This window comes from Camelus ferus, chromosome 1 (genome assembly GCF_009834535.1).
Source record: "Camelus ferus isolate YT-003-E chromosome 1, BCGSAC_Cfer_1.0, whole genome shotgun sequence".
Lineage (NCBI taxonomy): Eukaryota > Metazoa > Chordata > Mammalia > Artiodactyla > Camelidae > Camelus > Camelus ferus.
In genome coordinates, this window is record NC_045696.1 from 105,405,843 (window position 1) to 105,477,367 (window position 71,525).

At 43.3% G+C, this 71,525-nt stretch overlaps 2 protein-coding genes and 1 long non-coding RNA gene across 4 annotated transcripts; 1 reads left to right on the top strand and 2 right to left on the bottom strand.

Moving 5' to 3' along the window:
• Nucleotides 1-397: 397 nt before the first annotated feature.
• COPB2 (COPI coat complex subunit beta 2) lies at nt 398-27,754 on the top strand. The gene is given in 23 exon segments (XM_006190565.3): nt 398-525; nt 4,768-4,905; nt 8,129-8,215; nt 8,419-8,545; nt 9,394-9,542; nt 11,277-11,423; nt 12,267-12,366; nt 12,979-13,121; nt 13,296-13,495; nt 15,143-15,253; nt 17,040-17,128; nt 17,219-17,325; nt 18,394-18,537; nt 19,206-19,244; nt 19,246-19,337; nt 19,612-19,819; nt 23,610-23,720; nt 24,719-24,933; nt 26,303-26,395; nt 26,485-26,665; nt 26,849-26,917; nt 27,067-27,138; nt 27,381-27,754. Coding segments are annotated over 23 exon segments (2,721 nt in total). The 5' UTR covers nt 398-522; the 3' UTR covers nt 27,477-27,754.
• Nucleotides 19,891-26,586, bottom strand: LOC116665979. The gene is made up of 2 exons (XR_004322831.1): nt 26,450-26,586; nt 19,891-20,136 (listed from the first exon to the last, which is right to left on the bottom strand). It is a non-coding gene; the product is annotated as an uncharacterized LOC116665979 (long non-coding RNA).
• Nucleotides 27,755-28,120: 366 nt separating the features above from the next.
• MRPS22 (mitochondrial ribosomal protein S22) lies at nt 28,121-43,776 on the bottom strand. 2 transcript variants are annotated; one of them, XM_014564207.2, is made up of 9 exons: nt 43,576-43,776; nt 37,551-37,714; nt 36,291-36,455; nt 34,242-34,385; nt 33,863-33,946; nt 32,246-32,391; nt 29,465-29,573; nt 29,018-29,155; nt 28,121-28,494 (listed from the first exon to the last, which is right to left on the bottom strand). In XM_014564207.2, the coding sequence occupies exons 1-8, from the start codon at nt 43,745-43,747 to the stop codon at nt 29,069-29,071; spliced, it is 1,071 nt and encodes a 356-aa protein (XP_014419693.1). In that variant the 5' UTR covers nt 43,748-43,776; the 3' UTR covers nt 28,121-28,494; nt 29,018-29,068. The 2 variants fall into 2 exon arrangements, with proteins under 2 accessions (XP_014419693.1, XP_006190629.1); XM_006190567.3 differs by lacking the exon at nt 29,018-29,155 and having other exon boundaries at nt 28,360-28,494.
• Between the last annotated feature and the right edge of the window lie 27,749 nt (nt 43,777-71,525).

The window sequence follows — 71,525 nt, forward strand, 5'->3', positions numbered from 1 at the left end:
TCTGGGCCTAGCTCCCAGGTAGTACACTGGGCTTTGAGCCTCGCTCGGCCTTCCTTCCTCTCTCCCTCCCCGTCCTCCGAGCCTGAGTAAGAGGAGGCGGGACAGCGCTTCTCGACCCCTGCGACACAATTCCACCATGGGGTAAGCTTCCCCAGCCGTTATTACTCGGATGAAGCATCTTCCTTTTTCTCATCCTTTTTATCTCCTGCTTTTCTGATTCTCGTCCCCGTTCAGCAGCCCCAAGACACAGCGCTGAGCAGCGAAGGCCACACCCCGCCACGCCAGGTCGGATCAGGGCAGTTTGGAGGCCACGTTGCCTAGGAAATTGGGGCGGGGCTTGGGAAACGTCAGCCCTGAGCCGGGTTTGCGCAGGCGCTCCACTGGCTCCTGCGCTCCACTATCGCGAGAACTCCTCCCGGAAGTTCCACGTCAGTCGGTTGGCCGGTCAGCGGGTCGGAGGGTTGCTCCGGGACTGGTTCGCCGTTAGCAAGTGAGGGCGCCCGGGCTCGGACCGACGGAGCCATGGTATGTGCAAACCCTGCAGGTGGGAGCGGGGCCCCTGCGGCCAAAGCCAGTTCGTGGGGCTCCTGGCCTGGGGACCGCAGTAAGCGGCGGCCTGGGCTCCCGCTGCGGCCGCCGCCTCAGGCCTTGCGGGGTCCTGGTCAGTTTGAATTCTGGGAGAGAGGAAGCAGTGGTTTGGGGAGGCAGTGCCTGAAAATGAGGGGTCCCTGACTCCTCCGGTGCTTACGGCGTTTGCCAGACCTCCAGCGGTCTGCAGCGGAGTCCGCGGTGTGGGGAAACACAGGACACGGAAAACGTTGAATTCCGTAGATGGCTTTGACAAAACTACCTCATTTTGCGCTTAAAACGATGACAGCTGATTTTGCGCTCATGTTGAGCTTGTTCTGGTATAGTATGTGCTGACCACAGACTACCAACTTAAGCAGAAGAGCACCCCCCCCCAAAGTAAAAAGTGTATGAAGTTAAAAGTGGAATTTCAAATGCTTTAGGATTTCAGCTTAAGTTTCTAGGGAGAAAAGAGTTCGGGAGTTTATAAAACGTTTTGGCTTGCTTTTCTACATTTGCAAATATAGTGGCTGGTAAGAATGATAGTCGTGACAGCATTTTTTTAAAGTCACTTCCCAAATATGCTTTAAAATATTTTTGCACAGAAGTGTTACAATAAGAAGAAAAAGGATACGATAGTGTGAGAATTCCTTTCCAAAAACATGCAAGAAAGTGTTTTATATTTAAACATTTTCCTGCTTGTGTTTTTCACTTGTTATGAAGCACAGGTTCAAAGATTTTGAGCTTGAAGACCTTAGGGATTAAGAAGTTCAATCTCCTCACCTGTGATTAAAGAGAAAAAAACTTTGTTCATTTAAGGTTAATTGTTGCAGAGTTTTAACTACAACAAAGATCGATTGCCTGGGGAAAATGTTGAATGTTATGGATACTTCCAGAAAAATGCATAAAGAAACATGCAGTGTTGCATACAATTTTGGTGGATTCATTTACAGACACCCCCTCTTCTCCCAGTCCTCATCCATGAGCTTTCTTGGGTCCCCAGGTTAAGAGTCCCTGAACAATACTCAAGTCTCTTAATTATACCCCATGATATTTACGACGACCTGCTCTGGGGTCTGCTTTCAGCAATGGACATTTTTGGAAATGGTCCTTGAATCTGCCTAATACAGTTTTCTTTTGCAGTCTTTACTTTTAAGAGTGTATTTTTATAATGGAGTATTTTCTTCATTCTTTAACACATTAAAATGTCCTGTAGAAGATATAAAATGTGAATTTATTATTCACTCATTTACTCTAGAGTGTTTACCATGTGCTATGAACTTTGCTGAATATTTGCCTCTGAATTCTCCCAACAGCATGGAGAGTGAGTTGTAAATGTTTATGAAGTAGTGAGGTTACAGTAGGCCAGGCACTGTACTAACCGCTTACCACTGAATTTAATTCTCATTACAGTAAGCGGTAGATAAAACAGTGTTATCCCTCTTTTACATACATCAAACCTGAGAGAAGTAAACCTACCCACTATTGTGCATTTGAAATGAGTGGTGGAACTGAAGTTTGAATCCAGCATGATTCTTTAGACCTGGGTTATACTGTCTGTCCTTAAACCCCCATAGCCAAATATATAAGATGCTGTGGAGATAAACACGTGAATAAGCAGTGACCCTCCCCTTGAGAGGTATCTACTTTAGAAAGCCAAAAGAGACAGGTACACAAAGGTTACAGGTTAAAATTAAAGGTTAAAATTAAATCCTGGAGGATCCCATAGGAAAGGATACTTCTTGTAGGGTAATCCAAAAGATTGTATTGCTGGCAGTGGCATTTAAAAAGCTGAGTCGTAACTGCATCCAGCTTTTGGGAGATAGAAGGAGACATTTAGAGTTAAGGGTACAGTATGAGTATCTTACTCATCTTGGCATTCCATAGTGCCTAGTAGAATATCTCACTCAAAGTAGTCCCTTAAATCTTGGGAGAAATGACCTCTTGGCTGTGCTTTTTAAACTGAGATTGTGCATTGGGGGTGTATAGAGTTATATTGGGGTTTGCTCAGTCCCTTGGGCCACCTTCCTGAAGCATCACTTTTACCCAGTAATAAGTGATTTAAAACATATTTAATAGTAAAATAAACACAGTTTATAAGTGTCCGGTTTCTTCATTTACTAGAGGAAAAGTGTGAGGTGTGTTAGCTTATGTTAAAGCCCCCATCGTGGTTCCTGGCATATAATATACATGCCATGTTTGTTGACTCTGAAGAGACCAGAAAATAAAAAAGAAAGTTAACATTTGTGATGACAATTAATGGAGCAAAATTCAGAAATGGATGAAGTAAATATTCTGCTTCAGCAAGGAATGTGAAGATGATGGGTTGAAAGTAGAAAGTTTGAGTTGGAGAGGAAGATACGTGGTGATTATAGAGAAAAGCCAGAGAACTCTGGGCTTTTACAGGAAAGCAAGAGGTGTAGGTTGTTGCCAGAAGTGAGGGAGGCACTTACAGAAGTAAGAATGAGATTCCAAGTAGTCAGTGACCCAAATTTGATAGAGATCCAAAATGGTGAATAAAAGCTTTGTGAGGTGTTTGCTTTGTCTCAGGAAATTATCTCTGCTGAAGTTACCTAGCAGTCTTCATTTGTGTTGAAAAGTAGCATTAAATTTCTGTCCCATTCATGATCATCGTGGAAGACTGCAAGAATAAAAATTTGACCATAACTCAACTTGCCAAATAAACTTTTAGGTTGTGTTTAAAACCTGCTGAAGGGGAAACATTTTAAATCAAGTCTTGCTCAGATCAGCTTCCAAGAGAAAATTAAGATGCCCTAAGCCATCATCGTATATAATGAATTAATTTTTCTCCTAGAAAGGTATCCTTGGGAGAATTGAGAAAATAATTGTTCAGATCATTTTGTTTTGTGGTTTAGAATCCAGGTTGAAAAAGGCTGTCTTAAACTATTAGTATTTTCTAACTTAAGATGAGTATTTTAGCTTTGGTTTAAAATTGTTTTAATTTCCATTTGGTTCCTGTATCTTAAATCCATTAAGATATTGTAAATATTCCCATTTGACTCCAGAGCCCTTCATGGACAGGGGTATGCCCATATTGATCTCATATTAACGTTACCTAGCATTTACTAATATTATTGCCAGAATAAATCTACTTCTCTTTGAAGAACTCAATTTTTTCCATAATTGAGATATAATTGACTATGACATATTAGTTCAAGGTGTGCAGTTCGATATTTGTATACATTGTGAAACTATCACCTCAGTAAGTCTAGTTAACATCTGTCACCTTATATAGTAACAAAAATGTCTTTTTTCTTGTAATGAGAACTTTTAAGATCTGTTCTTTTAACAGCTTTCAGATATGCAACACTGTATTACTAACTGCAGTCACTGTGCTGTACATGACATCCCCATGACTTGTTTATTTTATAACTGGAAGTTTGTACCTTTTGACCTCCTTCACCCATTTTGCCCCCTTCCACATTCCGCCTCTGGCAACCACCAATCTTCTCCGTATCTTTGAGCCAGGTGTTTTTTTTTTCATGTACATCAATCAAAACAGTACATCACAACATATTGAAGGCTGAAACAGATATGAGAAACCAAATGTTTCCTACTAAGTCAGAATTTAAAGAATTTTACAAAAATGTGAAACATTGCCACTGTTCTCATTAAATTTCTTTTGAAAATATAGTTTTCATAAAAATATCTTATTTAAGTTAACTAATAGGTTTGTTTATTTGAAAATGAATTGAGACATGAATTTTTTAAGTTGTCTCAGTTTTAACTTTTAACATGGTAAATGTTAATAGATGTAACCTACATAAACAGAATCCTCAAAATTTTTAAGGCTGTAAAGGTGTCCTAAGACCAAAAAGTTTGACAATTGCTGCTATAAATTTAAAAATTTTAAATACTTGTATTTTTTGTATATATGAGTAAGTAGGTACTTCAGACTTTATACTGCATCTACAATTTAGCAAAATAAAAACTGAATTGTTTTATAATCATGCTTTTAAAAAAATATTTTACATATATTATCTCATTGAATCACACTTTCTGGTTAAAAGGCCTTTCATTACCCGTATCTACTCTCCTGCCCCAGTTCCCTGTTAAGTACATTCTTTTTTTTTTTCTATTTTGTAATCATGTTAATGCACTGTTTTTAGTTAAGATCTCAATCAGGTTTTATTTAGCATAGCAATTTATTTATTTATTTTTTTGAATGTTTGTCCTTAGCCTCTGCGACTCGATATCAAGAGAAAGCTAACTGCTCGATCTGATCGAGTAAAGAGTGTGGATTTGCATCCTACAGAGCCATGGATGTTGGCAAGTCTTTACAATGGCAGTGTGTGCGTTTGGAATCATGAAACACAGGTAGGAATTTTTAAGGACTTTACTAGATGTACTGTGTTAGACTATAATGAAAGAGAAGGAATATCATAACAGAATCCAGTAGTATATGCAGGCTGCTTTCTCAAATAAATTGGTACAAAGTGTTTGTAATAAACTAATATTTATGAGGATAGAGCTTGTGGGAGAAATTGTTCTGGAAACATTATTTCCGATATTTAAATGTTAAGTTCTGATGTAGATAGTATTAGCTCATCTTTGAAATTAAGGAAACTGACACCAATATAAGATCGCTTGCTCTAGATAAAGTATTTAACAGTACTGAATTTTCCATTCAGTGAGTATTCTAACAATAAGAATGGGGTTTTTACTTTTATTAATTTTTTCCTAAGTGCTCGATATAATGTATGATGCAGATAACTTTCAGTCAGCCACACAAATCATAGCTTATAGCAGAGAAGTATTTGTAGTCGGCTTCTCATTACATGTGAGAACATGCATTTTACAGATTATCTACCTTAAATACTTTCATCTGAGTAAATAATATATCTTTCAATTTAGTTTATCTCATATTTTCCAAACTTATTGGCCAGCTTTAATCTTTCTCTTTCGAAGTACAGAACATATAGTCAGCACTGTACTATACGGTTTGTATCTATTTATACAGTAATTATCCTCAACATCCAAGATTAAGTTCTTAAAAGCCAGATAAAATTCACATTTGAGGGATTTAAGATGGCCAAAATAGGCCTTAGGGAACCAAGGTCAGGAGTAAACCTAAAAAACACCCTTGCAGCTTATATCATGCTAATGAAACAGTAATGACTGCACACTCAACCAAGACTCCACATGTGACATTTTACACACATTAAAATCCTGTTCTCTGCTGTATCCCAGTGCCTGTGACATTACCTGACACACAGGAAGTGCTCAATATTTATGTGTTGAACTAATGAATAATAAACATTCCATGCACCACTAAATCACTGTTTCAGAATTTATGTCCTCTGCAATTTCACATCTTTATCTTGTGAATTCCTTTTGCCTTGATGCAGGGAGTGTGCTTGCTAACTGCTTGTCTTTTGGAGGGTGAGGGCAGGGGTTGGGGAACCTACTCTACAAATGTTTAATGCGTTTCTGATTTTATGCTTAACAGATGTATTGGTGCCTCCCCCACCCCCACCATGCTTCCTAATGCTTCCTGGGGGTCCCCTCTGTCCATTTAGCCATGTCTCAGCTCTGTCATTTCACTATAGTGTGTTCTCGAGCCCAGGTGTATTTCCCTTATCTTTCTCTAGGCTTTACTGTAACAAACTCTGCTTTATCTGGGTCACCTACTTTGCTTCATTTTTCTTTCTGTGCCCTTCTGTCCCTTCCTGCAGGGCTGTCTACTTCTCCTTCTATAATTTATCTCATTGGTAATTTTTCCCTTATTTCATTCTAGAATGGAGGTTCTGTGAAGATTAGGATTATGCTAGTCTTAATTCCCATTGTTAGGCAGTCAGGCTGATAGTAGATAGTAAGTCTTTGTTGAATAGTTGATCTGTTTTTTTTCTTCTCCTTGCTTTCTTTCCTCTGTCACCAACATGAGTTACTTGCCAGTCATGTATGTATATAGAGAGCAAAATTCTTCAAAGAGCCAAAATGGTTTTTGGAAGTAAACTCAAATGTACTTGATTTCAAATAAGAAGATATTATATGCTTTTGGCAGGGGGTGCAGTGTTTTAAAAAAAATCATTATGTTAGAATTTGAAGCCATCCTGCTAATTAAATGATGTGGGCAAGCCTTTAACTGTGGTGAGACTCAATTTACTTACCCAAATGAAAATGATATGGTGCCTTCCCTACATCGCAGGATTGTCAGGAGGATTCAGTCAAGTTAGATAAAATTGTGTTCGAGACCTATAAGGTACCACACGAGCATTTCCCTGTTTTCCTACCTTAGTTGGTGGTTTGTTTGTTGAGTGTGTAGCATTTCCTCCTCTTTTAGCTCATTTATCTCCTGAAGTGCGGAGACCATCCCTTAGGTCATTGGTATCAGCCGCAGCACTTAATGTGGACTTGAACCATGACTTTTAGTTCTGTAGCTGCTTTATTTTTTCACTGCTCAGCAAATCCATGAATTTGTTGGCTCCTTACAAGGTTTTGTGGATTTGTCTGTTATCTTATAGGTTGCATGCTCTGTCTGTTCTCTTTGTCTGAGTCACAGTCAACTGGTAGTGGTTGTACAGGTGGGAGCTGATGTCCCCACTTATTCAGTCTTTGAAGACTCTTTGAAGTCTTGCTCGGGAAGCTGGAGTTGTTTCAACAGTTATGATCAGTCCCTGTTTTTCTTTTTTTTTTTTTTTCCTGTTTTTCAGTGTAGTGCACATGGTTAATCAGTAAGACTATGCTATTTTCATTATTCTCTGGTACAGAAAGAGATTGAAGAATGATAGTTTTAGTTCAGAATTTTGAAGAACAAGGCAGCAAAATGGGAGGACAAAGATGCATTCATCCCTGCTCTTTCTAGCCAGGGTCTCCTAGTTTTCCACCTTTATCCTTTGTGTATAGTTCCATTCTGAGTAGCTTTAGAGACATCTAAATCACTGCGTTCTCATACTTTACTAAAAAGAAATAACATTTGTATGGAAGCATATTGCTAAAATGTACAAAAGAATTGTTTCTTGTTTATAAGTTTTAAGTTTATTATGAGTTTAATTTTTTTAAAAAGGAAAACTGAGAGCTAATTCATTTAACAAATACTTATTGCACATTGATTGTTTTCCAGCCACTGTTCTAGGCTCTTAGGAATACAGTGGTGAATGAGATTTCTGCCCTCAGGCTGCGTAGCAGGCAAGATTGACATTAAACATGTAGTTATGAAGGTGCTGTGTTATGAAAGTGGAGGATGAGGTTCTGTGGGTGGGTTTTCAGGCAGAGGGAACAGGAGCAAAGGTAAAGCTGGGAGTAGCCAAAGATGAGGCTAGAGAAGGAGGGAAGGGCTTGGAGCACAGAGGACCTGGGACTCCATCTTGTGGGCGTTTGCTTACTTTTATCTTTTATAGGATTTTAGTATTGAATCTGTTAAAGAAAAGATGATGGTCTTATTTTTTTTTTCATTTGACTGTTGTGCTTTTATATTTTAGCCTGAGAATATTTTAAAATTAGAAGTGATCTAAATAATTGGATGTTTTAATCGTAACAGAATAGATTCTTTGCTTGTTTTCTCATAACTCAAAGTGTATATTCTTGTTAAATTTTAAAGACACTGGTGAAAACTTTTGAAGTGTGTGATCTTCCTGTTCGAGCTGCAAAGTTTGTTGCGAGGAAGAATTGGGTTGTGACAGGAGCGGTAAGTGATTAATCCCATGAATTTCTACTCCCATTTCTGAATTGGTCAGTGATGACTTAAACAAGGTGCAGACTTTCAATGCTTGGCTTGTCTTGTTAGCGCCATGTTTGGAAGCCTGGGCGTTGTAGCTTGAGCCTGTAGTATACATTTTTGTGCAGTTTATTTCATAACACTAATGATGGCTTTTTAATTTGCGTTTCTAGGATGACATGCACATTAGAGTGTTCAACTACAACACTCTGGAGAGAGTTCACATGTTTGAGGCACATTCAGACTACATTCGCTGTATCGCTGTTCATCCGACTCAGCCTTTCATTCTGACTAGCAGCGGTAAGAGGTGACCCCCTTTGGTCACGTGCATCCCTCTGAGTAATTCATTTTCATTTGGTGAGACATGCAGTTCTGCTGCTGCTGTTACAAGTAGAGCTCTAATTCCAAGCAGCCTTTAAACTATTTAAATCCATTAATGTGCTATCAATGCTGCTTGCTTTTGTATTTTAATGAATACCAGCCCTGCTTAAGATTTGTATAGCAACTGCTCCATTTCTGTCAGTGAAGACCTGAAGGTCTGGGTGCTGAAACAGCCGTGGAGCAGACGGCTAATTTACACTCTGAGTGAGTGAGGTTTTGGCAGATTGCCATGTACCCTAGTCGGTTTTATCTTTATGTTCAGACCAGTTTGCTCCTTGGTGTTATGTATAAAACAGTAGGTCTTTTGGAGGGCAATTAAAACAAGTTGCGGTGAATTGGTAATAGCTCTTTGAAACATTTTTAAGTTAGAAATTGAGAAGTAATTCAGAATTTTTTTTAACCAATCTTGTGTTAAAATAGAAATGCTTACTCCTTATTGCCCTTGTTATTCAGTCATGCTTAGACTCTGATCAAACTTTTGTTACTCTTTTGTCGTTCCACAAAGCCCATTGAGTCTGTCTTAATTTTCTTTCATGAAATTTGTATATTTGCTGTTAGTAATCTCTTTTATCTCCACTCTTTAGAGTTAAATTTATTCTTAGAATAAATGAGGATTTTGAAAAATCTATTCAGTTCTGACTCTATTTCTGTAAGTCATGAAATGTATGATTTATGTCAGATTTGCTGCCTTAAAAGACATAAAGACTCTTAGTTCTGAATGAAAGAGACAGAAACTGCAACTAACTGGAGACTTTCTTTTGGTCTAGATGACATGCTTATTAAACTCTGGGACTGGGATAAAAAATGGTCTTGCTCACAAGTGTTTGAAGGGCACACTCATTATGTTATGCAGATTGTGATCAACCCCAAAGATAACAATCAGTTTGCCAGCGCTTCTTTGGACAGGACTATCAAGGTAGGGTGTCCATTCTTTGTGTCAGTTACAATTGTTGGTGAAATGTAGTTGTTCTAGATATTTTACTGCTAACATAGTCTGTTTAGAAAAATAGTGTGGTAACTCGGTGCTCTTAATGAACATGTTTTTCCACGTGGAAGCAATGTGTTAGTTGTAAGACTTTTAAACCTCACAAACCCAGAATAAAAAAATATATCTTCTCTAGGTTACTATTTCCTCTCCTTTAGTGTATCTGTTGTTGCCCTCTGCTGATTATTATTAATCTATTTTATATTTAAATTTAATCATTCTCTGTTCTCTTTTTCTGACTCCATTTCTCCATATAATGCTGCCAGTTATCTTTCTAAAACATGGATCCCATCACATCAGTTACCAGTCTAAGGATAAAGTCCAAATGCCTTGGTGTGGAATACAAGGGTTTCCAAGACTGGCCTTAGCTAATAACCGTTTTCTAGAGAGGCCATGAATGTTCACAGAACTTTACCTAATTCAGCTGGTCTCTCTGCCTGTAATGTTTTTTACTCTCCCTTTTTGATTTCTTTTCCTCTGGAGAATTACTCATCTTTCAAGGCTTAGCACAGTTATTTACTCTGAGAAGCTCCATTTCACTTCTAGACAGAGCCAGTCATGCTCATCCCATTCCTTTCTGTTGCTTTTTGCCTCTATTACGGCCTTCACATTCAATAGTAATGAATATGTCTCCAGAAATGTTTATCCCCAAAATGTTGGTGTTTGGGGCAGGAGCTGTGTGTCACCCCCCCACCCCCAATCAGACACACATAGCGAGCAGCACACGCCTTGCCTGTGCTAGACGCGTCGTACATGTTGCAGTGAGTGCACTTATATTCCTTTTTCCACAGTAATATTTAAAATATTTCTATATGCATTGATTTAAAATTATGCATTGCATTCGCTTTTGCTTACATTTATAGGCTTCTATCTATATAACATTTTTATTAGTTTTCCTTTAACTTATATAAAATGTTACGTGTTATTTGTCTGACAACTTATTGAATGTTCTGTGTTGAATATCTTAGGGCTTTGAGTTTATTATTATTTTTTTCCCTTTCACCAGATTGTCTTTGCTTTTGACATAGGTTGAGAACTTTGAAATTAGCTTTAAATTTTCTTCACTAAATTAAGGTACATCTTGAGGACAATAATTGTCTTATCTTTGACTCTGGTAAAGTTTGTTTACACATCTTTATACTCCCCACAGGGCCTCCCATGTAGTAGGCATACAGATAAATACTTGTAAAGATAAAGCTCAGTGCCAGTGCTGTAGTAGTGTTTGACTACTTCTCCATACTTTTAGTTTTTTTAATTAAGCAGTAAATTTCTCCTTTTAATACATCTTACTAAGTTCACTTTCTTTAGCTTTATATTAAATTTCTCATAAATTTCTCATTTCCTTCCTTTAAAGTAGTGTTTCTCAAAGTGGATCACCCTGGGGTAGCTGTTAAGAATCTAGATTCCAGGGCTTCATTGTAGATTCACTGAATCATAATCTCTAGGGATAAAGCCTGGAAATTGGCATTTTCTGAGAATGCCATAGTGATTTTGCTCCCTGGAAATTCAAGTAAAGTGAGAACAAAAACTAATGGGTGAAAAAAATGAGCGTTCTTCAGCTTTTCTCCCGTGCGTTAGCACTTTATGTGCACGTTGGGAGCGTGGCGGGGCTGCCTTCTGAAAAGCAAGGCCCACGCTGACGCCAGATGCTGCTGTTCCCTGAAGGTGTGGCAGCTGGGCTCCTCGTCACCAAACTTCACCCTGGAGGGACACGAGAAAGGCGTGAATTGCATTGACTACTACAGTGGTGGCGACAAACCATACCTCATTTCAGGTGCGGATGACCGTCTTGTGAAAATATGGGACTATCAGGTACAGTTTTTTCATAATTTATTTGCCATATGTTAGAGATGCTTCTTCCTGTTTCTTATGGGACAGTTACAACTTGGTTGTTGAACTCTGTTCATAGTATAATAACTTAAGGCCTCAGTATCTGCACCCAAATTGTGGTCCTAGAATTCCCTGTAAAAATGAAAACAAATGCCTGTCGAGATTTTAAAAATAAAATGCCACCATGTTTATTTTTTATTTAATAGTGAAATTAGAAATTAAAAAATTTTAATTAAAATGACTTCTTACATCTTCTAGTATCCTCATTGACAGCCTTCCATTTATTTTTGAAAACTAGCAGATCAATGAATAATGTCATGGCATCACCATTGTACAGTCATTTTTTACCACATAGACTTCTCTAAATCTAGTTATGAACTCTTGTTACTAGGTTTTATCTCTTAAGATTTTGTTAAATTTTTTTTTTGTTTCTCACTTCAAAATTTGCAGAAGCAGTTAATAAAATGAGGCCTAGAAAACCAGTTGTACTGAGATACTTACTCAAATTTGTATTTAAATACAAGATAAAAATATTAAAGACATTATCCTAGAAATTTGGGGGGATAATAGATAAAAACTAGATCTTTCAGGTGTGTGTGTGTAGTTTCTTCTTTAAATGTGATAGTTACATTTACATTTACCTGTAGTATCAAATAATCAGAGAAAACATGTACACAAGGTAATTCTATTTTAAAAATCTCTGTACTGAATACTATTTGGATTGTCATAACCACTATCATTTATTATGTATCTGTGCACTGGGAAAATTAAGAACAAGTTACTTGTTTTTCACTAATAAAAGTGTTTTCTGTGTCTTGATTACAGAATAAAACATGTGTACAGACACTGGAGGGACACGCCCAAAATGTGTCTTGTGCCAGTTTTCATCCTGAGCTGCCAATTATCATCACAGGTTCAGAAGACGGTAAGTTGGAAATGTATGTTTATTCCTGTGCTGAGCATCATGAAAGGGTATTCATGCCAGCTAGTGCCCTGCATTTTCATTGGAGGTGTCAAAGGATTTTGATCTTATTATTAGAGTAGAATACTTAAGCCGCAGAAGAGTAAAGGGGCATCAGCATCACCATCCTACTGCACTTTGGCTGTTACTTAAATAGAGGCCACCCAGAGGTGCTCTGGAGTCTCACAGCCCAGGGTCAGGTTCAGGCTCTGCTGCTTCATGCACGTGTGGTTTGGGTAAGGTATGAAATGGGAATAGATACCTTTACCTCACAGTATTAGTGAAGGGATGTTGGGAAATCGCGTGTAGAAAGCCTGTGGCACATAGTGGGCCGTGTACCCAGGAAGCCCTGTCATGATTTCACACACAGTCACATTTCTTAGTTTCAGTTTTTATAAATTTTGTATTAATTTTTTTATGTTGCTTTATACGTAATTTACAGCCTATAGATCAAAAAATTAAGCTGGCAGGAAGTGTCTTCTGTTGGAATATAAAGGCTTCCATGTGGCTGGTTTATCTGACAGCTCGTTGTTGGATGTTCGTATCAAAAGGAGGTGTTCACATTGTTCTTTTTAGGAACCGTGCGTATTTGGCATTCAAGCACCTATCGCCTGGAGAGCACGCTGAATTACGGAATGGAGAGGGTGTGGTGTGTGGCCAGTCTGCGAGGGTCCAACAACGTCGCCCTGGGCTACGATGAAGGAAGCATCATAGTTAAGGTAATCCCTTGTTACACTGTCTCGGAACGGATGGGCATAGGAAGGCGGTTATCTGCCAGGTCGTCAGTGTTGTTAAACTGGCACTTCTGAGGTTAAGCACAAGAAAATGTTTATTTTGTTGGGGTTTTATTTACTTTCCTTTTTATTGCTAAGAGTCATTTGTCATTCTTCCAGCTTGGTCGGGAGGAACCTGCCATGTCCATGGATGCCAATGGAAAGATAATTTGGGCCAAACATTCAGAAGTCCAGCAGGCCAACCTAAAAGCTATGGGAGATGCTGAAATTAAAGATGGAGAGAGATTGCCACTGGCAGTGAAGGACATGGGCAGTTGTGAAATATACCCTCAGACTATTCAGCACAATCCTAATGGGCGGTAAGCCACCCCCAGAGTCTCCCTGGGCTTCTTTGTATGTTAGAGCAGGGCCTGTGTGCCCGCAGTGGTGGGACCGCATGGAGCTTCCACGCTGGCCTCACAGCCCTCGACACGGTGGCCGGCAGCGGGCCAGCTGATCGGTGGTCTGCACCGTGAAGCATAATTGCCTTCCCGGCCTTGTCCCACCACGCAGTTTTGAACAGTTGAATAGTTTTGTGTTAACTCTTATCGCAGATGTGTTGGTACGTGTCCTTACACTCCTCTGAGGGCAAGAATCATGCATTATCCTCAGCCTTAGTAGGTGCTCTCTAAATATTTGCTGACTTGGGGAGGGTATAACTCACGCGCTAGAGCACATGCTTAGCATGTACGAGGTCCTGGGTTCAATCCCTGGTACCCCCTCTGAAAATAAATAAATAAACCTAATTATCTCCCCCTTCAAAAAAAAATCTAAAAACATAAAAAATAAAATAAATATTTTCTGACTCATTGCTCTTAAGAAGAAAAGCTGTCTGTGAGGTCTTTGTCTTTTGAAAAAGTTTAGGGACTGGTAATAATTCTGCTTTTTCTCTGTTATCTGAATCATCAGTTCTGTTTCTCCCTTAAGATTTATTAAGCACTGAACATCTACTGAGAAGAGTCTCTACTACAATGAAGTTAAACCTATGAGCTTTAAAAATTGTTTCACAATAGATCTGGGCATTTTCTAATGCTGTCCTGAGTATTAAGAAGGCAGAGTATATAAACCAAGTATGCTGCCTGGTTCAGTAAATGGTATCCATAATTACTTGTAATAGAATTTTCTTAAGAAAATTAGGAACACATTACATATTTTTCCCTGAATATCAGAAAACATTTTTTGCTGTAAGTTTTGCATCTCACCTTTGGCAATCTAATAACAGCCATACAGTATTCTAAATTAGAGCTTTAAAGAGTTCTTTTATGTCTGTTGAGAAAATTTTGACTATGAGCATTCTTTTTCCTTCTTATTTAAATGTTAAAATATTTTGATAAATTTAACAGTCATTAAAAACTGGAGTAAGGTACTTTCACTCATTTGAATGCTTACCTTCAAAATGAAGATAGCCTTGCAGCAAGAGAGTGCCTTCTTACGGTGTAAGTGTGATGGGCAAAATGCTGGGCGTCTTGGAGCTCAGCAAATGCTAGCTGAATTACTGGCGTCCTCCCTTGTGTGTCTCCCGTCTTTCTCATGTTCCCGACCCTTTGTTTATGAGAGGCCGTTGCAATAACAGTTTCAGCAATAACCCCATCTTTATAATTTGCTTTTGTTTAAGAGGGGTAGGTAATTGGGTTTATTTATGTTTGGAGGAGATACTGGGGATTGAACCCAGGACCTTGTGCATGCTGAGCATGCGCTCTACCACTTGAGCTGTATATACCCCACCCCCCAGAATTTTTAATTCAAATATAGTTGATTTACAATGTTGTGTTAGTTTCTAATAGAATGTTTATATCTAGCTCTGTATTCAAAGAAATATGTAACTTTAAAAGATACTAGATTCATTTGGAACAGTCAACTGAAACAACATTTGTCATTAGAAATATTTCACCATCAAAATGAATCATTGTTTCTTCTACGTGTCACTGGTCCCCTGTGCTTCCCTTCTTGGCTCCTGTGGTTCCTAGGTTTGTCGTGGTGTGTGGGGACGGCGAGTACATCATCTACACAGCAATGGCACTGAGGAACAAGAGCTTCGGGTCCGCCCAGGAGTTCGCGTGGGCCCATGATTCTTCGGAGTAAGTTTTGGCTGGGTGGTAAGCAGCTTGCCCTGATTGCCAGTGGGTGTTCTGCATGTGTGAGAGAGGTTTGCAAGGCTCAGTGAAGGCTGCGCTGCTCCAGGTTAAAGACCAGTTCTCACCAGAGCAGTGTTGGAAGATGAGAGTCAGGGGCAGCTGTGCAGCCTGAGCCGCCTTTGCCCTGTGCTCAGTACTGAGCTGGCATGCTCAGTCCCATCTAATAATTTCATTAAACTAGGGACCAAGCACCCTTTTCCCTGACGGAGACCATGGCAGGGCCTGGTGCTTATGGGCTCCAGGCAGAGTGGGCCCTCAGGTCGGGTGGTTGGCAGGCCCTGCCTGGAACCTGGCATCCTGAGCTGCTGCTGCCCTTTTCTGTGTTTCTCAGGAGAGCTGTTAGGGTCTGATGTAACCTTGGTGAGAACTTCATTGAATCTTTTTAAAAACTCATTCTGTGATGTTACCCACCTCCCACTGTTAACAAAACAAATTCTGTCCGAATTCAAAATGTTTATGAACTAGTCTCATTAAAAACAGGAAAAAGTCACCTCTCAGTTATTATACTAGTCACTGATGGGTTCCTTTTTGATTCCTGTTTGGTGCATGTAATAAACACTGGGACTTTGGTTTTTTCAGACCGTGCACTGAATTTCATCTCTACAGGTTTCTTAGTTTCGTTTTGCCCATATTCTATGTCACCTCTCGTGCCAACAGTGGTTAACTTAAGCCTCAGCATTGCATAGTAAGAACGTGCTTTTTATCTTTTAACAAAAAGGTCACTGAGAGGTAAGATCTTTTCATAAGTTTCTTAAATAACTCATGCATGCACAGTTCCATATACTGAAAGGTACTTTGCTACCATCTTAAGCAGAATCATAGTTCATGAGTTGCCTTACCTCTCTCAGCACACGTCTCCCTCTGTTTTGATAGTTCCTTCTTTTCAGCTTTGTCCAGCCAAGACGCTGCTCAGCAGCTTTCCTGTCCTGAGCAAAGCACTTGTCAGGTCTCTTCCTCACACGCTCTCAAATATCCAGCACCAGCCCCTTTTCAGGGCAGAGGCCTGAGTATACACAGTTTTCTAAGCTGTTGCCAAACATGGCCAACAAGTGAGCCACTTACAAAAGTTGTTATTTTTTTTATATTGAGGTATAATTTATACAGAATTAAGTGCACTGTTTTAAGTGTACATCTCAGTGAATTTGGTCAAATGAATATAAGCCATGACCACTACCACAGTCAGGATACATAGAACATTTCTGTCACTCAGAAGCAACCCCCTTGTTTACCTTAGCAGTCAGCACCACCCCACTCGCCAGTACATCAGATTTGCCATCTTCAGGGTTTCCCATCAGTGGAGTGGTGTGGTATACACTCTCATGTTTGGCTTCTCTTGCTCTGGAGAATGTGTTTGAGATTCATCCGTATTGTTGCATGGATCAGTAATTGGTCCCCCTTTTTTGTAGAGTATAACTTTCATTGCAAAAATAAAGCACATTTGGTTTTAATCATTCACCTGTTAAGGGACTTGGGTCTTTTCAGTTTCTAAAATAGTTTGTAAGCCCTAGTAATTTGTGTAATAAAGAACGTGAAACCCATTCACTATTTGTCCAACTGTAAGGAGTTCAGTGATCTCTTAGGGAAAAAAAATGTATTAGTGAATCTTCAAATATTAATTTTACATTTTTGTATAATTCACTACTCAGATATATTTGAAGATTTTTGTAATATTTGTTGGAATTACAGTATATACATAATATGCTATGTTTGCTTTCCTTTCCCCCACCAGATATGCAATAAGAGAAAGCAACAGTGTTGTAAAGATATTTAAGAACTTTAAGGAAAAAAAATCATTTAAACCAGATTTTGGAGCTGAAAGTAAGTCCTATTTTCCATAAAATACAATTTTAGAAGTTTTGTAATGACTCAGAAATTTCTAAGGATCTAAATTGTTTCTGTTCTTTCTAGGTATCTACGGAGGCTTCTTGTTGGGAGTCAGATCTGTGAACGGCTTGGCTTTCTATGACTGGGACAATACAGAGCTCATACGCAGAATTGAAATTCAGCCCAAACACGTGAGCTCCCTCCATTGTTGGTTTTGGAATGTGCATCTTTGTGACAAGTTCTGGGTCCCCGAGGCCAAGAAACATCCTTGTACCCTGCTGTCTGTGTTCCGCTGTGCTGGACACACTACCATTTACCTCAGGACTGCCTAGGAAATGAGAACTGTGGTATTTGAATGAGGCAGTAGATGTTGGGCTTTTTGAAAAGTATAAAAAGTTATACAAATGCCAAGTGCTATTCATATTTTAAATGGCTTTTAACAGAGTTTAAAAAAAAAAACGTTGAAGATAAGAAGTCAGGGAGTTGTTGACCTAGAAATGCCTGCAAATCTCCCACTCAGTTCAGAAAGCCCTTTCCTACTGTCCCTGATAATGGCTGTTTAAACTTCAGGTAGCTGGCTCCGGTGACAAGGTTTTCTACCTTGAGAACCACGTGTTTCTTTGACAGCTTTCATTGTCAGGAAATTGTGGAGACAAGTCTGCCTCCCCGGGTCCTGGTGTGTCTTCTAGAACATGCATTCTCAGCAGGGGGAATGTTGTCCCCAGGGGGCCAAAAACTAGTTCCCGAGGGATGGAGACAAGCACTCTCTTTACGTGTAGAGCGTAGATGTTCGTATGGATGTGCACGTCAGGTGTTTATGCACCATGCGTGTATGTTTATGTGTTAATATGTGTATAAACATACAGCATTTCTGATACTACAACTTCACAGGGGAAGGTGATTGTGGGGAAAATGTCTATGAAAGGTTTCGGGTGGGGGTCACAGTGGGGAAAAAAGGGTGCGAAGCACAGCTCTCGAGCAGTAGGGAGGGGGCTACTGCTCCTCCCACTCTCGGCACCTCGGTGTCTCCTGCCGGCGCCCCTGCCTGCCTCCCTCAGGTCTTTCCAATTCTAGGCTGAATAGAATGCCAGTGCCCTGTCCACCCAAATGTGTGTATATATACATGACATGAAATTGTTAAGTGCATACTTAATATCTTCATGTATGAAGATAAACCTTGTGAGAAACAGAGTGTATGCAGTTCGTCATACCCTTTCAGAGATCCAAAATCACTTGTGTTTTTGTTTGTCGTGTTGCAGATTTTCTGGTCCGACTCTGGAGAGCTAGTCTGTATTGCCACCGAGGAGTCCTTTTTTATCCTTAAATATCTGTCGGAAAAAGTCTTGGCTGCACAGGAAACACATGAGGGAGTTACTGAAGATGGTATTGAAGATGGCTTTGAGGCACGTGCATCAGCACAACCTTAGCTCAGCTTCGTTTTTAAATGACTTATATTCTTAGAGTAAACTTCACTCATGGTAACATTTAATTATAAAATCACATTTGGGGAAACTAAGCATTTAAGGAGTGACAGGGAAATGTGAAAGTTAAAATCTTGGCTCTAAGAGCAGAGTCTGAAAGTATTTCAAGTATTATGTTTAAAAGAAATTTGTGTTTTGATTTTAGGAAATCTTTAGACTAACTTCGATTATCTTCAATAAGGAAATTATAAGGCGTTTTGGTCCTAAGACAATTTAGCCAGTTATTTAAAAGAGTTTTCAAATGGTGAAGATAAATCATCCATTGTGGACATGTCTTGGAAGATTTTATGAAATATTTATTATGCCAGTTTCATGTATGTTAGGAGTTTAGATCAGCACTTTCCTAGGTCACAGCTATGATGCAACAGTGAGATTTTATGTTACAGATACTCATCCAGGAATCTGTTTTTCAATGAAGAAAGAAGGTAGAAATTCCAGGAAAAGATTTTCTTTCTTGAAATAGGAGTTTTTTGGGGTTTTTTTGCACTTCTTACTCTACCTATCACCCCTAATTATATTCAGTTTTTTGTTACTAGTAGGATTTCTAATGCTGAATAAGATAATAATAGACTTTTATTTTTTTTCTGCAGGTTCTTGGTGAGATTCAGGAAATTGTGAAAACAGGGCTAGTGGGTGGGCGATTGCTTCATTTACACAAGTTCTGTGAACAGATTAAATTACTATGTTGGAGGAGAAATAGTCACCATTGCCCACTTGGACAGGTAGCTGAGTATCATTTTGCTTTTGTCTTTAGCATCCTAAATTTAAAAGTATACTTTTTAAACAAAACCAAATGCTAACTTGTAACAATGATAGGCCTGATTGTTTAGTGTTACAGTTGTAGTAGGTTGGCAGTTGCTAACCAGAATTGCATCAGTTGAATGGAAGGATTTTAAGCAAGAAGCATAGTGAGCGTGTGTGTGCGTGCGTTCGCATACATGGGTGTTGTCTACTGATTTGGGCTTAGTTCTAAACCAGTTCCTGTTTCTCTTCCAGGACAATGTATCTCCTGGGCTATATTCCTAAGGACAACAGGCTGTACCTCGGGGATAAAGAACTAAACATTGTCAGCTACTCCCTGCTGGTTTCGGTGCTGGAGTACCAGACGGCTGTCATGCGCAGGGACTTCAGCATGGCCGACAAGGTGCTTCCTACCATTCCAAAAGAACAGAGGACCAGAGTTGCACACTTTTTGGAAAAGCAGGTAAGGGCTTTGTGTGTGTGTGTTTTATTTTATTTATGTGTGTTTTTTAAAACCAGCAATTTGAAAGAATGTGAGTATGAATTTGAAGAACTTTATTTCTTAATTGCCACTGATTTCCTGATGGCGGTGGAATTTCTCCTGTAAAGTTAAGTCACTTGTGACACCCCTCCCTCTCCTTTCTCATTGCCCTTAGTATCCCCTTAAAATGTTGGAGGTGATTATCAGTCTTCCCTTTCTGTAGAATTTTTCATTCTGTCAGTATTTTCATTTCTCTGCTGCATTTTTCTCTATCCTAGCTGGCTTCTCTCTTTCTCTTTCTGTAAAATACACATAAAATAAAATTTGCCATTAGTGATAAGCCCTTTCCTGAATGTAGTATTTTTTAAATCAAAGTTATATATGGACAAAGGATAAAAGTTTGCAAGCCTAAGAAAAACATCCCTCCTTTCTCTCTCATTTCTGTTCCCTAGAGGTAATCACTTTTGACTCTTCTAGCTGACTCTGTTGGTATTTCTTTCCGCATCTCTAAGTAACATGCTTATGTGGCTATTTGGCATGTCTCATGGCTTCACGCTCTGTGGAAGATGAGGATTTATCTTTCTTCCCCCCTCTACCCCCCAACTTCTGTCGCATACATGCCACTTTCCTATTCCTTATCCGCCCAAAAAAGTTACATCACAGTTTTGATTAGATCGGCAGTCACTGTTGATATGGTTATGGCTGTGCTAACGCTCTTCACAGCTGAGCCGTGTGGTGTGGTACAGCTTTCCCCTCCTGCAGGTGGTGGTTTTCCTGGAGATAATCATTGTTTCTTTTTTTAAACTTCACTTGTCTCCCTGTTCACCTATGGTCATTCTCCCTACTCTGCTGCTTCTCCACATTTCCCTCAAATCTCCTTTCAGTATGTTCCGTCTGCCTCAGGCTAAACTGCTTTTTGCCCTCATCGTGGATATTCCTTCACCATCATGTTGGGGCTTCCCTTCGCCCCTTTTGAGTTGGATCTGTTATTTCCTATATCCCCTTTTCTTCTTTCCTGGTTTACTCCCTCATTTTGCTGGAGTATGTCCTTCAGTGGTTTCCTGAGAAAAGGATTATTACCAATAGGAAGTAAATTTTTTGTGATCTTGATTATCTAAAAGTGCCATTGTTCCACCCTAAAACATGTTTGGCCGTTAAACTGGATGTAGAATTCTGTATTTCTCTCAGTAATTTTCTCAGAATTGTGAAGACAAAATCCTATCTTGCCTACTGCTTTCTAGCTTCTAGTTGTCGTTGAAGTCTAAAGTCATTTATATTCCTGATTCTTTGTACCTGATCTGTTTTTTCTCTCTGGAAGTCTTTGGGATCTTGTCTCTGTTGTTCTGTGATGTCATTGTGATGGTGGCCTTGGTGTAGGGGGTCAGTTATCATTCATTCTTCTGGGTATTAGATGAGCTCTCTTGTCCTTCATTTTTGAGAGATTTTCTTGAGTCGTTTCTCTGATGATCTCCTTCCTTCATTTTCTGTGTTCTCCCTGTGAAACTGTGATTCAGATGTTGGGCCTCCCGCTGGAGGACTGTTTTCTCATTTTGTTATTCCTGGGCTTTTAAAATCTTATTTATGGATGGATGGATGATGTTTTCCCCTACGTGGTATATATTTCCTTCAAATTGCTGTTATGGTACAGTCAGTTACAATGTGTCAGTTTCTGGTGTGCAGCACAGTGTCCCAGTCATGCATATACATACGTACATTCATTTTCATGTTCTTTTTCATTAACGGTTACTACAAGATGTTGAGTATAGTTCTGTGAGTGCATTTTGATCTCTCTTTCCTTTCAAAGGTCTTCCTCAGGTATCTGATTATCTTTGGACACTCTTATCTTTGGACACTCATTTAAGAGTGGGGCTCTAAGAAGCAGGTCAAAAGGTCTGAGTTTGTGGGTGACCTTGTTGGGTCTGGACTCAGAACATGTGACGTGGGTGGGCCATTTGATTGGGAACTTCAGTGTCAGTACCTTCATCTGATGAACTTAATGACTTTTCATTTAGTCATGTAATGAATTTAATGAGCACTTAATACTGTACCAGGCCCTGTTCGGGCCGGCATATACCCCTGACATTTTAGTAGTATTAAGTCTTATCCCTCTGGCTGGTCAGTTTACAGAGAAGCTCCCCAATCACCATCCTCTGGGGGCTGAGTAGAGGACGGCTTGGTGTCTCAGCATTTAGTATTTCAAACATTTACTAGTCTCAGAATTCTCATTTAGTCTCACCTGTTTTCATATCTCCTGTCAGCCCTCCTTCCAGGGGTGCAGGGCTCCCTCAGACTGGAGACCTTCTGGTTTACCCTCCAAAGAACAGGCCACCTTCCTGCCTTCTGTGTGTGTCAAGAGGTCGGAGGGAGAGGGGTGGGGACCTAGACACTCAGGCGGTTCAGTTTACTTGCTGGTTTTAGCACTGCCCTTCACGAGACACCGCTGGGGATCCGAGGTGCGAATCAGGCCGTTTCTCCACTGCCTTCACTCCTGATTTAGGGATTGATCTTTTCTAGCATTTCTGCTGAATGTTTATGCTCCTCCAGCTTCTGAGCTTCCAAAATGTTGTTAACTAGTGTCTCCTCTGCCTTTCTTTGTGTCCTTGGGAGTTTATGGCTTAAGAAGAGAATCCCTTTAGTGTCATTTTAGTGGGGATTTGGAGGAAAACAAAAGTGTGTTCAGCCTACCTCATTTCATCTGCTTTGCCCTCGGCTATATCTGACTGGTTCTGCGGATCTTCCATCCTCTACTCTTGGTTTTTATATTGTCTGCATCAGTACTCGAAGAAAAGGAGTAATGCAGATTATTCAGAATACCTTGTTACAGGGTACTCAGGGTGAATGGAGGGAGGGGCAGCTTGTGTAGTCTGGTAAGTTCTTTTAAACACAGTGATACAGCCATCCTGAACATCTAGCCAGGCAGAACTCGGCTGTCCAGCTTCTCCATCCTGCCCACCCCAGAGTGGGCTGTCATCATCTGATGAAGTCTTCTGCAGTTTGAGCTTTTCATCTCGTGTACCACATCCCTGGAGCTGAAGAACTTAGGGCAGACCCCATCAGCACTGTTGTCTTGAGAGAGAAGCTAATATGGTAATTATAGTATTTGGTTTAAAAGTCTGCTTCTCATGACTGACTGGAGCATGGGAGGGCAGTTTTAGACTTCTGCCCTCTGGAACGCTTACTAATGAGTAAAAGGGACATGAGACCAACAGTAAAGGCGTAGGTAATGATACCCGTTCAATGTCAGGACCTGAAAGCAGAATGTTGCTGAATGACCTGCAGATGATAGAAATTTGGAAGGTTTTACATTTGACTTTTCTTTGAGGCCCCAGACTGGATCTCTAGGGCCCAGCTCAGTGAGATTACCAACAGCTAGGTCTCCACCACTGTGTCTTTTTTGGAAATGGCTCTTTTTCATCAACTTTCCAAAATCCTTTTCTTTTTGACATTTGTTTACTATTACATTTCTAAATTTTACTGGTGGTTACTTTACTTGAGTTTATCTAGCATTGGTCAGCTTCCCCTGACAGTAGGCATAGTGTGACTGAATTCTGTCTGCCAGGTTTGTTCTTACCAGTTAATTTAATGGCTCCTTAATTTTTCTGTCTTCAAAATTGAAGACTATTTTTTAATCTGTTACTTTTGTTTGATGTAAGTAATGGGGCTTCCAGCAGTCAGCAGTGTATTTTTAGTTTGCGAGGGAAATGGATGACTTGCCTTGTGTGTGCACTTGTGTGCACAGACGCGCACACACACGTATATTTTATCTGTTTAGGGCTTCAAGCAACAAGCTCTTACAGTATCCACAGATCCTGAGCATCGCTTTGAACTTGCTCTTCAGCTTGGAGAACTAAAAATTGCATACCAATTAGCAGTGGAAGCAGAGGTATGTATTGATTCATGATTTTTCATAGCTGATGGAAAGGTGAATAGGTACTTCTGTGTGTTTAGTACAAGTTGTATTATTAAAGTTTTCTAAAATGCAAAGTAGTAACTCATTTTGGTGAGGTTATTGCCTCTCTTTGGTCTTTTAAAAATGAATTATGTTTATCTTTACATAAATGAATTATATTGGAGACATACATTATTATATTCTTCAATATATTCGTAGCATTCAGATTTGTTTAAGAAGTGTTACCTTACGTGAGCTCTGTTTTGGAAGAGAAGGAGAGCTGCAGGATAGTAGACCGTAGTCTGGGACTCTAAACGAGTGCACACACAGCAGTGTCCCAAACTAGTGAGAAAGATGTTAGGTTCTAAAGATGGGTTCTGACATTTTGAGACAGTTTCATGGCATTTTTATGGATCTTTGTATATTGAGGGCTCCCAGTTGTAGTTTTAAGTCTAGAATTTACTGGTAAATTCATTTCAGATGGGCTAAATAAGTTTTAGCTATGTTAAGATCATCCAAATGTGCATCATTTTATTTGATTTCTGAGAAGCTCCAAATGACAGATAATTATTCAATATTTGACATAAAAGAACTTTTTTTCAAAAAATGGTGTTAAATCACTTGTTAAAATACTTGCAGTCTAATTACCTTAAGAATCATTAGTTTGTTCCACTGTGTCATTACAAAATGAAAACATGATGGGCTGATGATTATTCATGCATCATTGAAATTGATTTGTGTCAATTAATTTTGTGTCTGTGAATAATTTCTATTTCCTCATACATTTTGTCATTCCATTCTTACTTTGATTGATAGAACCAGTGTAACAGCCGCAGCTCTCTCTGTATATAAAATATGTATTTTATATGTAATGTGTATAATATGTATAAAACAAAAAATTGCCATCACAGTAATGTTAGCAGAATAATGTTGATGTTGGAAATCGAAATGTTCATTTTCAAAGATACTTGAATTTGGAAACTTTCTTACAGTCAGAACAGAAGTGGAAGCAGCTTGCCGAGCTTGCCATCAGTAAGTGCCAGTTTGGCCTCGCCCAGGAGTGCCTGCACCACGCGCAGGATTACGGGGGTCTGTTGCTTTTGGCCACTGCCTCTGGAAATGCTAGCATGGTGAACAAGCTAGCAGAGGGTGCGGAGCGAGATGGCAAGAACAACGTGGCGTTCATGAGCTACTTCTTACAGGGCAAGTAAGTATTAATCCAAGGTCTGAAAGAGGTGGGCATAGTAATTAAAAGCTTTTGCTTCTGCACTGACTTTGAGGGTGGTTTTTGGAGAGGAATGAAGAATGAACCCTGGAGAGAGCGGTGTTGCTAGTGGGAGCAGTGAGGGGCCGGGGCTACCTCGGTGGCACTCACCTTCAGCAGGGGAAGCTCTTAGGGACCACATCTGGTCTACGTGTTTGAGCAAAATGAGCTGCTCGGGGAGGCTCAACTGGGAGAAGTGTTAAATCCCTTTCTCAGCAGCCCTGTCACTGACTGACTAAGGTGTTTCATTCAATCATGGCAGGAGGCTGTTGGGCTGCTTGCTTCATTTGGTACCTGAACGGCAGGTGATTTTACCAAATTTGGGTAATTCTGATCTGTTCATGGCAAAAATAAAGAGGGATGAGGGTGCTAGTTACTGTCAGATTTGAGTCCAACTTTAAAGCATAAAAATGTCATATTTTCAAAAGTTCAGCAGTTACTGCATATCAGATTATTTCATTGGTTGATCATCTTATAAAACACAGAAGTATTCGTTAACATTGCCCTGTATACTTTTTAAACCCACACTTAATCATAAAAACCTTGAATATATATGTATTTTATAACATGTATTCATAAATTTATACACCTGTAAGAATAGGTCTACTATTCCTTATCAATAATTCAAAAATCCAAAATTACTGTGAGATTATTTGATGGCAAAATGTGACCTAAACTCTGAAGTATTATTATTAGTTGCTTTTATTCCACTTGGTACGTTTTTATTGCATTTAGTATTCATGTATCATTGCAGAGTACTGTTTGTGATTTTGATGCTGATGTTAGGTAATGTGTAAGTACTTCCTAAAATCCAAAAAGTATTACCATTTTAAGGTAAAAAAAACTTCTGAATTCTAAAACATATTATCCACCTTATCAAACTTACACAGGAAAAAATTGAAATTAAAAAAATAAAATAGATGCCTGGCTGTCTTCCTGCTAGGCACACTGGACTGTCCAGCACGGTCTGTAAAATTGAGTTTCTGCTCCTGTATTTCCTGAAAAGCCTTTAAATGTGCTCACCTAAGCTGCCTTTCCTTTAAAAGCCCCTTTAGAGTCTTAGGAAAGGTAGAGATTGAAAATGGTCACAAAAGCTGTCCTGTCCCTCACACTCCTGGAGTCCACTGATGGACTGATTATGTAACACTGGTGAGGACAAGTCAGTGGCTCAGTGACAGAAAAAGGTGTATGTGTGGGAGCTGGCGAAGGAATGCTGACTTTGCAACACTAAATCCACGTGTCTTTTATGTGTTAAGTGCTGTTATTATAGCTTTTATTCTTGGTAACAGTGCCTCTCCTTTTTCATCTTTAGGCTTGACGCTTGCCTGGAGCTCTTGATCAGAACTGGACGACTGCCAGAAGCTGCCTTCCTGGCACGGACTTACTTACCCAGTCAGGTTTCAAGGTACAGACTTTTCATTTTAGGAAGAAATGATTTAGATAAAAACAGAGCACTTACCCAGTCTCCCTTTGGTTCCATGGTATCTGTATTAGGGTGGTGAAACTCTGGAGAGAAAGTCTCTCAAAAGTCAATCAGAAAGCAGCAGAATCCCTTGCTGATCCAACAGAATATGAAAACCTTTTTCCTGGATTAAAAGAAGCCTTTGTTGTAGAAGAATGGGTGAAGGGAACACATGCTGACCTGTGGCCGGCCAAACAGTACCCACTAGTCACGGTGAGTGCCTGGGGCAGCGTCATTTCATGTGACTGTGGGCAAAGTGCAGTCCCGACAGTCACGTTTTGAACTGCACCACTTAAATTATTGTGCGATTGAGAACTAATATCTGGGATTTAGGCCAATTTCACAGATGAATTATGCTTTCAGATATCTTTTCATGATTGCTTTATTCTCTGGTAGCCAAATGAAGAGAGAAACGTTATGGAAGAAGCAAAAGGCTTTCAGCCCTCAAGACCTGCAGCTCAGCAGGTCAGTAGAATACCACGGGAGAAGTACCATCTCCTGCTTCCCGATCCTGATCAGTCTTCCCGATCCTGATCAGTCTTCCCTTGGGGAAAACCTCAAATTCCCCTAACAAATTCCTTTGTGTTTATATGTATCTCTACTTGGGCTTTCAGGAACCTGACGGGAAACCTGTTTCTCCCACCCCTGTTATTGTGGCCGCTCACACAGCCAACAAAGAAGAAAAGGTACAGACGTCATTCCCAAACTTGCCCTCAGGCCCAGCCTCACCTCCCTCCCCACAAATGTCTGCAGATGTGGTGGCCTCGGCCCCTGCACTGTAAGCGATGAAGTCAGTTTCAGAGCCAGGGCTTTGACGTGGGGAGATGCCCCTTCTGACTGACTGTTTAGTTCTTTTTGGATCATGAATCACAAGTAACTTTTCTTTAACACGGTACTATGTGACACATGCTCCTCCTTTCCTTTGCAGAGTTTACTTGAACTGGAAGTAGATTTGGATAATTTAGAACTAGAAGATATTGACACAACAGATATCAACCTGGATGAAGATATTTTGGATGACTAAATGTAATGTTTCCAATTTATTCAACTAAACAGATCGTTATTATGGGCAACTATTGATCGTCACCCTGACCACAGTGCTTTGGACTCAGAAACTTCAGGTTTTTTTTGTATGTAAATGCTGTGGCCCACTGGGAGCACAGTGCCCTCCTCATCTTCGGAGGAGTTTATGTGTGGCATCTAAATCACTGTCTTTCTTAACTAAAACAGTTGTGGGCTTTTTTTTTTTTTCATACTGTCATTAGACCATATCCCATAAAATATTTTGAATTAATGAAGACACTTCAAAGTTTCCTTTCTGCATAATGAAAACAGGCTTCTAGTTTTAGAAGGCTAAGGCAAAACTATGCCTCCTTAGGGATCAGCCCACAGTCTCTTTGCTTTGAATAACTATTTTCAAATATCAGTCACATTTTCCTTAGACCCAATTACCCATGCTGTAATTCTCTAACCCTTTTTCTTGATCTCACTACATCAGTCCCCTCAGTCTATGTAGCTTTCTTATGTCTTGCCCTGATTGTGTCTGGAATCGGGGTCTGAAACCCCAGCTTCTCTGACCTCATAGCTGGGCTCTATTTATAAATAGCTGGGCTCTATTTAAATTACCAGTTGGCACATTTGGTAATGCAAAAAGGCTTAGTACTTTACTTTTTTTTTTTTTTTTTTTACACACTATACTCATCTGACATGAGAAACTGATAACCAGGCACTCAAATATACTTCCTAATTACCCCTTGGTAGCCTAGCAAAGTGAATGGAGTAACAAGTTTTTCTTTGTATTTCTGTCAGTCAGTCAGAGGCACTGTTTGGAATTTAAAAAACAAATTCTATAAGGAGCTTCCAATTTTGACATTTTTAAACAGCTCAATATTAACAGAAAAAACTAGTTAGTATTTAGTAAAGTGAAATTTATTTTTAAAATATTTTTAGGAAGCTGCAGAATGGCTAATGAATGCTCCTTGATAAGCTTGCAGTGTTAATTCTATATATGCTCCCTTCTGTGCTTCTGTTTTTGCAAAGACCTGTTTAAATTAAAAAAAAAGAAAGTTTTAAAACAGTAGGACTTACACTGTTGATAAAGTTTTTAGTTTTTAGTTATAAATGTTGCTGTAGTAGCAAAGAATAAGTACCAGTTTATAAAGCCTTCCACATTTCATAATATTGTTCAGATTTCAAACAGTAAGCATACTACACGCACAGAAAAACAGTATCACAGTTAAAGCAATACTAATAAACACCAGAAGTGTCCGAGTATGGCTTTCAGAAAATACCTCCTGCTGGATCAAAATGAAAACCTTTAGGTTCCAGAGAAATCTGGAGGATGAGTGCCAGCAAACTAGTTTCTCACTTCAAAGAATGGTTTCTTTCTAACCCTCCTGTGTACGGTGTCACCACTGGTTGTTTTTTTACCGTTAGTAACCTTTATAACTGCTTTGCAGTACGCATAAAATAATGTGAGGACAGAACCCAGGCCCACAAATACGTGTCTGTTCTGAGCATTAAAAAAGATGAAAATTAATTATACAGTGGTTCTCCCTTCCCTACCTGAAAAAAATCATCTCATCTCTCAACATACACAGAGACATCTGTGTAAGCTCACAGCATTGAGAGGTACGCCATCCACAGTGATGATGCAGCTAAGCCCTGGCGTTGCACAGGCGCTCCCTCCCTGCTTCCAGACACCTGAACAGGAATGTGATGGAACTGAAGGACAGGAAGCCCTCCAGCGCACTGCTGGTGGCCTGACCACCTCAGGTGCCAGTACTGCAAACAAGGGGGCTGCTGCCCCGCTGTCTGAACTTCCTGGACTCCAGTTACAGCTCCCCGACCCCATCCCGTCTGTTCCTATTGTCCAGATGGGAGAAATATGGGGGCTCTAATCAGTCTGGTTCAAGACCACGAATCTGTTACCACAATCTGTTAAATATGACCCACTGCAAAAATCCTTCCCAGCTCAATCACTACACTACAGTGTGAAAAAAGCCCCTTTACCTTAATTAAATGCAGTCCCTCGGCAGCCTGCTCTTCGGCCTCTTGAGCTGACTGGCCATCTGGATGGAGGAGGTGATAGAGCTGGACCAAGCTGGCGGCATCATCAACTCTACAGAGGGAAAGGGTTTACTGGTAAAACGGTTTACTGTTTTCTTTTGCATCACAGTCCTACAAGTGTGCCAAACTTTACATTTCAAACTTTCCTTCGGCCAGAAAAAAAAAATGTAAAGCCTTTGGTTTCATATTTTGGGCACTTTCAGGAATTTAGGCTTCATACCAACTCTGAGATGGGTAGGGCAGGAGTCAATACAGGAGTGCCCAACTTAACGAAAGTGAATATATTTAAATGTGGCTGTATCCTTTTTGGAAATGGAGCATCACTTCTCATGGAAACCGCATTCCTAATGTTTCGTAACTGGTTCCCAGGCCAGCCCACATCACCAGCGAATAAGAATGTAATCCAACTTGGAGGTGGGACTGCACCTCGTGTAAGCCAGAGGCTGGTAGGCATGGGGCTACTCAAAGCCACTTGCCTTTAGGGACGTTAGCAGGGACATCTGCTAACGAATTTTCACTGAGACTCTGAATTAGTGGCTAAGTGCCTCTACAAGAGGCATCCTAGGAGTCCAAGGAAAGAATCCCAGGCTATCTGTCTATTCAGAAGAACCCACTAGTTAAAAATTAGCATCTTAGGGAAGCAAATTTGAAATTATGCACACCAGACAGAAGGAAAGTCTACTTTAGTGTCACACAACTATCTATGAAGAAGCCTGAACAAGAGTTCAATTCTTATGGTTTGTACTTAACCTCTTTAAAAACCTATAAACAATTTTTATCAACATTAAAACCTAGCTTTCCCCAAACTACAGAATCACTATCCTCTCACATAGTCAACACCTTCCTACCATTTGCTATCTCAAAGCTGAAAGGGCATATAAAACTACCCCTTCTAGAGTCGGGGGACGGTGGGAGCAGGGTAAAGAATTTCTCAAGCCATGGTGACCTCAGAGAAATGCTCTTGGCTCATCCCAAGTCCTGTCCACCTTAAAGGCCACCTGGTAGAGCTGAGTAATCAAAACTTCCCTGGGCAAAATTTTTTTAAAATATTCATTAAAAATCCATTGTGTTTTTTATAATCTAACAGTCCATTATTGCACATTATCTAATGTAGAACAAAAGATAACAGTAATTCCCTTCAGCGCACAGGCACATGAACCCATAAAGAGCTTAACTGGGTTTCCATATATGAGTCATGCTTAGGGCGTTACATTCACACTAGAGCACAACGCCTGTGTCTCACAAAACAATTTAGCTCACCTGTATTTGAAATTAAGAGCAAATAAATTTACACATTCAAAAAAGATTTTAAAAGAATCTCAATTCAAAACTAACAGTGGGGCTCGAGTATGAAATAAATGTGCAGAATCCCAGTTCTGGTCTGGGTTCCATTCACTGAGGACATGCGCCCTCTACTGTTTACCTTGTGGTTTGCAGCAAACTGTCCTGTTGAAATCCTCACAGGAAGTTTTACCTCTGCAGAGCAGGAAGGCTAAGTACTCACAATTCCCTCCCTGCATGCAGATGAACTGCTCCAGATGTAAAGCTCACGTGTGATGACTATTACTGTAATACCGCTTACTAGTACACCTCAGTAAAGAACTTTAACTTTCAAAGAAATACATTTCTGTGTTCTAACTGCTTACAAAAGGTGTTTCATTTTTTAATACTTAAAATAATTTCATAATATTCACATTTGAGAAGCTTTATAAGAAAATTCATTCACAGGAGACGTCACTGCTAATGCACCTAAAGGCATGTCATGTTCGAGCATCCCCTGCTTATGGGGGAATTGCTGCTCTCCAAACTGGATTACACCACGCATGCTGGTGAGGAGGGCTGGCCTGGGAATCATCTACCAGTTACGAAAGATGTTTCAATGAAAATTATGCTGTTTCCATATGGGCTGTATTTCGTAGATAATACGGAACCTTCTAGTTCCAAATGCCTCACCACTACGTGAGTGGTTCGGATTACATGGAAGATACTGAGTCAAAACTCTTACAATTAAAACGGCAATAATCACTAAACCCTCTTAGTGACTTTCTTACTACACTCGTGACTGGTTTCTATTCCTTGTCCTTTTGGCCTTTAACTCAACCAATAGAAAGATACTCAAAACCAGTTTTCTCTTCAGTTTCATCACAAGTGGTGAGGGAGACTATTTCAGCTAGACGGCTAGGTGCACACCAGTTGCATGCTAGAATACAACAGACATTCTTTGTTTCACCCAACTTTGAAAAAAAACTTTCTCAATGCTTTAAAAATCTTACAAAAACAACGAGGATCAAAAGCAAGAGTATTTTCATAAATTGAATGATGACTTTTACTGAAAAGCCCTAGAAATAGTCCTACCGGAAAACAAGCACCCATCAGGGCTCACGTCTACTTATTCACATCTATTCAGTCCCCTGTGAGTATGTGGAAAGTTCACTGTTAGCCAGAAGTACCAGCGAGGCCAGGGGTAAGTCAATATCCAGGGTACACAGTACAGGTCCAAAGCCACTTACTCTTTAAGAGAATCCAGCCCTGTTTATACAGCACAAAAGCAAAGACTGAGAAAACTGGGTTATGCTGGAAGAACAATCCCATAATTAAACTGAGGGAAGTGAAAGCTATTTATCACTGGACAGCACACTGCTATCACTGAAAAAACAACAGCTTAAGTACAGGTATACGGTAATAGTAATATGAATTTCTTTTACTTACTAAGATCATACTTACAAATCTCTCTGAATCTGGTCAATCAGTAAACCATCAATCTTCTTCTTATTTACAAAATACCAAGCCATTCCACCGAAGTGTCTTGTTGAACGTAGAAGGTCATACTTTCCGTATTTATCTATATCTTCATAGGTCTGATGATGAAACTATCCACAGAAAATGCAGTTTTTAAGAAGTAGGAAAATAAGCAGAAGTGATCAGCATGACTGGATATACATTTACCAGCGTGCAAGCTGCCCAAGGAATTATCAGTAAAACCAGGTCTACTTACACCTGCCTCTGTAATCATGAACCAACAGCTATGGTTTAGACCAACCCTCCAACGCGGAAGTGTGTGGAGCCTGGGACAGGTCTGCCAAACACTTACAGCCACATCAATTACCGTTCAGCAGCCGCACACTATTTAGGAAGCACCTATTACATACGTGTACGGACACTGGAAATAATGGACCACCATTTCTTGGTCACTAGGGGAAAAAAGAAATCAAGAATATTCCTTCCCTCTTCCCCTTCCCCTATTCCGTCAGCCACCCTGTTCCATCTTGTTAACTCATGTTCCTCCAGTTCTTCCAGATCGATCTTCCTAAACGAGGACTCTGACGAGGGCATTCCTGTGTTCAGAAGGCTTTCAAAGGCTGCTGACTGAAGTCCACATTCCTCAGCCTGGCACCTGAGGTCTCCTGTGACATGGCCCCATCCACCTTCCTAGCTTAATCTTGACCCGCTCCCCCGCATACACACTGCACTCACAAGCAGACCAGATAACTGGCCATTTCTCAAGTACACTTTCTCTTTTCCTGCCTACTGTTCGTACTTTCCCCTCTACCTGAAGACCTCTCCTCACCCACCTCCACCTGCCACAATGTTCCCTACCCTTCTAGAACCCTCCTCAGGAACCCTACGAAGCCTTTCCTGAGAGCACACTGTAACCTTCTCCTAGCACCTAACATCTCAGACCTACGGTGATAATTATCTGTATCCTTAACCAGCACCCTTCCCCACAATCATTTCTGGACTGCAGGCTTCGATAGGATTCGTGCCATCACCTCCACAAGAACGCCTTACACATGGAAGGTACTACGTGACTATTACATTGAACTGTGAGACACATACACTGCGTTCTGGCAAATTTTAGAAAATAACTTTCCTGTATGATAGACTGAAAAAAGAATAGTCTCTGCCATCAAGTTTGGGTCCTAACTCTACCACTCACTAGCTGTATAGCTTTCAACAAGTCACTTGGGGAAGGGACAGCTGGGTGGCAGAGGGCATGCTTAGCGTGCACCAGGTCCTGGGTTCAATCCCCAGTACCTCCATTTGAATGAATGAATGAATGAATGAATGAATAAACCTAATTACCTCCCCCCCACCCAAAAAAAAAACAAAAAACGAGTTACTTAACTATCCAAGCTTATGTCCTTTCATCCTTGAGTCAAGGGTGGTCATGAGGATGAGAATACCCACCTGGTGTACATCAGGTTCTCAACAAGTGTTCAGGTATTTCCCTTCCCTCCCCTCTGTACCAGAACTTACAACCTGACTCATTGTGCTAGATTTAAGCATCTTACTCACAGCCATACTTAAGCCCATACTTCAGAAACTGCAAAATATACTCACTTTGATATATTCAGCAGAATCTGGCTCAAACTGGGCAACACAGAGATCGAGGACATCAGCATGCCGGTCCTGGCTGTACATGGTCTAAACCCACACAGCAGAGGTGGAATTAGATGAGAACAGGAAAGTGCAACACCCGTCCTGACGCCACGACAGGCCTGCCCATTGGCACAAGGGCTGCATCTGTGCCCATCGGGAGGGACGCACAGACAACACAGGCTTTGTCACACCTTCATTCAAATCCCAGCTGAGAATTATAAGACAGAAAACCCTACTTATCATTCAAAATGTCTATCTGTGTTTATCAAAGCAAAAGGCCCAGCAGCACCAGAGCCAACTGGTTCAACAGAGAAACCAGCACTAACCAGGGTCACCTTACCTGAAGATTTTCGTCCTTGAAAATTACTGGAGTTAAAACTCTACGACCTTCTTTTGGGAAATAAATTTGAATCATCCGGTCCCGTTCCTCCCAAGAGGCTTTGCGTAGTGTGCCACTTGGTTCTCTGACAACAATAAAACGCTCCTGAAAGAGAAAACATAACCGAGGATGAGTCTGTGAGAACTTATTTTCAGTTCCACTGTCCCCTTAAGCACCACTATAAGAACAATTTGCAATCAACAATATAAAATGCAACCAGGAAATATAAAATGCGATCATGTGTATGATTTCAATGATAATTTTAAACCTCAAAGACTTGGCAAGACTTGATATTTCCTTCACAAATCACTGCTGTGCCGCTGACAATCAGTAATCTTTTAGTATGAAAGGTTTTTCAGTATGAAATGAAAGTATTTACTAAGGGCAAACTATAGTCCTCAAGTGGGTTCAATACATAAAATGATTCCACTAAAATAAGTTGATTCTGAGATTCATCTAAATCCACTTCAGAAGAAAGAAGTGCTGTAAAGCCTTTTTGAATTGTTTCACTACTCCCTCATCCGGAAGTCTCACCTAGGAGGACGTCACTACTTTATGATCTGCGTTTAAAGTCCCAGGATAAAAGGAACAAACCCAAGACTGTGGAGTCTTAATTTCACACGTCTACGCTTCCTCATACTGGCAGGAGACGAATGTGTCGGAGAAACCACTGGCCCTCCTGCCTCTGGTCTCTCTAGCCTTCCAGCTGCCAAGTCCCAGGTCACACGGTCACTTCCTCCACTAAATTCCACCCAGTCTCTACCACTCAACTGGCAATTTATCATGTGTAAGATTCTTGACACCTCTCAGATACTGTTACTATTGTTACAGAACTGAAAAACGTCAGGGCCTGGGGATTATAGTTCTTTGCAACACCCAGAATGACTTTCGCAGAGCTTTGCACGTGGCAGATGAATGATAAGCATCTGATTAATGTTTAAACTAACAGATGGTACTGACTCTCAGCTCTTCAGAGGTGTAAGAGTCTCTGAGTGTATTTTGAGGATAATATAATTAAAACTTTCATCAAGCACTGCAAAGAAGAAAAAAAAATAGCAGATGGCAAAGTAATACAATTGTTCCTCAAAAGGATTTTGGTAATCTGAATTCCAAGTTCCTCTCCTGCTGTCAGGTTATAGAATGCGCCCACAGCCAGCCTCCACAGCACTGCAAACACACGTGAAAGTACCTCAAAGCAAAAATTCTAAAGGTTTATTATGTCAGATATACAGGTGGCCAAGGTACAGACACAGACATTGTTCAAAGCAGGTCTTCTAACCAGAATCGTGCAGGATAAAAAGGTTAGGATGGGTTGGCCCTTTCCCCAACCCTATTACTATGCAATATTCTACTGAGTTCTGTGGGCTGAATTGTAAATTCCTCTTTTTACTCTTTACTTGAAAAGGCTCAAACACAAAAGTCATATGTAAGTATGACAGTGTACCTTCGGCACTGGCAACCAAGGGAAGGGGAGCTAGAGAATTAAAAAGACAACAGATGAAGTGGTGCTGTCCAAAAACCTTCTGGGGAAATCGTCGCTCTTCCTGCAAATTCTGCAAAGTGAAAATCCTTTGGGAAGTCTGAGATTTGGGGGCATCATCAAGAATTTACGGGAAAGAAACGCTCCATCTTCTCCAAAAGCTTCAGCTAAGGAAGTCAGTCTAACTTGGGCAGAAAGAATCTCCCTTTTCCCACTGCCTTGGAGATTTTTGTCTATTGGTGGTTTGGGGGTGGCCTTCTGTCTTGTTCTGTCTCAGCACACCCGTCTCTTTCTCTGCAGTCAGTCTGGAACATACTGTGTCCATAATCCACAGGGAAATGGAGACGTGCCGATGGGGTGCTGGTCTGCATTTTCCTCTCTTACTCTGAGCCTGTCAGGTCTCCCCGTGAATCACAGAAATTCGGGTTTTTCCAAGCAGCTGGGTCACATGATGTTGACCTTTGTCCCTCAGGCCTATCTCCACACAGTATTTCAAATAAAGATCATTTTGCGATGGAATGTGTACTTACCCGGTGTGGTGTGCTGTATGATATATCAGTAAACACATATTTGGCTGTTTCTGTTCCTTCCAAAATCTTATCTTCAGCTAACACATCATTTATCGGGGCTCGCTCTTCCAGAACTGGTGGCATTTTTAATCGGACTTTAGCTGCCTCAACTGCCTTTCTTGTAGCCTATTGAAACACAATATTTCTTAGGGAAAGTCACAAGGTTAAAGACCAAAAGGATCACCTGACAAAAGCAGATATTGATCCAAAATGCTAAGGACTGCAAAGAGAAGCTAGAGCCATGAATTAGTGGGTGAAAAGCCAGACTTGGGCTCCTGGGCCCTGGCCTTTCCCTCTACGGTGTGTGGCGTGGCTGAGAGCACCAGCTATAGGCTCAACCCTTCTCAAAACAGCACAGGGACGCTCTGAGACAGAGCCAGACATCAGAAGCTGCCTGAAACAGACTAAAGGATTTCACTAATTGGGGGCTTACTACGTGCCAGATACTGTTCAAATACTTTAAGGCACTTGGCTCATTTCATGCCCACAACTACCTTATGAACTAAGTGCTACTGTCATCTCATTTTCTGAGAGGGGAAACAGAGGCACACAAATGTTAAGTAAACTGCTAAGCTGCAGCACTGGGATTTGAACCTCAGGCAATTTAACTCCAAAGTCCGCACCCTCAACCCCTGGGCACACTGAGCACGTTACTCCATGCCCTACTGTTGACAGCGATCACCTCCGAGGGGCAAAAGGGGGATTTTCACTCTTCATGTGATACACTAGTAGGTATTTGAATTTTTTTGCTTTACTAATTATTTCTGATTATAAGAGCAATAATACTTCACATATTCATACACCAAAGCATTTCCCACTCAATAACCATGACTCCAGGAGGACACTTGCCTGGAGTAGGATGCTGTTCAGAAGGATCTCATAATCTCACCAAAGCCTCGGCCTCAAAGCAGCTACCACAAACGTTTTTCCAGAAGGAGGCTGGAGCAGGCAGGACAAAGGAAGGATGCTCAGGCTGGTTCTGGAGCAGAGGCGGCTCTGCCTGATACCCAGACCTGACCCACATGTCTAGTCTGCCTAATTCTGGCCACACTCCCTACTCCTCTCTGCCTGCCTGCTCGCATTTCTTTCCTCAGTTCTGTGCCTGGGACTCCCCGTCATCAGTGCCTGTGGAAGAGCAGCTACAGCATCTGGAGGGGCCCTGGCAATCTTGTTTAATCCTTTAAAGACAGGGTATTTTACCAATATTCCTCATTCATGTACCTCTTCCAACTGTGCTTGGGTCATCAGCTTGTAAGTCGGTGGCTTCAGTTCTTGTATGGCTGGCTTAAAAATCTTCTGCAAATCCAAGCCTGTCATCTTGATGAGTATGCTTTGGACTTCCTCATCCATAAATGTAGGTTTCTTGGTCTCTGAGCTACTAGATTCTGTTAAGATGGATTTTTGTAAATAAGATAGCAAAAGTGACAAGCCAACAAGACCTCCAAATGGAAAAGTAAGTCAGCAATAAAAATGACCAACACAATACCTCAGTATGCATAATGGTAAGACCTACAAAGATCCATTCATTTAAAATTTACTGAGCATCCACTATGATAAAAAATGGACTGCCAAAAAGGCACTCAAAGTCTAGAGGAGGAAGTAATAGGAAAAAAGTAGTTAGTGCACTATTAATAACAATAATGGATGCTACCATTTACAGACTTGTCTCCTATATGCCAGGCATCACATACATTTTCAGGAATGCTTACAACAACCCACAAAATAGGTAATGATAACCCAATTTTGTAAATGAGGATACCAGAACCTGCCTAAAGACAACTAGGTATTAAATGATAGAGCCAGGATTTAAACTGAAGTTTATCTGATTCTAGAGCCTAGGTCAACTCCAATCTACCATCATGCTCCTCAGAGTAAGGGCTACGTACACGGGATGTACAGGGAGTTATATGATTACAGAGGAAGAAAGTAAACATAGCCTGGAACAGAGAAAGGCACGTTAGGGTCAAAGAAGTCTTCCCAGGGGCCAGAAAAGGGGAGAAAAGGGAAGGAAACCTTAGGCTGAGGGGTTCCAGCTAGGAAAGAGAACTGAGTCACTGGACATGATACTTAAGAGGCCACGTGGTGTCACGGAAGAAACTTGGACAAGAGAGGAGACCCAGATCTCAGCTCTGCCTTATGCAGTTTGTCTATCCCTTTGCCCAACCCTCCATTTCCATTAGGAATAAAAAAGCCATTCCCTTCCTACCACCTCTTCCCCTGCTAATCCTGTAAATGCTGGTGTCCCTCAGGATTCTGAACTTCCTTTCTCCCTTCTCACATTCTCAATGGATAATCTCCTGACCTCCTATAACTAGAATTACTTCTATATGCTGGAGACTCCAGCCAAGACCATCTCCCCCCCAACTACCCACTGCACATCTCACATGCACTTCAATATTCCCAAAGCAGAGCCCACGACTTCTCACCTGGCTCACACGTGCTTTCCTACTATCCGTCTCAGCACCATCCAACAGGTTACATGAGCCAGAAACCTACCGTCATTCCTGACTTCTCCTTTCCCCTCCACGTCTAGCCAAAAGCAGCAGTAATAACAGCAGTAATGACAACAGCTGATATCTGTTAGATATTTACTATGTGCCAGTACTTACTAAGTACTTTATATACTTAGCACATTTAATCCTCATAACAACCCCATACATACTATGATTATCCCCATTTTACAAAAGGGGACACTGACACAAAACATCCTGCCTGTTACACCTCATAAATCAGTCTTCAGTCCTCCACTTCCCACTGCCACTACCCTAGTCAAGGCCATCATATCTCCTTCCGTAGCCTCCTACCCTATTTCCCTGCCTCCATTCTGACCATTCTCCACAGAACAATGGATTCATTTCTTAAAAATGTAATCTAAACAACAGAAAAGATGAATAAGACAAAGAGTTGGTGTTTTGAAAAGATAAACAAACCTGACAAACCTTTAGCTAGACCAGGGAAAAAGAGACAGGACCCAAACCAACAAAATTATAAATGAAAAAGACATTACAACTGATACTACAGAATTACAAAGGATCATAAGAGGCAACTTTAACAATATGGCAACAAATTGGACAACCTAGAAGACACAGAAAAATTCTTAGAAACATACAATTTACCAAGACTAAATCAGGAAGAAATAGAAAATCAAAACAGACCTATTACTGGTAAGAAGATAGAATCAGTAATTTAAAAATTTCCTAATGAAGAAAAGCCCAGGACCAGATGGCTTCATGGGTGAATTTTACCAAACATTTAAAGAATTCATGCCAATCCTTCTCAAACTTTTCCAAAACATCAAAGAAGAGGGAACACTCCCAAACTCATTTTACAAGGCCACCATTATCCCTGATACCAAAGCGAGAAAAGGATACTAAGAGAAAACTACAGGCCAATGTCCCTGATGAATACAGAGGCAAAAATTCTCAATAAAATACTAGCAAACTGACTTAGCAGAAAATTAAAAAGATCATTCACCATAATCAAATGGGATTTATTCTTGGGATGCAAATGGGATTTATTCTTCGGTTCAACATACTCAAATCAATCAATGTGGTACATCATATTAACAGATGAGAAAAAAGTCATACGATTACTTCAATAGATGCAGAAAAAGCCTATGACAAAGTTCAACATCCATCCATGTGTAAAACTTCTAAAATAAGGTACAAAAAGAACATACCTCGACATAATAAAGGCCATATATGACAAATCCACAGCTAACAACATACTCAATGGTGAAAAGTTGAAAGCCTTTCTTCTAAGATCAGGAACAAGATAGGGCTGCCCACTCTCACCACTCCTATTAAACACAGTACTGGAAGTTCTAGCCAGAGCACTTAGGCAAGAAAAACAAATAAAAGGCATCAGAATTGAAAAGGAAGGAGTAAAATGTCTCTATTTGCAGATGATATGATTTCATATACAGAAAATCCTAAAGACACCATCAATAAACTATTAGTTCTAATCAACAAATTCACTAAAGTTGCAGGATACAAAATTAACACAAAAACCAGGTACCATTTCTATACACTAACAACACATTATCTGAAAAAGAAATAAAGCATCAAAAACAATAAAATATTTAGTAATAAGTTTAACCAAGGAGAGGAAAGACTGCTATACTGAAAACCACAAGACCTTGAAAGAAATCAAAGACACAAACAAATGGAAAGGTATTCAGTGTTCACAGATTAGAAAAATTAACATTGTTAAAATGTCCATACTACCCAAGGCCATCTATAGATTCAGTGCAACCCCTATCAAGATTCCAATGGCATTTTTTTTTTTACAGAATTAGAAAAAACAATCCTAAAATTTGTATGGAACCACTGAAAGACCCTGAATAGCCAAAGCAATCCTGAGAAAGAACAAAACAGGAGGCATCACATTTCCTGATTTCAAGCTATATAATCAAAATAGCATGGTGCTGGCATAAAAACAGACACATAGATCAATGGAATAGAGAGTGCAGAAACACTCACGCATACACAGCCAACTAATACTTGACAAGGGAGCGAAGATACTCAATAGAGAAAAGACAGTCTCTTCAATAAATGGTGCTGAGAAAATTGGATATTCACATATAACAGAATGAAACTAGACCCCTATCTTACACCATTCACTAAAATAAACTAGAAATGGATTAAAGACTTAAATGCAAGACCAGAAACCATAAAACTCCTAGAAGAAAACAGGAAAAAAGCTCCTTGACATTGGTCTTGGCAATGATTTGTTTGGATATGACACCTAAAGCACAAGCAACAAAACTAAAAATAAACAAGTGGGACCACATCAAACTAAAAAGCTGCTGCACAGCAAAAGAAATAACCAACAAAATGAAAGATAACCTAGAGAATGCGGAAAAAATATTTGCAAACCATGTATCTGATAAGGGGTTAATATCCAAAATATATAAAGAACTTATACAATTCAACAGCAAAAAAACAAATAATCCAATTAAAAAATGGGCAAAGGACCTGAATAGACATTTCTCCAAACAAGATGCACAAAAAGCCAACAGGTATACGAAAAGATGCTCAACATCACTAACCATTAAGGAAATGTAAATTAAAGTCACAATGAGATATCACCTCATACATCATCATCAAATGATGTTAGAATGGCCATCATCAAAAAGACAAGAGATAGCAAATGCCAGTGTGGATGTGGAGAAAAGGGAATCCTTGTGCACTGTTGGTGGGAATGTAAACCAGTACAGTCACTATGGAAAAACAGTATAGAGGTTCCTCAAAACAAAAACAAACGAACAAACAAAACTACCATATAATCCAGCAATCCGACTCCTGGGAATTTATCTGAAGGAAATGAAAACACTAAATTGAAGAGATATTTGCACTACCACGTTAAGAGCCGTATTATTTGCAATAACCAAGACATGGAAACAATCTAAGTATTGATTAATGAATAAAAGGATAAAGATGTGAGAAATATATATATATATGTAAAATATAGTAAATAATATATAATTTTTTTTACAGTTTAAAGACAGTTTAAAAACATATGAAAGGTGGTTCTGTTAGAGTAGACACTCTTAATATCATCCTGTCTTCACAGTAACTGAGAGAGAAAATCTTATTATTGGTGAGAAGTATTCCAAAGATCACTTACTAGTGAAAAATCACAGCTGTCAGAGAAGTTTAAAATTTATTTAACCTATAAAATAATACACATACACGGAATATTTTTCAGCCACAAAAAAAGGAGAAAATCCTGCCATCTATGACAACATGAATGGACTTTGAGGGTATGCTAAGATAAATAAGTCAGGCAGAGAAAGACAAAAACTGTATGATCTCATTTATACGTGGAATCTAAAACAACAACAACAAACTCATAGAAAAAGAGACCAGGTAACGCCAGGGTGGAGGGAAGGGGAGGTTCTGATAATTGGATGAAGGTGGTCAAATGGTACAAGTACTAGGGATGTAATGTACACTATGACTACAGTTAACACTGCTGTATGGTATATATGGAAGTTGTTAAGAGAGTAAACCCTAAGAGTTCTCATTACAAGGGAATTTTTTTTTCTTTTTTTGTATTTCTATGAGAGGACGGATGCTAACTAAACGTATTGTGGTAATGATTTTATTATATATGTAACTCAAACCATGCTGTACACCTTAAACTTAACACACTGCTGCAAGTCAATTACATCTCAATAAAACTGGAAAAAAAATAATTTAAAAAATGTAATCAAGATCACTCCCATGTTTGAAAAAGCTAAAGTGATCTGCTTACTTCGCTGTGTCCCCACTAGACTATGTGCTCTCCCAGTACTACCTTGTCTTGTATTGGTCTCTGGCACCCAGGGTCCCTTATAGTGCCTGGCAAACAATACGTGCTCAGCACTACTCTTTCTTCAGACAATCTCACCCATTCCCCCAGCTTCAGTTACCATTTTCACCCCAGTGTTTCTCAATTTATATGTACCTACATACCAGAAATGTCCTCAAATTTAATGTGTCCAAAACAGACGTTTAATTCTGCTTCCCCTCCCATCTCCTTACCTCATCTACTCCTGCTTTTTCTCCCCCACTTCTCCTCCTCTCCCTCCCCTCGGAAAAAAATGTTCTATAATTAATCTTCTCTGTCTTGGGTATAAATGGGACTACTCTCCATTCATCTGCTCAAGCCAGAAACTTAAGAAGTAACACTGATTTCTCCTTTTAAATCCAGATTCAAAGTCATAACCAGCCTCCTCAACCGTACCTCCAAAATGGGTTCCCAAACTACCTGTGTTCAGTCTCGTTTCTGGACTTTCGCTTACACTGTTTCCTCCGCTTAGAATGTTTCTTGTTTTCTCCCTAGCATGGTTAACTAGGTCTCAGCTTTGGTCATATTTTCAAGAAACTGTACCCTGCCCTTCCAGCCTAGTTTGAGCGCCACTCTTCTCTGAGTCGCCCTATCACAGTCCAGGTCATACTGCGCTGCCACTCCCCAGTGGGCTACGAGTTCCTTCAGGGCAAAACCCGTGTCAGTCAGTCCGCCGTATTCCCTAAACCTAGCTCGGTGCTTGGCAAAGGGAGCCCACGCACTACTAATTAAGTGAGGGAACGAATGAACAAACGCGGGGGACGACAGAGCCTGCGGGTACAGGAGAGAGCCGCCTGGGCTTAAAGGTGCGCTGAGGGAAGAGCCGGGGCCCCCTACGTGTGTCTCGCCAGGCTGAAGCAGGCCCCAGGTCTCCCAGGAAAACGCCCTAGCGGACGACCCACGGGTCACTTACCGGCCTCGGAGCCGAGCCCACGGCATGGCGTTCCCGCCCCGCAGGCCCCGGGCAGAGGCTGGAGCAGAGCGCTGGGCTCGGGCCGAGCTCGGGCGCGGAAACAGAACCGGCCCGGGCCCGGAGAACCTCTCCGGAGGCTCCACAACGACGCAGACGCCCTGAGGGTCGCCATAATTATCCGGACCACTGACGCCGGAAGCAGCTGAGAGCGGTTCCGGGTCTCGCGCCGTTCATATGGCATTCTGGGAAATGTAGTCTGGATGAGGGAGGAGGGAGCCGGAAGCGATGTAACTTAATGTTTATAAAACAGTAACATATAAAATCTATAAAATAATGTTATTGTTAATCTAGAAAACAAAACAAATGTATAGATTGTTTCTTATAAACCGCTTTTTCACACGTAGAAGGTGTTTATGTTCTCCTTTTTCAGGGACCTTTCCTTCGTTTCCATGGCTCTAAATAACAAATTTCCATTTCCTGCCCAACCCTTTCCTCCCAGCCCCAGGTTTAAATCCAACTGCCTATTCGACTTCTCCATTCAGACTTCTCACAGGACCCCTCCACGCCTGTCCACTCCTCCCCACCCCCAAATACCACCTGATAACAAGTCCTGATTGCCACCACCACCATCATCCTGCATCAACTCATACACCTTTTTCTGTCTCAGAAGGATCTTACTTTCTTTCACAGACTTTTTCTCAGTTTGTGATTATTCTGCTCAATTATCTGCTTGCTTTTGTCATGCCATGAAGACAATGACTTTATATATTGTATAACACCTAGCCCAATAATATATTGATGTACACAGCAAACATTTGTTGAATAAATGACTAAATGAATGATTAAAGGATCCTGTTATTTTCTTCCCAGCTGTCCAGGATGTGCAGGTCTTATTCTCCCCTAGACTATAGGTTGGTGCTTGTGTTAAGAACTTATCTCAAGGCCTGGCTAAAGAAGGGTGTTAAGTAAATGACTGTTTGAATTAGTCGGACAGGTAGACTTATAGTCTAACCTCACCTCACCCGCTGCCCATTAAGAGCTCCGTTTATGAACTCATTCTCTATCTGGGCAGGGAAGGAGAGTCCTCGGCTTGGTACTGCTCTCAGGCATGACTGTTACCCAGTGCTTCCTAACACTTCCTCTTACATCTACATGATAAAAGGTGTCAGGGAGTGGTAGTGGAAGGCATGCAAGTGTCTCCCAGTTATGCCTTTCCTATGAGAATACACCACCTATTTTCCCAGCGGATAGGCATCTGTGGCTGTGTATTTCCCATTAACATCCCCCTGGATAAAACCGATTGGACTGTGAGTGGACATAACGCAGTAGAAATTAATCCACTGGCTGCTGTGTTAGTTCCCTGTAGCTGCTGTAACAAGTTATGGCAAATCTGTTTGCTTAAAACAACAGAAATTTATTCTATCACAGTTCTGGATGCCAGTAATCTAAATCAGTCTCACTGGGCTGAAGTCAAATTATCAGCAAAGCTGTGCTCCCTTCAGGGGCTCTAGGGGAGAATCTGTTCCTTGTCTCTTCCAGATTCTTGTGGCTGCAAACATTCCTTGGCTTATGGCTGCATCACTCCAATCTCTGCTTCATATCACCTTCTCTTCTGTCTGTGCCCAGTCTCCCTTTGCCTTACTCTATAAGGTTATATATAGGATTGCATTTCAGAACAGAGCAAGGTAGTCTCTCCATCTTAAAATCCTTAATCACTTCTTCAAAAAGCCGATTTCCTTAAAACATTCACAGGTTCCAGGGACTAGCAAGTAAGTATCTTTTCAGGAAGAAGGGAGGACATTTTTTCTCCCTACCCCAGCTGTCCAGGCACCAAACAGATTTTATCTCAATGTTTCAAACTAAGAAACACAAACTATAGTTGACGGTAGAAGCTTGAAGTGAATAACTATTTAGAGTTAGGTTTGGAGCAACCTTTTCCAGCAATATGCTCACTGATGAGTGAGCAGAGAAAGCCAGGAAAATGGAGCTGGAGCTGAGATGGCAGACTAGGAGGTTTGAGAAAGAGAGACATGGAGGAAGGCGCTGTCTTCCTCCAGAGACGCTCCCACATTTCTTCCATTAATCTGCTTTACTTGGGCTATACTAAATTTTATGGATGGCGTGACTAAGATTTCTGGTTCCAGCTTTAATCTTGGGCACATTCCCTCATCTTTCAGAGCCTCAGCCCCTCATCTGCAAAATGGGTACAATGATAGTACTTATCTTGCAGACTCTGAGGATAAAGTACCTTCGGTATCTAATGCCTGGTGGTTCCAAAGTAGGTGCAAGAATGTCATGTGGCAGCCAGTCAGTGGCTTTCTAGAGAACTTTAGAGGGAGAGCTTTACAGAGTTATATGCTAAGATTCTCTGGTTGCAAGTGACAGAAATCTTCCCTGTATAAAACAGACATGGAAGTAATGGTAAGGATGTTTACTATCTCCCAGAGTTAAATGGAAAGCTGAATAGCCAAGACTCCAGAAAGACTTGAAGGATGGAAGCCCCAGGGTCCCCAGAGGCAAGAACTAAAGAGAAATTTCTCCAGGAGGCTGCTGTCAGAATGACTTGGTTCCAACTACAGTTGGCCCCTCCAAACCCATGAATTACACATTCACGGTTCTGTATCCATGGGTTCAACCAACTGTGGATCAAAAATATGCAAAGAATAAAATTCCAGAAAGTTTCAAAAAGCAAAACTTGAATTTGCCACGTGCTGGCAAATACTTACATAGCTTTTACATTGTATTTGCAACTACTGAAATAGCATTTACCTTGTATTGGGTATTACAAGTAGTCCAGAGATGATTTAAAGTATAAGAGAGAATGTGTGTGGGTTATATGTAAATACTACATCATTTTATGTAAGGGACTTGAGCATCCTTGGATTTTGGTATTGGGGGGGGTTAATCCTCTGAGGATCTTGAGGGACGATTCTACATGCTTTCCATCAAATTAAAGTTCCTGATAAGAGAAGCTGATTGGCCTGGGTGGGGCCCTATTCACCCCTGGGGAGTGGGGAGAGCTGGCCCTCTGACTGACAGTTGCAAGACACCTTGGCTGCATCTAGTGGTCGGATTCATGAGGTCAGTCTAGGGGAGGGAGCATCAGCTCTGTGGAGCAAGAATGAGTCCTATTACTTGTAAAGCTAGAAGTATAGTGATGTTTCAGTTACCCAACTAATGGTGATTTTACAAGGTCTGAACATTTCATTATTTCCCTAAAGGGTCTAGGATTTTGCCCTGGATTTTTAGAATTCCTCAAGATGAGGGTGTGAGGATAGATGTCAAAGAGAGGGATGGAGAGAGGAAAGGGACTGAGGGGGAAGGGTGACAGTCTGGACAGTACAAGAATTCTTAAAATTTTCAGCAACATCCTTGCAACTTCCATATAGTCTTCAAAATCCTATCTTTGAAACCTTCCCCAAGGACCACATCTACCCAGTTTTTGTCCTCACCCAGAGTCCAAATCCCCAACATATTCCTACAGACACAAATCCCATGGCCAAAGCTCCTTTGTGCACTGAGAAGGGACCAGTAGCAAGGGAAAGAGTAAAGTGGGAAGGGACAAGTGATGATGGGAGGTTCCTGAGGAAACTGCAGGAAATAAGATACCAAGTGGGGACACTGGCCATTGACGGGAGGGAGGCCTTTGTACTAGGAGGCAAGGAGTTAAAGATGGGTGGAGTGTAGATAGGTTTTAGGAGAGAATCAGTGGGCCTTCTTACTTCTTGGCCTCTCTCTTCTCCAAGCAATGGAAAGCAAGGTCATTGGCTGAGAAAATGTAGGGTTGTTGGAAACTGTAGGAGTGAGAAGTGTGAAGTAGCCACGGCTGTGATGCTAGAACCTGAAGTAGCTGGACAGTCTGCAGCCACGCAGGAGAAGAGAAATCAGATGGGAAGCCAGGAAATGATTCCTGGTAGTTTCAGAGAAATATGGAAAACATTGGAAGGTGTGCCTGGAAGCCCATGCAAGGCTGTCTCTGAGCAGAAGAGCCTTGAGCAACGGTGAGGATGTTGACAGATGTGACAAAGCCCAGCCATCTTCCCTCCCATTTGGCTCGCAGTCTTCTCATTAGTCCTATGTGTCCCCACGGCAGACTGATGAGGGAGGCGAGGCAGGCGCCGACAGCCCCATCTTCTCTCTGCGTCAGCTGAGGCTCCAAAGTTAAGGGTCTTGCCCAAGGCCACCCGATTTGTTCAACGCAGAGATGAGGCTAAACCCTGTGGTCGCTGGCAGCTGTGATGATGGAAAGGCTCTGTTTCACATGTGTTTCATGGAGTGAGGAAAAACACTGAGACTTGCAGAAATAATAAAGACTGTCTTCTGAGCCCAGAATGTGGCCCAAAAGTGAGCAGGCAGGGAGACTGTCCTCCACCACGAGACAGTGGGGTGGATGAGTCATTTCCTCCAACCCTGGAATTATCAGTTTAGCCTCAATTTTCCACATGATACTCTGTCTTTTTTCTTCTGACAGCACCTACTGAACCACAATTCTACCCCAAATTGGATACTCAAAACAGAAAATAATTGCCTAAGGCCAAGGCTCCATCTGTCTGTGATGATAGGCAGACTCTCTGTCCTACAGTGCAAGGACATAAATGTCAAAGGCGCTCAGGCTGGCTCCTTCCTGCCATCCCAGATGCCCCTACCATGACGCAGGCCCAAAGCAATCACCCCTGTGTCACAGCCATTGTGGATATGATCTGTAATAGCTGACACTTGGCCCCCCTACTTCCGAGAGCTGGCTGCTGTCAGGTTTGGTATGTGGAACATTTTGTCTGAGGGACATGCTGGCCTGGGTTGAAAGTAATTCCCATCAGCTCAGAACCGGGTGGTCTGTCACAAGGTTATTTTTCAGTTCGATCTGGACTCAGGAAGTCCAGATCTGCCTGAGAGCTGTATTTTAAGGTTAATAAGCCCATCAAAAATTCCTTTCATGAGAAAATGTGAGCAACTGATTGCCAGGGCTAGCATGCAGTTCCCAGATCAGGGACCTGAGCATAATTTCACTTAAGACTCAGGACTGCAAGGGTCCTAAAGATTCCTGGGGCCTGGGCTGGGAGAAGCTGGCAGCAGGACACATTGGCTGCCACTGATGGGAAGCCAGAAAGGGCAGAATGCACGTTCTTAGGATGCTGCAAGTGTGTGCCTGTATGTATGTGGCCATATGTGTCACACAAACGTTTATGTGCATGTTTGTCTCCAGGGGACATGGGTTTGTGCATGTGTGTATGGAGGGATGGCCATTCACTATGTACGTGAATGTGTGTTCAAATGCGGGTACGTGTACACACGTATATATGCGTTGAACATGTGTGTGTTTGTGTGGTCCTGTGTGTGTGCACATCTGTGTTGGCCTGGGAATGGGGCAGTTCAATGGTAAGAGCTTTAGAATCAGGCAGATGTGGGTTCAAATTCTAATTCCACAATTTATTAGCTGTATGAGCCCTTGCTACTCACGCCGTGGTTTCCCCCTCTGCAAGACGGGATGATACAGCCCCTTACAGGACCGGGGTGAGGGCTAGCAGCCGTGAGGCAGATAACACTCTGGCATACGGTCAGTGCCCACCAAGTGGTGGACAGTATTAACATTATGACTTTCTTCACCATCATCATCATCGTCCTTGTCTCATCCCATCTTGTTCCCTGGCCGTGTGGCATTTGTTCTGTCTCTTTAAAACCCACCCAGGACTGCATTTCAGACGGAAATGAACTGACTTGAGTTAGCAGTCCAGAGAAATGAGTGACTACACCAATTCCCCTCATCCACTGTGACTTTGGCTACATCAATAAATCACTTGCTCAATGAGTTTTCTTCCTACACTGGTACATCTTGTAGGTAGTAGTAGGAGATAGTTGTCAGCCACCTTCTGCACACCCAGACCTGGCATAGGCTCCGTGGAAAATATGAGAAGAGAATGCACATATTCCTGACCTCAATAGTTTCCAGTAGAATTGCCTTGATTTTTAAATAAATAAACAAGTAAACAAACAGGCTTATTCAGGTATAACTGGCATACAATAAACCACACACATGTAAAGCATATGATTTGACAAGTTTTCACCTATGCATACACCAATAAGCATCACCACAATCAGGATAGTGAACAAGCCCATCACCCCAAATTTTCCTCAGGCCCCTTGGTAATCCCTTCCTCTCACTCCTCCTGCACAACTCCCCCCACCCCCCAGGCAAACATGCCTTCTTTCCTTACAGATTGATATGCATTTTCTAGAGTTTTATAATCTCTAGATTATAATCATAAACATGATTTTTTGGCTTTTTTCACTTAACATAATTATTTTAAACTTCATTCATGTTGTCATGTCAGTTTATTCCTTTTTATTGCCAAATAATATTCCATTATATGGATGTACCACAATTTGTTATCCATTTGCCTGTGGAGGCACTTTTGGGTCGTTTCCAGTCTTTGGCTGTTACAAATAAAACTCTTACGAACGTCTGTGTACAAATCTTTGGACATATGTTTTCATTTCTCTTGGGAAAATATCCAGGAGTGGGATGCTTGAATCATATGACAGGAGTGTATTTAACTTTGTAAGAAACTTTCAAACTGTTTTCTAAATTAATTGTACCATTTCACATCTCTACTGGCAGTGGATGAGAGTTTTGATCCCTCAACATTCTCACCAATATTTGATATGATCAGTCTTTTTAATTTTAGCCATTTTAATAGGTGTGTTATGGTATCTCATTGTAGTTTTTAATTTGCATTGGCCTAATGACTAATGATGTGAGCATATTTTCACGTGCTTATTTGAAATTCATGTAGCTTCTTTGGCAAGTTGTCTATTCAAATCTTTGCTTATTTTTAAAGTTGGGTTGTTCTGCTATTATTGAAATTCAGGAATTCTTATATATTCTGGATACAAGTCCTATATTTAAAATGTTTGCAAACATTTTTGTAGCTTGCCTTTGTATTATCATAACAATATCTTTTTAAGAACAATTTTATATTTATCACTGTGTTCTCTTATCGGTCGTGCTTGCCTAATCCCAGGTCATGAAGGTTTTTTTTCCTAGGTCTTCTTCTAGAAGGTTTATAGTTTTATATTTCACATTTAGGTCTATGGTGCATTTTGAGTTGATTTTTAAAATATAGTATGAAGTATGGATTGAAGTATATTTTTGCATATATGCTGACTGTTCCAGAATCATTTTTTGAAAAGACTAACCTTCCTGTACTAAATTGCCTTTGCAACTTAAAAAAACAGCTGCCTGTATATGTGTGGGTCAATTTCTGGAATCTCTGTTCTGTTGTGTTGATGTATTTTTATATCTTTATGTTAGTACTACACTGATTTGTCGCTGTGGTTTTATGATAAATCTTGAAACTAGATAATGCTAGTTCTCCAATTCTATTCTCCTTTTTTTCAAAGTGGTTTGGCTATTTTGTGTCCTTTGCATTTCCATATACATTTCAGAATCAGGTTTTCAGTTTCTACAAAAATCCTTCTTGGAATTCTGATTGAGATTATATCAAATCTCAGATCAAATAAAATCTATCTTAACAATATTGAGTCTTCTGATCAGTGAACAAAGTTTCTCCATTTATGTATGTCTTATTTCATTTCTCTCAGAAATGTTTTTTGGCTTTCAATGCTTTTGCCAGACTTATCACTAAGTGTTTCATATTTTTGATACTATTATAAATGCTATCTTCATTTCAATTTATGATTGCTGCTAGTCTTTAGGGATACAATAGATTTTGGTATATAGATCTTTTATCCTGCAAATTTGCTAAACTCACGTTTTAATTCTATTAGGTTGTTTATAAATTCTGTCAGATGTTCTACATGAACAATCACATTGTGGATAAAGGTAGCTTTAATTCTTCTTTTTCAATCTGGACATCTGTTTTTTTCTTTTTCTTGCCTTTTTTTCTTTTTCTGGCACACTTGATGTGATATTATATCATTACACTTGCTAGGACCTCCAGTACAATGTTGGATATCAGTGGTGAGAGCAGACATTCTCGTCTTGTTCCTCACCTTGGAGGGAAAGCATCCAATCCTTCATATTAAGTACAATGTTAGCTGTAGGTTTTTCATAGATGTCCTTTGTTGGACTGCAGATGTGCTCTTTTATTCCTAGTTTGCTGAGAATTTCTCTCAGGAATGGATATTGGATTTTTATCAACTTTTTTTAGAATCTATTGAGATGATCATAGGGTTTTACTCACATAGTTTTTTAACATGGTAAATTACAGATTGATTTTTTTATGTTAAACCAACTCTGCATTCCTCCAGTAAATCCCACTTGATAAGAATGCATCATACTTATGTATATTGTTGGACTGATTTGATAACATTTTGCTTAGAATTTTTACTCTATGTTCACGAAGGGTATCAGTCTATATTTACCTTTTCTTGCAGTGTTTGGTTTTGTAGCAGGGTAATGTTAGCTGCATAGAATGAATTAAGAAATCTTTTATCCTCTCCAATTTCCTGGAAGAGTTTGTGTAGAATTTGTATTGTCTCTCCCTTAAAGGTTTGGTAGAATTCACCAGTAAAGCCATCTGGGCCTTCAGTTTTCACTGTGAGAATGTTTTTAATTGAATTTTAATTTCTTTAGTAGATATGGGGCTTTTCAGGTTACCTTTTTATTTTATTTTCTGAGTGAGGTTTGGTAATTTGTATCTTTCAAGGAAATTTTCTATCTAAGTTGTCAAATTTATCAGCATAACATTGTCCATAGTACTAACTAATTAGCTTTTTTATTATCTGTAGATTCTATAAAGATATCCCTTCTCTTATTCCTGATGTTATTAATTTGGATATTTCTTCTCCTTTCTTTCTAATGAGTCTGGCAAGAGGCTTATCAACTGTATTGATTTCTCAAAGAACCAGTTTTTGGTTTCATTTTTTTCCCCACTGTTCCTCTATTTTATGTCGATTTCTGTGTTGATCTGTACTGTTTGCTTCCTTTATTCTGCTTCTTCTTCTAGTTTCTTAAGGTGAAAGCCAAGGCTGTTTTGAGACCTTTCTTTTTCTCCAGTATAGGTGTTTCATGTTATAAATCCCCCCTTAAGAACTGCTTTAGCAGCATACCACAATTTTTATATGTTGTTTTCATTTTGATACAAATCAAAATAACTTTAAACTTTTCTTTTCAAAATTTATTTGATCCATGGGTTATTTACTAATGTTACTTAGTTTCTCCATATTTGGTATTTTTCCAGGTATCTTTTTGTTATTCATGTCTAATTTAATTCCCTTGTGGTCAGAGAACATATTTTGTACGACTTAAAATTTTTAGATTTATTGAGAATTGTCCTGTGGCCCAGAATACAGTCCACCTTGGTAAATGTTCAGTGTGCACTTGGTTATCTTCCTTCTATCACTTTCTAATTTAATGTCACTGTGATCTGAGAGCAGACATTGTATGACTTCTGTTCTTTTAAATTTGTTAAGGTGTGTTCTATGGTCCAGAATGTGGTAAATGTTCCATGTGAGCTTGAGAAGAATGTGTATCCTCCTGTTGTTCCATGAAGTAGTCGATAGATGTCAGTTGCATCCAGTTGACTGATGGTGCTGTTGAGTTCAAATATGCCCTTATTGATTCTCTGCCTGCTGGGTCTGGGCATTTCGGATAGAGGGGTGTTGAAGTCTCCAACTGTAATAATGTATTCAACTATTTCTCCTTGAAGTTCTGAGTTTCTGCCTCATATATTTTGCTGCTTTGTTGTTAGGTACATACACATTAAGAACTGTCGTGGAATCTTGGAGAATTGACCCCTTTATCATTATGAAATGCCCTTCTTTATCCCTGATAACTTTCCTTGCTGTAAAGTCTGCTCTGTCTAAAATTAATAGAACTACTCTCACTTTCCTTTGAGTTAGCATAATGTATCTTTCTCCATCCATTTACTTTTCATGTATATGTCTTTATACATAAAGTGGGTTTCTTGCAGATCACATAAAACTGGGTCTTTTTTAAAAAATCTACTCTGACAACCTCTGCCTTTTTATTTTAGTAATCATTTTAGGATAGTATAAACTACAGCACACTTGGTGTGATAGTATACCATAGTATACTTCCATGTGTATAAATACCTCCAGTGTTTATGCCATTTTATCATACATTTACATATATATATATATACGTTTTACATGTATATAAACTAGACCCCATAATGGGTGGTTACTATTTTTGCTTAAGCAATTATCTTTTTAAAAAAATTTAATACACTTTATTTTTAGTGCAATTTTAGGTTTATAGAAAAATTGATCAGAAAATTCAGAATTCCCATACACCTTTTCTCCCCATCCCCAACTATTATTAACTATTTTGCATTTGTTACCATTGATGAATCAATCTTGATACTTTTTTTTTAAAGTTAATGTTCATAGTTTAGGGGTCACTCTTTGTGTTGTAATTCCATGGGCTTTTGACAAACGCATGTTGTCACACACCCACCATTACAGTATCATTCAGAATAATTTCACTGTCTTAAAAATGTCCTGTGTTCCACCTAGCCATCCCTTCCCCTCCTCCAAACTCTTGGGAACCACTGCTTTTTCCAGAACGCCCTATAGTTGGAATCATAAAGTACGTAGCCTTTTTAGATGGGCCACTTTCACTTAGCAATATGCCTTTAACATTCCTCATGTCTTTTTGTGGATTGATAGCTCATTTTTTTTATCACTGAAAAAATAATTCCATTTTATGAATGTACCACAGTTTGTTTATCCATTTACCTATTGAGAGATATCTTGACTGCTTGCAATCAAGCATTCCAAGATAAACATGCATATCAGGTTTTTGTGTGGGCATACATTTTAACTAACTCAGGTAAATACTTAGGAGTATGATTGCTAGACAGTATGGTGAAAAGTCTATTTCGTTTTATAAGAGGCTGCCAAACTCTCTTGAAGTGGCTGCACGTTTTGCAGTCCTAACAATTATCTTCTGAAGAGAATTAAGTATAAATAAATTATATATGTGTGTTTTATATATATTCCCATATATGCCATTTCCAGTGCTCTTCATGCATTCCTGTAGATCCAGATTTTCATCTGGCCAGTAGGAGATGCTCTGGGTTGCTGTCCAGCACCCAACTCTGCAGAGTGACGGGACGCATGTTATTCCGGAACGACACTAGGCGGCGCTGTGGGACCTCTGTCAGGACCCAGGTTCGCGGCGATCGGTCCTCGGGCAGCTCAGCCTCGGAGGAGTCCTTTCCCACGTGGCTCTTCTTGAAGTCGGGGCAGCCCCTCTCCGTGTTCTGCTTTCTCTCTTAATGACACAGTGCGTATCCTCCCTTTTCATGAAGACTTTTGTTCCTTTTCCACTGGGCCCGAGGGCAGAGAAAACCCCCACCGTCCCTCCTTCCCACTGCAGAGACACGGGGTTTCCCAGGACAGAGGAGGCAGTGAGGAGAAGACCGGAGCATCAGTCCTGGGAGAGATGGGGACTTTGCTGCAAAGACCTGTCTACCTTCTAAATGCCCAGATCTAGGCATGCAAAAACCCCTCTTTCTAATTCTGGAAGCTTGGTGAAGACAGGATGGAAGCACCCCGTCCCTGGGGATGCTTGCTTTTCTAAAAGGGTCTGTTCAGGAGAGCCAGAGGGCCAACTCTCGTCCCATCTGGCACTGAGGAACCTCGCCATGCCCACGTGGCTGTGGGTCTTTCCACATGGGGTAATGGAGAGAGTGTGAGTCAGGAAACGTCAGCCCTGGAAGCAAGCTCAGCCTCCGCAAACCGGGTGATTTAGAATCAGTCACGGTAACTTCTCTGAGGCTCATCTGCAGAGTCGGGAGAGGAATCCCTACCTTGTGAGGCCGCAGTGAGGAGTAAGTGAGTGTGTCTTGTGGAAGTGCTCTGTCTGCTGGAAAGCTCTGGGCACCTGTGTGATGTGGTTATCACACAATGATAGCAAACTTGGACAGCCTTGGGACATGTACAAAATGGCTGGTGTGGGCAGTGAGGCCAGGGAGGCTGGCAGAAGTTGGAGGGGAGAGATGGGCCTTGATCAGGATTAAAGGTGGAGGGAAGGTGAGTTCCCAGGAACATAGGGACCGCAAAGTACGGGGTGAGTGGGGCTTGGTCCACAGGCTGGAAGGGGAGGACAGAGCCTGAGATGGGGACCTGAGTGCCCGGCGGCTGAATCTGAACCAGTGCTCCAGCCATCAGAGAACTTCTACCCAAGAGGGGCAGCCTTGGAAAGATCCCCCTGGCGGCAGTGAGATGGGAGGATGGGAGGCAGCCTGGAGGCTGTTGTCATCATTCTGCTTTTCACTCTCTTCTTAATTGTGATTTTGGAAGCACTGTTCCTCCTCTAGCTTGTCCTGACCATTGAGATGGGCTTGAGAGTCAAGGTTTGCTGGTCCTTCCTGTCTCCATAGGACAGGACTGGCTGGGCTGCAGCAGGCAGCACTTGACAGATGGCCCACGGCTGTTCACACACGGGTTCCCATCTGCACTGTCACCACAGGGAGTGTCCCTGAGGGTTCACTCCCTGCTTCTCTGCAAGGCAGGGAGCCCAGCTGAGGCCTGTCTGGGTTGTCCCAAGGAGAGAGACTGGTTATGGAACCCATGGCAGTGCCGTCCCAACACACACACATACATGCACACACGTGCACATGCATGCACGGGGAATGAAATGTATGGAGGACAGGGCCATCTCCACTCTGAGGGAAAGCCCCATAAACCACAGGGCCACATGATGTGCCAATACCCCTGGGTTTCCTCTCTCTGCCACACACCAGAAGACGGCGTAGCCAGCCGACCCCTCCCACACAGGGTGGCGGGACCTGCTTCCTTGGTGTCTCCTCCACAGCAACCTTATCACCAAACCTTGGAACTGTCAGCCAGGAGACCTTGGCTGGCCACAGGTCTGGGGCAGTGGGCTCTTCTTTTGGGGAGGAAAGGGGGCACCCTAAATCACTTCCCTTTCCTTGCCCGCAGCTAATAAATCTTTCTGAAATATCAACATTCCCATCACTGTTGGTGGCTTTGGACAAAATGTCCCTTGAAATGTTAACACTGAACACCAGCAACACGATGGCCTCAGGAAGAGGAGGGGCTGGGCTGGCCTGAGGATGTATTCCAGGACTACCTCTTTGGAGGAAAGCTCAACTCTGAAAGTTTATTGTTTTTCCCATGCATCTGAGGCCTGCCTCCTTCATAGAGAAGGCAAAAGAAGAAGGCAGAATCTGGGATGATGGGAGACTTGGTCTGTTGGGTTCTGGTTTAGTGAGATTTATGTTCTGTGCTCCAGGAGCAACTCCCCATTATCACATGACTCTGCCTCCCCAGGGGAGCCTGGTAAGACCTTTGATCCAGAAAAAACTGCCCCCTTCTGTGTGCCCCTAACAGCTTCATGCTCAATTTTTCCATCTGTACTATGGGGACAACACACAAAGGCACCTCATCAGGTCACCATGAGGATTAATAAATAGATGTCAAATAATCTGGCAAAGGGCCACGTACCATTTAGTGAAGGAGATATTTTTTTTCCCTAGTGGAAAAAAGAAGCACTATCTTCTCACTACTTAGAAGTAAAACCTCAGTCCCCAGAGCCAAGTGAGTCCAAGAAATGAAGCCAAAAGCAAACCTGGAAGGCTGGGGCTGGAATTCTCAGAGAGGAGGCCTTTGAAGTGAGCGCTCTCCCTCCCTTCAAGGGCTCCCCCCTCCACGCCTGATGAAAGGGAAGACAGGCTCTGTTGTGGTTTGACACATGCCCCAGATGTCAGGTTGCAACTCCACTTGGCAATTAGCTCTCAGAGGTGGCAGCTGTGTGGAGGGGGATGGGCCCGGACTTGGAATCGGGGTGCATGGTCCCTGTGCCAGCTGTACCCCACATGACTGACCTGTGCCTCCTCCTCTGTGAATAAAATGAGGATGATACCAGCACAAGCCTCCTCTTTAGGGCTGCCATATTCAGCCAATGAAAATCCAGGATGCCCAGATCAATCTGAACTTCAGATAATGAATCAATAACCTTTTAGTACAAGTATATCCCATGTAACACTTGAGACTTACACTAAAAAAATTACTTGATGTTTACCTGAAATTCAAATTTTCCTGTATGTCTTGTATCTTATTTGGCAACTCTGCTCCCTTGGGAGAGTTTCCAGGGGTCGTCTGGGTGAAAGGGTTTCAAACTGTAAATGTTTGGAAAGCACAGGCTGGGAGGTTTCTGGAAAGATGGAGGACAGTAACTTTAGCAATCAAGATGAAACTCCGAAGGCCCCCAGCCCCGCGTCCACAGCCACCCCCACTGCAGTGGGGTCCTCTTCCTCTCTCAAGGGCTGCCCAGCTCCTCTCTGGCTCTCTCACCCACCTCAGGTCCTGGAGCGGGTCCTTGGGTCCTTAGAGGCTGAGGTCATTCTCCGCTCTGGGTCCTGCCCACTGGGGTTGACCTGCCTTGGGTCTGCTGTGACTCTGGCCTTCACGGACTGCAGGATGCAGTGGGAGCTCCGAGGTCCACTCAACAGCCTGGCTGCAGAGTGCGGGAGCTGGGACCTCGGACAAGCTGCTTCTGTCTCTGAGCTTCAGAGTTCCCGTCTGCACAGTGGGAAGATCTTACCCTAGCTCATCTTTACGATAGGCAAAGAAGATGATGCCAGCAAAGCATCAAAGGAGATGGAGCCAGGCACACAGTGGGCACTGAGTACGTGCACCTGCTGGTTACCACTACCACCTGTTCGTCCCGCCCCGCACCATGCCAGGCTGGCCCACTCGCTGGCAGACACCCCAGTGTTCCGTCTGAGGGAAGGCTCTCCTTCCCCATGGCCTCCCCCCATAGGTTTCCATACTCTCAGGATTCCAGACAACTGGCCTTGCCAGCTTCTGTCTCCGCAACACCCATCTGTCTGCCTCTCCCCACACCCTACTGGAGATGCTCTCTTATGATGGGGATCCGATCACTGTCACGGTCCTGCAAGTGCAGCAGAAAAACAGATGAACTCGGCTCACACTGCCTCAGTCACACCAGCAGCCCATTCCCTTCCCTCCTCAACCAAGCCCTTCCAGAAGTCCAGCCACCTCAGGGAAGCCGGGCAGGTGCCTGAGGTGAGGCTCGCTGCTGCTCCCTTATTGGGACCCCAAGTGGCTTTCAGGACAAAGGGCACCTGAGGATGCGGGCGGGCAGAGGACGATGACACGGCGGAGGGCTTGGCGGTCTTCTGCTTTTGTTTTCTCAGCCCAAGTGCAGCTGGGGCCAAGTGTCCCTGGAAAGGACAGGGCTAAGGGTCAGGTGTCAGGAGCCTCTGCCCGCTTCCCCGTGGAGCCCTGGGCCTGTCCTTTACCCCACTGGTCTGCAGGGTCTCCACACACGAGAACTACCCCCTGGAATTACTCATTCATTCATTCACCTGACACAGAGACTTCCGGGGGAACTGAGAGGACACAGAGGTGAAGGACACACCCCTCTTTCTGGGGGGCCCCCAGGCCTAAGAGAGACAGAAATGAGGCAGAGGCAATGCAGGCAGGAAAGGCCAGGACACAGGGAGGCTCGGGTCACTCAGGAGAGTGTGGGGGGCAGGCTCCCAACGGTGTGCAGACCAGTGGGGTGTGTGAAATGACAGAGAATCCACACGTGCATCAATTGGCTGACAAAAATGTTACAGTTGGCCATTGCAAATGTTGGCAGAGACGTGGCACAACAGGTCTACTCGCACCTGCCAGTGGGAGGCTGATGCAGCAGAACGACTCAAAAACAGAGGATGTGCCCTTTCTCCAACAACCGGAGGAGAAACTCCACTCCCAGGGACGGGCACCAGGGGGGCTGCGGGAGGACGCTCCCGGCCGCGCTGCTCACTACCAGCCGCGACTGTAGGAGCCAGAAGTGGGCAACCGCGGCAGGGTCACAGGCCGGAAGGCTGCACGGCTATGAAAGCGCACGGGAGGCAACAACTGCATGCGGTGGCGCGGATGGATCTCACAGATGAGGACACAAGAGTAAGTGCGTGATTCCGCCTTGACCAAGTTTCGGCACAAGCAAAATGAAACTATGTTGCTTTAAGGACACGCACATGGGTGTTACAAATCTACAAATCAAAGCCGTGACAGTCACCAGTCAGAACGGTGGCTTCCTCCATAGCAGAGGCTCTGCACTGGGGTGATTTTTGCCCCTACCGCCCCGGAGAAGTATTTGATTGCCACCACTGTGGGGGGTGGGGGAGTGTGCCACTGGCCAGGGACGCGGCTAAACATCCTACGATGCCCCTTCCCCATACACACACCCCACAGAATTACCCTGCCCAAATCCCACACTTCTGCTCTTGAGACACCCTGATCTAGGGGACAAGATAGGTGGTTCACATGGGGCTTCTAAAATCCTGGCCGTGTCCAAGGGTGATCATTTTATAAATGTCCTATAAACTCCACATAATGTTTTTTCACACTCCCAAAATAATTCCAGAGCATGCAACTGGGCATTTAAGGGATCAGCAGGGAGGCCCATGAGATGAGGTCAGCCTTGGCCTCCAGCTGCAAGGGGAGCCCAGGGACCAGGACTGTTGCTGGACATCCTTCAGGAGGCATCTCAGAGATCTGGGCCGCCGCACACACGTCCTCAACACCCCCGCAAGAAACCAGAACATACAAGGGCTCCTCATGCCAAGGACAAGTGCCCTCCCCAGTGAGGTGAGTTCTCTCTGGGCTCCATTCCACTTCGGGGCACAGCAGGGGCAGTGGGGGGCCAGGTGGAGAGCTGGCCTGGCCAGCTGCCTCCCCTCCTGTCTGCTCAGGAGGGCCTGAGGCTCCTGGGCTTTACTGAGGCATTTTTGTGGGGGGAGCCAGGAAGTAGATCCTTTTGGTCCTTGGATTCCACAGGTGGGGGCACCACCCAGACAAGCCAAGATTAGTAAGGAAGGGCAGCAGCAAAGGTACTGGAATTCAGACTCAGACCTGGGTTCGCATCTGGAGTTGCCAATTATTAAGTGGTATGACCTCGGACCAGTTACTTGATTTTGTGAACCTCAGCTTCATCATACGTAAAAAATGGAAATAGAGGTGTTTCAGTCATGATGTTGGCAGAGAAAAAAACAAAACAAGATGGGAAAGATGGCCAGTCCAGCTTGAAGGGCACAGAGGCAGCTGGGAACCACTGCCGCCATATTGAGTAGCACACATGCAGGGCTGTCGTGGGCCCTCCAACCTGCTCTGTGTCAAGCCTCTTGGGTCCTGTTTCCCTGCTAGTGTGCCTTGATGTTGACTAATTTTAAAACTATTAGCTCCTTTAGAGAACCAAGAAAGGAATTTGTCCAGGCCTGGGCCAAGGCTTTGGAAGAAGACGGGGGGCCAACTCCAATGGGTGATGGGGTGAAAGCTCACATATTAATGGGAAATTTAGGCCCCTTGGCTGTTTCCACCACCTCCACCTGCTCCCCAGAATTTCCTGCCAGTGTCAGAGCCTCCTGTTTCACCAAAATGATTGTGTGCTCCATCAGTCAGGATCCTGGCAGGCAAGAGATGGCATACTTGAATTAGGATAATTTGAAGGGAATTTAACTAATGGACTAGTCAAAGGTTGTACACAGGTGTAGGGCCACCTCAGGGACAGTGCAGACTCTGAAAGAGTGGGACGATGGAAGGGTCGCCAGAACCTGGAAGGGAGAGTGGTCCAGACAGGGCTGCCTTTGAAGGGCCTGCGACCTACAGCCCAGGAACACTGGGAGCCCACAACAGCCCTGCAGGATGCGCTAGAGGAAAAGATACTCCCACTAACTTTCCTCCACTTTCAATCTCCTGCTGATGCCTGGCGTTGGCCGAATCTAACGGGAAGACACCTGACAAGGGGCTGTCCACGTGGTCCATTCTGGTCAGCCTCCTGGACGCAGGGCAGGATGGAGGGGAAGGGGTGCCCAGAGGCACCCAGCACAGGGTGACTGGAAGGGGCCTCCACTTTGGGCTCCCTCTGGTGATGGGTCCCTGCCCCACAGGTAGGTCTTGGGAAGACTCTAGGTCATGCCTGAGTGATATCTTTAAAATCAACTTTATAAAGGCAAAGTTGAGTCACAATAAAATACATCCATGTTGATGAGTTTTGGCAAATTTATACACCCATGTAACCATTGCCATAATCAACATATAGAACAGTCTCCTTACTGTAAAGTACTCCGTGCCCCTTTCCAGTCAATGATCCCTTCACTTTGGCTCTAAGCAGCCACTGATGTGCCTTCTATCATTAGAGATGCCATTAATCTTTTCTAGAGATTCATATAAATGGAGAACACAGTGTGTAATCTTCTGTGTCTGATTTCTTTCCCTCGCATGATTTTGAGATTCATCCGTGTTACTGTGTATACCAGTTTTTCACTGATTTCATCACTGAGTTGGTATTCCATTGCACTAATACGTCGTAATTTACTTATTCCTTCACCTGTTGGTGGACCTTTGGGTTGTTCTTAGGATTTTGCTAAACCTAAAATAATAAACCAAAGCATAGAAGCATAGTGAGCAAAGCTTCTATGAACATTTGAATTCAAGGCTTTGTAGAGGCACATACTTCCATACCTGGGGGTGGGATTGCTGGGTCATTTCATAAGTGCTGTTTAACATTACAAAAAACAGTCAAATTGTTTTTTTAAAGTGGTTGCGTCTTTCTGCAGCCCACCAGCAAAGCAGGAGGGTTCCAGTTTCTCCACATCCTCACACCACTTGGCATCATCAGTCTTTACAACCTCAGCTGTCCTGGTGGGGGTGCAGTGATAGCTCGCTGTGGTTTAATTTGAATTTCTCTATGACTAACGATATCCAGCATCTTTTCATGCACCTGCTGACTATTCAGAAACCTTCTTTGGTGAAGTATCTATTCAAATCTTTTGCCCATTTTTTTTTCAGTTGTTTGTACACTTATTAGTGAGTTCACTGCTCCCCATCTATGACTTACTTTTTTGCTTCTTATCTTTGACTTACTTTTTGCTTCTGAAGGTCAGAAGTTTTTGATTTCTCATTGAGGCCCTTCTTAAGCGTGACTACCAGTCTGGGTAAGAAGGAGAGCTTCTTTCGCCCCTGCCCCACTCCAAGGTGGAGAGTCACACACGCTGGGGATTTTCATCCCGTCAGTTCTCGCAGGAGAGCCTGGCTGGCAAAACTGCCTCCTTGTCAGATGACAGGAGCCCAAGAGAGCACGCTGCTTCTTCCCTCAGCTTAAGACAGACTCAGGGTGCTGCACTGGGGGCTCTTGGCTGCCGAGGCATCAGGCATCCAGACCAAGTCTTTCCTGGGCACCAGGCCCTGGTCCATGACACCCTCCGTGGGCATCTCCTCATGACCAACTGTGTGTAAGGTCACATCTCCAACAGATGGGTGAAGGCTCTGAGGTACGAACAGATGTGTCCATGGGGAGATGGAAAACATCTTTTTGACAGAGCCAGTTTCACAGAAGCATTGTTAACCAGGAACTGCAGAACTGAAAAGGTGAAAGAGAACACGGAGGTATCACAGAAGTATGGATATGGAAAGGACTGCAACTCAGTAGCAAGAAAGCCATCCAATTTTTAAACACAGGCAGATAATCTCAAAAGACGCATCAAAGAAATTATAGGAATGGCAGATAAGCACATGAAAAGATGCTCAGTATCAGGAATAACCCCTAGGGCTATGGGAACAGAAGTGAGACTTCAGGGTTATAAAGACCTGGACACTTGAAAGAGAGGCCGGTGAGGCTGGGACCCAGACCTCCGAGGGGATACGAGGCCTGTGTCTGGGCCTGGGGAGGACATGGACAACTGAACTAGCAGCTGATGCTGGAGTGTCCGGCCACTGCTAATGGGAACAGGGAGCAAGCCCCATCCTCCTTCCCCAGAACTGCGGGCTCCCTCTGGTGTCCCCTCTTGGCAGAGCCTAACAGGGAGCCCCTGGCAAGGCATAAACATGACTTGTGGCTCCCAGAGCACCAAGAACAGTATGGCAGGGTGGGTTTGGAGCTGAGAGATGAGAGCTTAATTACCAGCACCACAGATAAAGCCCCTTGCCCTAGGAATACAGCTAGTAAGTGATGGAGTACTGATCCAGGAGCACCTGGCTCTGAGGCCAACGCCCAGCTGGAAGCTGAAAGGAAACCTTTGGCAGGTACTGGCCCAGGAGGCCAGACCAGAAGGCTGGGCAGGCAGCACCAGAGAGTTCCTGGTGGGTTCCAGGGACCCGCCCGGAGTACTGAAGCACAGAGCCAGGGCTGCCAGGGAAGCCAAGATGGAGCTCAGCTATGGGCCTAGGGTACATGGGGACATGGACAAACTCCCAAGCTAAGCCCCCATTCCAGCCTGGACAAGACCATGTGTCCTGGCTCTGAGCTCTGCACCCATGGGTCCTGGACAGCCCTGCCTGAGACGTCCTAGTGACCTGAGCCCCAGGCTCCCAACAGGGAACCAGAAAAGCAGAATACACAAAGCTGGACAGTTGCATCTCTCCTAGACTCAGCACTTCCTCCTCAGCTGAAGTCTTCCCGAGGCAAGGCTGTTAGGATCCCAGATGGAACATCTCCCATATGTATTTGCAGTTTTCTCCCAAGACTAGCCTCTTTTTTGTAATGACCGTAAGCCAGTCACCATTCCCTTCACCTCTGTGAATACCTTTTTCTCAGCAGTTTCCAGAGGATGGGGCCACACCTCAGACTCAAGGACACTGGGAAGAGCCAGCAGCCGGGGGGTGCAGGATGCTCTCCCCACTCATCCCTGGGCACATCCAGCCTGGGTGGCTACCGGCAGGAGGCCCCTGCCCATTTGCTCCTCCCCTTCCACCTTTGCTGGCTGCACAGCTGCTGAGCTGCACACGTGGAGGTCCCCTGAGCTAGCTTCCCACCGTGGAGCCCTGTACCCTAAGCTCTCAGGACCTCTGACACCACCTCTCCTCTCTGTGATGATGCCACATCTGGTTTGATTGCTGAACACCCACGGATTAGGGGCCCCGACTTTGGGCTCAACAGCTATGGGTTCAAACCCTAACTCTGCCACAAGGTAGCTGCGTGATGTCAGGCACGGCGCTCAGTCTCTCTGTGCTTCACTGTGGTATTTGTCAAACCAGGCAATGCTAGTAACTACGTCCACCCCTGTGGCCTGTTGGGAGGACTGCCGGAAGCCAAGTGTGACAGCTCTGGGACAGCACTGAACATACGGCTGGTGCTCACACAGGGTGCTATGGAGTTAGCACTGGCTTCAGATTTGGGGCCCCGAGGGCCTCCTTTGGTCCTCTGCCCACCTCCGGGGTAGAAGCACCAGGCATAAGTGCTTTCTAATGTCCCACCTAGCCCTGCAGGGTTGCCCCTCTTCTCTGGTCTCACACCATCTAGCCCTGCCAGTCAGTTCCATGGCTTGGCCCAAGCTGCAGTGGTCTGGCTTTGGATAAGAGGAGGTGACCCATCACAGACACCCTGGGCACGGGCCCATCCAGGTGCCTAACTGGTCAGCAGTTCCAGGCCATTCCCACTCCCCAGCACGGTGAACAGGGCTATTGTCCCAGCTGGCTCTGCCCCTGTCCCGCTCCAGCACCCATGGGCAGCGGATGTCTGCCATCTCTGCTTTGATCAGGACAGGGGGGTGCTCTGCGGTGGGTTTGGGACCACCCCTGTGATGCATTCTGACAGCCTTGGCCAAGCATATGCTTTAAATCCTCATGAGAAAGGGCCTTTTTAAGTGGAGAGGAAGCCCACTGCCGTCTTCAAAGGGCTCTCTGGACAAATCAGGGGGCAAAAGCTGACCCCGACTCTGCAGCACCCTGCTGCCCGTGTGCACGTTCAACATGGCTCAAGAGGCAAGGCTGCTGGCCTGTCCTCCAACCCAAACAGCGACAGCAGGGTCGAGTGACGGCCTAGCTCAGTCTCCCCTCCCCAGGCTTCAACCTCCTGAAACCCTCCCCACTGGTCCTGTGCTCAGCTTCTCGACAGCCCCTCTGAGCGGGTCCCCTTGGCTCTCCTACAAAAGGCCTTAAGCAGGACCTGCATCCTTTCTAATGGCTTCAGAAGGAGTCCGAGAATTTGTCACTAATGCACCTGGAAAAAGTTAATGAGATTTCAACATCAATGACATCCAGTCACGGGGACTTGGAGGGCGGAGAGAACACTGCCAATGAGAAGATTTCACACTTTTCTTCTTCTTTTGTTATCCGTCCCCGTTTCAGTCGATATGAACATATCATCTAGATGCAACCGCCACCTTGAGGTCACAGCACTCTGGCTCACGGCAGGGTCAGCCCCTCTCCCTGATGGAGCTCGTAGCCAGGCTGGGCCTCCAGGAAGGCAAGGAAGGAGCCTTCCCGGAGCTGGTGTGTCCTTCTGTGTTTAATTTTCCCACAAGTCAGCTCTGATTAAGGGGGATGGCCTCATGTTTCGCGTATTCAGAGCCGGGTTCTGAGAGCACCTTGCGAGGGTGGGGGGAGCCCCCTGGCTGGCGGGTGGGGGCAGAGGGGGAGCAGCTCACGGGGTCACCCCCAGCACACACGTCTGCTACCTATCAGATCTCATTGGAGGAGTGATCCTCCGGACGCTGAGATCATCTGACAGCCTCCTCCTAATGAGACCCAGGGCTGCTCCCAAGCTTGTGTGGGAGGCTGGGTGGAGGGGAACCCCCACCGACCTGGAGAACCATCTCCGAGGCAGGCAAGGTGTTCTCTTCTGAGCCCGTTTTCTGTGTGAAGCGGTGGACCCAGCACTTCAGGAGTAGGTGCCTTTGCGCTCCACCTGGGACCACGGATTTTCTGATCCCTGCAGGGAAAGACAGGACTTGGAATATTTACTCATGACATTTGACATCTCTGTCTCTGGTTCACTCCCGACGGCTTCAGGCAGGTGTGAGAGGAGGTGAGTTCAGTTCTCCCCTCCAAGAACTTGCAGTCCTCCTGGGGAGACATGATGGCTGCCCAGGGAACAAGGAGAGTCAGTGTCACCACGGACAAGGGGAGTCCCATGCACGGGGGCAGCCACCTAAAAGCATAAACGAGCGCATGCATCCATCTGCTGAGGGTGCGCTACTGCCTCTCCTAGCACTTCGGAGAAAATCCAAACTCTTCTTCAAGACCCCAGTCCCTGCCCAGATGGGCTCTAGCCACGGTGGTGGTTTTCTTTAATTTTTCAAACGCAAACTACAACCCCTGGAGCCTGCACCCTTGCTGTTCTATTGCCTGGAGTTCCCTTCCCCCAGATCATCACACAGCTATGCCATTTCATCACTGAAGTTTCAGTCCAAATGCCGTCTCCTCAGAAAGCCCTTCCCAGACCATCCTGTGGAAACAAGGCTCTCTCCCCAGGCACTCCTGGCAGCACCAACTCATCACAAGGTCCACCGCAGCCCTTACCATCATATTGTCCCTACTGATCGACTGCTTTCTGAACAATCTCCCGTACGTCCCACTAGGATGTAGCTCCATGAGAGGCAGGACATTGTCTATGTTGTTCTCCACTGTATCCTAGAATGTGAGGGTACCTCCCCTCTCAGGAGAGTAGAGAGAAACAGGGGCCACTGAGTTGGTGGGGGGAGACTCCTCAGGGAAGTGAGACATGAGCCCGGAGTTGCTCTCTCCACCCACTCCTGCCCTCCTCTGATGGAGCGTGGGGCTGAGAACTCATGGTCTTTCCCTCAGCATGATCAGTGCCCACTGGGCTCCCCTGCCTCAGCCCCTGGTCCCATCCTCAGTGCCTCATCCCATGTCTCAGCCCCATGAACCACGTGGCCCCTGGCTCCACCTCCCCATCCTCTGGGATCCCCTTGACCTTCACCATGGCAGCGCCCTGGCTGCCCCACTCCCAACTTCCCACATCTCTCACTGGGAGCTTGTGGACAACTCCAAATTCCTCTAGAGGAGCCAAAGGAGACTGTCCACTGTTTGCGTAGTTCCCTGTCCGGCCGGTGCTGGCTGTCTTCTGGGCAGAGACGCCACATTGGATGTGGTGCTTCTCTAAGAGGGATCTAGGTTGCCTCAGTCTACCTCCACGGGACCTAGGAATCAGCCCTGAAATCAAATACCCTCCGATTTTCTGTATCTTCTTAACACCACACCTTTCCTGGGTTTCCCTGGCGGGGTTGGGGTGGGGGCAGGTGGTTGGGGGTGTAGAGGAAGCTGGATGTCGTTGTCCGACCACTTCCCGGCCGTTCCCCTTCCTCTTCCCGCCTCCCAGTCCTGGAGGAGGCTTTCCTTCTTCCAACCTCAACCCTAACAGGTTCCCTCTAGTCATTTCCTCCTTCCCCGCCCCAGGGATATCCATCTTTTAGGCGACACCTGCTCTTTCCCCCATGGACCACTAGCCTCATGGCTTTGCCTCAGTGGATAGATGGGATTTCAGGGGAGAAAAACGCCAGCTTGCCCATTTTAGAATATATGTAGAGAGGCCCTTAAACAACAGTACCCTGGGTATATTCACCTCTGTATACTCTTCAAGGACCTGCTTTGTTGCAGCTCTTTGACTAGAATTTATTTCCAAATGAGAAGCCATTGAAAGCTCCCTCACACTGGGCTTCTTCAGCAGATGATGATGGCTTTTCTCCTCCCTTCCCTCTCCATTTCAGGCTCCTGTTTTTTTTGCAGGACCTCCAGGTAGAGTGCCCAGGTTGGTTCACAATTATCTTGAACACAGACTGGGGCAGGACCACCCTGAGGGTGTGATCAATGTGGCTGGATCAGACAAGAAAGGCTTCCTGGAGGAGGCGGACTTGGAGCTCAGCCCTGAAGGGTGGGTAAGAATCAGACTGGCGAGAGGATGGGGGTGGCTTGCTCAATGACTCAGAGGCAGGATAAGCTTGGGGAGAACATGCACCTGCGCTGATATCTCCCTGACAGACCTCTACTTGATCCCCAAGACTCAGATCCAAAGGTCTCCAACTTCTGTCCACACTGCTGACATGGACTCTGTGCCAGTTGTGGGAAAACACAGGCCCTCCTTGACCTCCTTGATCAGAAGCACTGGGCACCTCTACCAGCTTAGACCTGGCAGTGGCCCTAACACCCTGGAGTGGAGTGGAGGTCTGTGGCCCTCTAAAACCTATTCCCTGGGCCTCAGACCATATGACGGTGCACCACCCGGAGGGCTCTCAGCGCCAGTCACTGGAAGGCCTGACTCATCCTCATCCTGATTCATGTTTCTATATTCCTCGCCCTGCTACGTGGGCTTGGCAAGCCTCTTCACCTCTCTGGGCCACTTTCCCCACTCATGATGTATCCTGTGCCAGGGTGTCACGCATGTCACGCACTTAGCACATAGTAAGTGCTCAGCTAACGGCAGTTATTACTGTACCTCTTCATGCTGTATCATTGAGGCGGGTCCTTGTCCTATTTTCTCTATGGGTCCACATAAGTCTGGGCCAGGTTGCTGAACAGCCATAACAAGTATATCACAGAGGAGTGGGTCTACCTCACAGAGGCTTCGCCCGTCCCGGGGCCTCCAGTCTCTCTGCACCCCTGCTGTGACTCCCCATGCTTGCTGGCTTTGTTCCATGTGGGGAACATTTGGCCCATCTTGTTGCCTGGAGATCTGTCCTGCCCAGCACCCTAAGCTCCTTCTGACTCATCTCCCATCTTTCCCAGACACAAACACACAACCCCGTTCACATGCACTCACCTACATGTACACAGATACACAGAACCACTGGCTCCCTGGTGCATGGCCAGAACTTCCAGAAGCCACGTGCTGAGGCCTGATCACACTAAGATGCCTCAAATGCACAGTGAAAAACCGCTTTACAGGACATCAGGAGATGAAGAGGCCAGCCCCTCACACCTGGGAGGTTGGCATTAACTGGGTGGAGCCATACAGACGAGGGGTTCACATCCCAGGCTCTGTCGCTTCCTAGTTGTGTGGCCTCCAGCAAATGACTTAACCTCCCTGGACTTCCCCTGCCTCATCTGAGAAAGGAAGACCAGAGGACTCACCTCCGAGCAGGGTTGGGAGAACTAACCCAGATAATGCAGTATAAAACGCTGAGCACAGAGCAGGCACATGGCAAGCAAACAATAAGCAGAACAGCTTTCTATGATCAGCATCATGCCCTCAGAGAACAAGAAATAAGTGAAGGCCAGAGGGGCCAAAGAGGGCTGCTGGAGGGGGTGGGCACTCAGATGGCCTCGCAGAGGGCTCCAGGGGCTGGTGGAAACAGTGTGGGTACAGGAAACGGAATTTACACACACACACAGTCCCAGTTGGCAGAGGGTTTGTCCTGCAGGCTAAAGGGCATTTACAGGATGCTCCAAGCCTGGAGTGAATCCTATTTAAAATGCTCTTACCCCAAACTCCTTTGCAGCTAGTCTGAGGACTCCATAGCAGTGAGCATCCTTGGGTGTGTGACAAGGAGCAGCGATCTGTACCAAGAAGCAGCTCGGGCCATAGGTTGCAGCCCCATTGAAACACCCACACTGCCCAAAACACAGGGCAATTCAGAACAACAGACTCTGGAACCAACAAACCCAGCTGTGATCCCAGGTCCCCACTGAGTGGCCTCATGACGTGAGATAAGACAATCCACCTCCTTTATGGGACAGGCAAACAGCAGGTGCTCAATGATGGTTGTCAGCAACCACCACTCCAGTACCAGCCTGCCCCCTGGTTCTGCTTCCTGCCCGAGATTTAACCCCCTCTCTGAGGATCCGGGCCCACGTGGTCACTGTCAGGGATGTTCCTCCTCTTCATGTGAATGCTAACGTTCCTCTCCTCTCCGGAAGAATTCAAAGGGCCCTGGAAACTTGTTTATTAGGAAAAGCTGTGGGAGTCTGTCCTGCTTGGTGGAGGCGCTGACCTCTCTCATCCTTCCCTGCATATTTCTCCCCAGCGACATCTTTTCATGTTCCCTGGCTCACTTGGGTGAGTCACAGATCTGTAAATCCCGACCACAGAAAGCTTGGCAAAGTATGTTAGGTGTTTATTGGAAGGAGAAGGAGGCAAACGATCAAAACATTGGCTGTGGCTCTCGTCTCTGAAATTTGCAAGAGCAAGTTTTAAAATCTGTGTTTGAAGCATCTGAACAGATTCATGGAGTACTTTTTTTTTTTTTTTAAACCACAACGAGGATAAGACTGTATACACTCCTTAGTTGCAATCAGATCTTTAGGCTGCTTTTGGATAGAGCCAGATATCAAAGTGAAAACCGAGAAATGCAATTCCATTTTCAGTTTCCCTATTTAGATGTAGCCCCACTGATACAAACATAGGCTGTAGTTCTCTGTACACTCACACACTGATCTGTGCCTGCCTCCAAGCCTTTGTGCATGCTGTTCACACTGTCTGCAACTCTGTTCCACTCATACCAGGGAGCATTGGTCCCAGGCTGGGTCCTGGGACACGGAGATGAATCAGACACAGTTTCTGACCTCAAGAATTAGTGAGGAAAAGAGGCTGACAGAGGAGGAGGCCCAAGCTGGGTCTTGATGGATGAGAAGTTCTCCAAAACAAGGAAGAAGGGAAGACCTTTCTTGTGCGAGCATGTCTACTCATCCTTGAAGACCCAGGCTCTGTTTCCTCTGGGAAAGGTCCCCTCTCACTGAGTTGGCGACTCCCTCCTGCCAGTGTCCGCACAATACCTGGCACTCCCTCCCCTGCCCACCCTTCCCTGGGTTATTTATCTGCCTGGTGGTCGAGGCTGGGACTTTGGAGGGTAGACACTACTTCCTCTCTGCATCTCGGACACCAGCTCCAGACCTTCTGCATGGCAGGTTTAGTGTTTGGTGGTGTTTTTAAGCTGAACTTTATCATTATCCCAGGCAAGAAATGAAGTAGCCACAGGGCGTTAGGACAGTGCTGCTTGCTGTTCTGTCAGAGAATCCACACCTGAACCTCACCCGCTGAGCCCCCAGTGCTTCAAGCGTCTGAGCCCTGAAGAGGTCTGGGTGGGATTAACCCCTGGATCTCAGCCTCATTCCAGCATCCGTGGTTTGGTGGTGGTAGTTGGGGGTGGGGGAGACTATTCAATCAAGGAAGAAATATGCTTTGAAATGAAAACGCTCCTCTTTCTGATCTGCCTGGCTCTCCTTTCTCCTGCCTTCTTAGTATGCATGAATTC

Coding starts and splice junctions, on each gene's coding strand:
- MRPS22 (XM_006190567.3), bottom strand. CDS start 43,747: ATGGCGACCCTCAGGGCGTCTGCGTCGTTGTGGAGCCTCCGGAGAGGT. Junction 34,386..36,290: donor CATACAGCACACCACACCGG/GTAAGTACACAT, acceptor TTTCTCTTTCAG/GAGCGTTTTATTGTTGTCAG. Junction 29,574..32,245: donor GACCAGATTCAGAGAGATTT/GTAAGTATGATC, acceptor TTCCCTCTGTAG/AGTTGATGATGCCGCCAGCT.